This window comes from Adiantum capillus-veneris, chromosome 25 (genome assembly GCF_014529385.1).
Source record: "Adiantum capillus-veneris isolate H3 chromosome 25, ASM1452938v2, whole genome shotgun sequence".
NCBI lineage: Eukaryota > Viridiplantae > Streptophyta > Polypodiopsida > Polypodiales > Pteridaceae > Adiantum > Adiantum capillus-veneris.
In genome coordinates this window covers 144,720,971-144,793,059 of record NC_140955.1, presented here as the reverse complement: position 1 = coordinate 144,793,059, position 72,089 = coordinate 144,720,971, and the positions used below count along the sequence as shown (strand labels likewise).

At 41.0% G+C, this 72,089-nt stretch overlaps 3 protein-coding genes and 1 pseudogene across 3 annotated transcripts; all 4 read left to right on the top strand.

Moving 5' to 3' along the window:
• The first annotated feature begins 27,878 nt into the window (after window positions 1–27,878).
• Window positions 27,879–28,527, top strand: LOC147425796 (uncharacterized). The gene has a single exon (XM_086500613.1). The coding sequence runs from the start codon at window positions 27,979–27,981 to the stop codon at window positions 28,516–28,518; it is 540 nt and encodes a 179-aa protein (XP_086356739.1). The 5' UTR covers window positions 27,879–27,978; the 3' UTR covers window positions 28,519–28,527.
• Window positions 28,528–28,882: 355 nt separating this feature from the next.
• On the top strand, window positions 28,883–29,227 carry LOC147425795 (uncharacterized). The gene has a single exon (XM_086500616.1). The coding sequence runs from the start codon at window positions 28,883–28,885 to the stop codon at window positions 29,225–29,227; it is 345 nt and encodes a 114-aa protein (XP_086356742.1).
• Window positions 29,228–29,615: 388 nt separating this feature from the next.
• LOC147425794 (uncharacterized) lies at window positions 29,616–30,465 on the top strand. Its single transcript, XM_086500614.1, has one exon. The coding sequence runs from the start codon at window positions 29,616–29,618 to the stop codon at window positions 29,964–29,966; it is 351 nt and encodes a 116-aa protein (XP_086356740.1). The 3' UTR covers window positions 29,967–30,465.
• Window positions 30,466–50,430: 19,965 nt separating this feature from the next.
• LOC147425793 (uncharacterized) lies at window positions 50,431–52,991 on the top strand (annotated as a pseudogene).
• The last annotated feature ends 19,098 nt before the right edge of the window (window positions 52,992–72,089 follow it).

The following is a 72,089-nucleotide window of genomic DNA, read 5'->3' as shown; positions in this document are numbered from 1 at the left end:
GGTTGAGCTTATTGTTCAAGATCATACGATGACGCTTGACTTCCAAGTTATGAATATGGACCGTGATGATGTAGTTTTAGGACAGAAGTGGCTGCATGGTTTAGGAAACACATTGCACACTAGTTATGAACACAACTCCTTATCCTTTATGGCTAATGGTAAACATGTGCTTTTTCTTAGTGAGAAGAATATACCATCTGCACCTCTTATATGTACAACCGAGCTTTCTATTTTGGAGAAAGAAAATTTAATAGATGAAGTCTTTTTGTGTTACTGCTTGTCTCCAAGTGTTGTGAATTCTCAAGAGCAAAGTGCAATGAATTCTAGTAATAGTATGCAAAGTGCAATGAATTCTACTGATAAACAAAGTGTTAACAAATCTAGCGAGCAAAGTGCTCTCCATCCCAGCATAACTCTAGTTTACTTTCTCCTTTTGCACGGCAAAAGTTGACTCACTTACTCACGGAGTATAGTGATGAGTTCTTAAGTGATTTACCACCGGGTTTACCCCCTACACGTGATGTGCAGCATGGCATAGATGTCTTGCCAGACACTAAACCAGTGAGTAAACCACCTTATCGTATGAGTGCAAAAGAGGCCAAAGAGGTTGAGAGTCAGTTGGTTGACTACATCGCTCGTGGTTTCATTAGACCTAGCACTTCGCCTTGGTAAAAAAGAAAGATGGTACTATGCGCATGTGTGTAGATTATCGCGGATTAAATGTGATAACCATAAAGAACAAGTATCCTCTACCTCGAGTGGATGAGTTGTTTGATCAACTCCACTGGGCAAGATACTATACAAAGATAGATCTTCATTCAAGATACCACCAAGTACGTATCCTACTGCAAGATATCTCCAAAATTTCCTTGAGAACACGGTTCGGCCATTTTGAATTTTTGGTTATGCCTTTTGGTCTAACCAATGCTCCAGCTACATCTATGACACTCATGGATAGTGTCTTACGTCCCTATCTTGGAAAATTTGTTGTGGTTTTCCTTGATGATATTCTCATTTACAGTAAGATTGAAGATGAACACATAGAACACTTACGATTAGTGTTTGAACAGCTACGAGCTCACGCGCTGTATGCTAAGCAAAGCAAGTGCGATTTCTTTAAAACAGAGATACATTACCTCGGTCATGTGATCTCTTATGCTGGCATCAAGATGGACACTGACAAGGTCGCTGCCATTCTTCGATGGCCACATCCCAACACGGTTGAGGAGCTTCAAATATTTTTAGGCATGGCTAGATTTTATCGACAGTATATCCGTGACTATGCCAAAATCACTGTTCCTATGACAGATCAGCTTAAAGAAAAAGGCAAGACCTTTTCTTGGGAAGAAGCCCAAAAACGCAGTTTGGAACAACTCAAGGTAGTTATAGCCAAATGTGTTAAGTGTTATTTGCTGCAAATTGGTGGCTAAAGTTGATTATGGAGATGTATCTTAGCTATTTGAGCTTGTTCTCAAAGTCAAAAGTTGCAAATATTCAAACTTGTGGAGTTTTTCAAGATCAGATTTCTATGTTTGAAGTACATGTTATTGATGTTCTCAATGCAGAAGTTGCAAATCAGATTTTTCAACTGCAAGTTGTTGAGAGTTTGCTGAACGGAATGATTGATTCCTATGGAAGGAGTTGTTCTATCTCTGATTTACCTAAAATTCTTGATTTTGACAAGGACTTTATTTCAGATTTGGAGACAATTCTAACTCAATGTTGGAAGAGTTTTGTCTATTTGCAAAGTTTTTATGAAGCAGATATTGCAGATTTTCAGATGGATACAATATTTTGGATGCAATATCAGAATTCTGAATTTTTAATGCAGATATCAGAATTTGCAGAGATGAAGATGCTCTTGAAGCTGAATTTATTTTCAAGAAGATTTAGTATGATTGTTGATTATTGGTTTTACAAGTTTATCTTGTATGAGGAGGATTGGATGTGTTTGTATATGATGATGTTGGAGTATTGGCATGTTGCTATATATTGGTGCACAAGTAATTCACTTGATCTAGTGAGGTACTGCGCAATACTTCGGGATATCAATGTAAGTTTTTTGGGAATTATTGGGCGGTGTCTAGTTGTTTTGTATGGTGTATGTTGTGTATCTTGGATTAAGTTCCAGGCACTACACTTTGCATCATATAGGGCTATTAGCACTGATATTTTGGGATAAGGCATTTGACTCTGATCAAGGGATGTGTGGATCCAAGTTGGATTTCTAAGAAATCCACCACCGGGACGTGCCATGTGTTGAAAAGCACATCAGTATGACAATTTAGTGGTCAGTCAGATTTGTTTGCTAGTCAATCGGATTCTGGTCAGTCAGATGTTGGTCAGTTGGATTCTAGTAAGTCAGATGTTGCTGCGTCGGATTCTGGATTACTGCTGAATCAGATGCTGTTGAGTCTGATATTATCTGAAGTCGGATTTATACTGAGTCGCATTTCTGCTTAGTCAGATATTTGGCCAAGAACTTCTTTTGGGCAGTTACAACTGTTTCGTGTTGGATAATTCATGGGCTTAGAGGACGACTTGGAGAGATGATCTCTTGAGCTGTAAGCCTTTCTTGAAGATGAATACGAGTTCTGATTTTATCCTAATCTCTCCTCCTTGCTCTGTTTGATCTTGTCTCTGTGTTATTCTGCTGAGTCTGATTCTTGTATTAAGCCTTATGAGGAATGTTTAGCTTGTTTTTCTTCATGTGTTGTCGAACCCCAACAATCATATTCTAAAGTGTGGAGTGTATTTTTAAAAAGCGACCCCTCACACTCACATGTCTCTGAACAGCCAGATCAACATGTCTCTGCACACGCAGATAGAAACTCCAACACACAGAGCTCCACCCCTACTCAGGAAGAGCTTAAGTGATGGAACAATTTTTCCATTGATGATGGCTACTTACTCCACAAAGGTAGAGTATGTGTGCCAAAGGACTCAGACACTATGCGCCAAATCTTATTTGAGTGTCACGATAGTCCAAGTGCTGGTCATCCAAGTATCCGTAAGACGTATGCCTTAGTTCGATGGCAATTTTATTGGCCGGGCTTACATCATGATGTTCAAGAGTACGTACTAAACTACCAACAGTGCCAAGTTAATAAGGCAGAGCGCCTCAAGGTAGGTGGCCTTTTACATCCTTTAGAGATTCCACAAGGTAAGTGGGAGAGTATCTCTATGGATTTTATAGTAGGACTACCTACTACAAATCGTGGCCATGATAGACCGACTCACAAAGATGGGTCGACTCATTCCCACTAAGACTACGGTTAAGACACAAGAATTAGCACGGCTATTTGTAGAGCATATATATAAACTCTACGGTCTTCCAGCTAGTATCATTAGTGACAGAGATCGAAAGGTCGATAATTACTTCTGGAGAGCTGTGTTCCAAAAGTTTGAAACTAAACTTGATCTAAGTACGGCTGATCATCCAAAAACGGATGGTCAAACAGAAAGAGTTAATCAAGTGCTAGAGGATATGCTACGAGCATACGTTAGCAAGAAACAAACCAATTGGGAAGACTACTTACCTATATTGGAATTTGCTTATAATAGTTCAAAGAATATGACTACAGGGTTTAGTCCATTTATGCTTTTGTATGGATTTCAACCTAGATCACCCGTTACGGTGGGGTTGGCTAAGGAGAAGATACAACAAGAAAAGAATTTTCTCCAAGACCATTTTGACATGCTTCAAGTTGCTCGACAGAATGTTAAGCAAGCTCAAGATCGATATAAGAAGTACGCAGATGAGCATCAACGTCTTGCTACTTTCGAAGAAGGAGACAAGGTTTTCTTCAAAGTTTTGGAGCATTCAGAAAGTTTGAAGACAAGAAAAGTTTCTAAACTTTCACCACACTATTGTGGATCGTTTACCATTCTCAAACGTATAGGTCAAGTGGCATATAAGTTAGCTCTTCTAGAGCACTCACGAGTTCATCCTATTTTCATGTTAGCCATTTACAAAAACAGCTAGGACATGATGATAATGTCATTGACACAGGTGTGTTGGTTGACCTTATCGCACCGCCAAGCATTCCTCATGAGCCCGAAAAGATTTTGGATTCTCATGAGCTTCGCACCTGACATCATGTTAAACGACAGGTGTTGGTAAAATGGTTAGATAGACTTGAAGAAGGTTCTACATGGGAGAATGTCTCCGCACTTAAGAAACGTTTTCCTAGTTTCGTTTTCGAGGACAAAAATGATTCTCCAAGGGGGGGTAATGTAAGGACATGGGTCCTATGGGCAAGGCCACCGGCACGGCCGGACAGTGTGTACGCTAGGGGGAGGCTATAAGATAGAATGGTTGGGTGGAGACTAACACACGTATTACCACCGCCCTTTCAGCCCCCTTGCTCTGTTGCCAAAGCAAGTACTTTCTTTATTCTTGCACAATGATACTACAATGACTAAATGCTGAGATGTTGATGCTAATGGGTACTGATACTACTAAACTTGGGTATTAGGAACTAAGGTACTGAAGGGGTACTGAGATTCTATGTCGAAGACGATGATGTCGACGATGGGTACTGCGGGTTCTATGTCAAAGACGGGGAGGTCAACGACGAGGTCTATGTCGAAGATGATGAAGTCAACGACGAGGTACTAAGAGTCTTTGTCAATGATGATGAAGTCGATGACAGTACTGTGTCGAAGACGGTGAAGTTGACGACGGTTCTTGAGTTGTTGTTTAGTAATCTACATGCTACTTGTGTTGGGAGCGCTTGAAGTTATCCATTCCTTGTACACACACTAAGCTTAATGCTTCATTCATAGTGATAGCTCTCTCTCTCTCTCTCTCTCTCTCTCTCTCTCTCTCTCTCTCTCTCTCTCTCTCTCTCTCTCTCTCTCTCTCTCTTTGTGTAGCGGTCCTAGTCCACGCTTCCAAGACTAGGTGGTGCCCTCATCTCATTTCCCTTGTGGCGCAATGGAGTTTGTTTTGGTGTAGAGGCCGCCATTCCAAATTTTCTTTGTCATAAATTGGTGCGCGCACTGAGGAGTTCTCAAGCAGCGCTGTGCCAATCCTATGAAGGAAGATCCATCAAATTCTCTGAGACTTCCACTATGGTCTCCCCAAAAAGCTCGAGAAAAGAAGCGTCTTTATCGACAAACAGCACATATGCGGGTAAAGAGAGTTAACTACATACACCCTTCTTTGCTTCAAGGAAAATCTTGTAGTCATCAAGTCCCTAGGTCAAAGCATTGTGTTGAGTGCTTTGTGGCTAGTGTGAAGACACTTCCTTTGAAGCCTCGACTTCAGGTGGTGAAAGCACTCTCAAACTCGTCTATTAACAAGTTTTTGGAGGGGGAGCTACACATCAATGGGGTGCGGTATTGGCAAGAGGCTACATATGGCGATGCACTCCAACTACTACTAGCAAGAAGGCTCAAGGTGGTTAAGAGGGTAGCCATTGAACCCTATGAACTCTACAAAGCTGAAGATGGTCACACCAAAGCTAGGCTAATCACTGGTGAGCAAATTCTTCGCATCTCTCAAATGGTGGGATCCAAGCGAGCTCAACTTCAATGAAGTGCTTCATGGAAGTTTGTATTTAATGCACCAATGAATAATCCCATTTTCTACAACTTTCAATCAGTTCAGAATATTAGGGTGAATGTGTGCATTGATAGAAAGATTTTTTCCCAACAAAGATTGGTCTTCTATTTTGGAGCTGAGAGGTTGAGAGAGATATTGTTGTCCCCTGACCCTATAATATTTCCTATTTTGGAGTATAGTGTATCTTTTGATGTTCACATCTTCATCTTGCTTTAAGCATACTCCCTGAATCATAGGGATTTATATGGACCTTTCCAACCTCTTGCTAGACAAACTGTGCATATAATAGCTAGCACAAAGCTTAGGTTCCAAAACATCATAAGGAACTTACTAGGCCCTCGTCGTCTAGCTAAGATTAATGCATCTATCAATCCATTTATTCTACCCTTAAAAAGATATGATTTGGGCCTAGACGTTTTCATCTTTGTGCTGTATTGAGAGGAAGGCAACCCATTTTATGATGGCTTTCCCTAATTTTTTTGGGCGTAGTGGGGAAACTGCTGGGGATTTTTTGGATAACTTGGAGATGGCTTTCCTTGTCTCTAGGAGGGATGACGAAGCATTGAAATTGAGAGCTTTTCCTTTGGTGCTCAAAGAAGAAGCTAGGGTATGGTTCCAAGCTCTAGATCCAACCCAAAGAGCTGATTGGGAGGGATTGAAGGCGGCTTTCCTACAAAGATTTCAACGAGCCAATTCGGCAGAAGAACTATGGCAACGGCTTTTGGCTCTTCATCAAGTTGACCCTCATGGTTATGCAACCTATGAGGAAGGTTTTCTGAAACTTTGGGGGCAATGGTCAGACTCACTAAACCCTGGTGAGCGAGCTCCCAATTGCCTCCAAAAGGATCGATTTATCTCAGGTTTGTACCCCTTGCTAAGGGAGAAGGTAAAGAGCAAATTTCCAAATACTTTTGAAGATGCCTTAAGAATTGCTAGGGAAAAGAATAGAAAGATTCTCTATCAAGCCCAAGCTAGCCAGCTAGCTTTGGGAGGCAATATCACAACTATGGAAGCTTCTCACATACCTCCAAATGTGCCTAATGCATCAGACCTCAATAGAGGTCAACAAGAAGATATGCTCCAACAAATAAACAATCTCACAAACGAGCTAGAGGGTTTGAGAGTAAATCTTGTGCGGGGTGCAAGAAGGCCTATTGAGGGGAATGGTGGGAATCGGCCACCAATGCGACGTCAAGCAAGGGAAATGTTGTGTTACAATTGTGGGGAAAATGGCCACGGCATGTATAATTGCCCTCATCCCAGAAGATATGACTACCCTGTCAGAGGTCCTCGACAACAAATAAGTCCTCCCCGTGCTAGAGCTCAAGCACAAGAGCAACCGCAACCTCAAATTTTGCAGCCACCTCGTGCTCAAGCTCAAGCCCCTGCTACTCAACCAAATGTGAGCATCATAAGGATGGAGGAGGTCGTCAAGGGCAGAAGCAACCAGGAAGAAATAGCTAAAGGGAAGATGAAGATAGATGAAGTGGCTACAATGCCTATCAAGCGTGTGCGTGTCCAAGATGAAGTAAGTAAAGAAACAAGCAAGGATGCAAGCAATGAAGCAAGTACATCTCGGGCAACTAAAGATGAAGCCAAGAAGAGAAAGACCCGTACTAGGTCTCAAATTGACATCTCTGATTTCCCTATGGGATCTCGGACACAACCTTATGACTTGACAGCTGATGTGAGTTCTCAAGAACCAAAGATTACTTGGCCACAACTACTTCATATCTCCCCAAAGCTGCGACGACAATGGTCAAAAATGGTGAGCACGAGGGCAAAGCGAAGTAAGCTAGTAAGTGTAATCAAAGCATATGGTCTCAAGGATATAGTGCCTTTGGTGGAGGCTCAAATCAAGGGACAATAGATTCCAAAAACTTACATTGACAGTGGAGCAGAGGTTTGTGTCATGACAGAAAAGCTAATGCATCAATTGGGTTTAGAGGTAATGGAATCATCAAACTTTAGGGCAAAAATGGCCAATAATGTCTCTGTCACTTGTGTGGGTGTAGTGAAAGCTTTGAGAGTTTCTGTTTTTGGAATCACTACAGAGGTTGATGCTTATGTGATGCCAGTAAAGGGAGAAGGATACCCCCTTATTTTAGGACTACCTTGGCTCATGGGTACAGGAGCTAGGCAAGATTGGGCAACAAGAGACTTGGAGTTGAGGCCTTGCGTGGGTGGCCATAGTCGGAAGGTGGTTTATAACTTGAAGAATGGGCGACAAGAGAACCTTGAACTAGAGACGTCAGCTGATGAGTGGAGCTCAAGTGGATGCTCCTCATCCATGGACGAGGAAGAGAGTTCAAGTGAAGAGAGTGATAGCACTCTCGAAGTCATGGGCGTCACCATAAAGGAAACTACCTCATCAGAAGACAACCCAAGGATCCAAATGGAGAATGTGTGGGATGCCAGCCTAGAGAAGATGTTATCCAAGGATATAAAGGAAGAAGAAAAGGAGGGTTATGTAAATGTTCTCAAGAAGCATGCATCATTGTTTATTTCTGATTACACTCACATTACAGGTGTCACTGCAGTGAAGCATCATATCCATCTAAAAGAAGGAAGCAAGCCAGTAGTACAAAAACTAAGAAGATTAGGAGTTGTGCAACAAAATGCACTGTTGTCCGAGGTGAAGAGACTCTTAGAAGCAGGATTCATATACCCAGTAGAAGATTCAGAATGGGTCTCCCCAGTAGTGGTGAGGCCAAAGAAGAATGGTAAATGGCGAGTGTGCGTGGATTACAAGCCACTAAATGCTGCAACAAAGAGGGACCACTTCCCTCTCCCATTTCAAGATGAGATTCTAAATGAAGTAGCAGGCCATGAGCGATACACAGTGTGTGATGGCTACTCCGGCTACTTTCAAATACGCATTGCAGAAGAGGACCAGAAAAAGACTACTTTCATCACACCATGGGGATGTTTTGCATTTTGAGTCATGCCTTTTGGTCTCACCAATGCTCCAGCCACCTTTCAACGATTCATGAACATGGTCTTCCAACCTTACTTTGGTAAGTCCATAAGGGTTTTCATAGATGACTTTTGTATTTACAGCTCCAAAAGTATGCATCTCGGCAAGATTGATGAAGGATTTACTCGTTTAGCTAAGCTAGGTGGACAACTAAACAAGGACAAATGTCACATTGGGGAAAGCAATGTTACACTATTGGGGCATGTAGTGTCCATTGATGGAATCGAGGTAGATACTGAAAAGATAGAAACATTGCTAAATCTACCTTCCCCAACTTCCATCAAACAATTAATCTCTTTCTTGCAAAAGCTAAGATATTTGAGTAGATTCATACACTTACTCTCCCAAGTGATATTTCCTCTACAACAGCTGACTCGTCAAGAGATGCTTGTTTGGAGTGAAGAAAGTGATGGGCATTTTAGAGAGATAAAAAAAATGTTAGGGTCACTCCCTGTAATCCTCCAACCTTGTTGGGAAGAAACATTCTTTGTAAAACCTAGTGTGGGAGAAGAGGCCATTGGTGTTGCCCTCCTACAAAAAGATCCAAAAACATCCTTTATGAGGCCTGTGTATTTTGCTAGCCGCCTCATGGAAAACACAGAGAAGTCCTACACCCTGATGGAACAGCTAGTGTTAGCTCTCATGTTTGCGGCAACCAAATTTCGGCCATACTTTCTGCCGAAGAGGTTTGTAATTATCACTGTGGAGGATATGTTTCCCTATTCACTACAACATATGGAAATCTCTGACAAAATAGCAAAGGGGGTGGTGCGACTTCAAGAGTTTGATTATACAATACAGGTTGAAAGAAAAACTCGAGCATGCTTAGCCGACATTTTAACAAACAAGTGCTATGAAAAAGTTTTCCATTTGAAGAGAAAGGAACTTCCACCACCTCGAGCTCTAGAGGCTCTGGTCAATGCTTATAGCCTCTACTTTGATGGAGCATACAAGAGAACCAAGGATAAGGCAGCTGCAGGCATCGTGGTCTTATCTCCATTGGGAAAGAGGATCCATGGTGAAGGGATCACTCTAGAAGATGTCCACTCCAACAATGAAGCAGAATATCAAGCTCTAATTCATGGCCTTTGTTGGTGCCTGGATAATTCAATTAAGAGATTAAATGCTTTTGGTGACTCCATGCTTTTAGTAAGGCAAATGCAAGGTACATGGGCTTTCAAAAATGCCAGTATCTCTACTAAAATGAGAGAAGCCAAAGCTCTTATGAGGAGATTTAGGGAGGCACAAGTACATCATGTGCCAAGAGACCAGAACAAGGATGCAGACCACCTAGCATCATCGAAGTTAAATGAGTCAATAGTGGGAGCAGTGGCTATCAAACTTCCACTTTAGCAAGGCAAGGAGGACTTAGAAGATATTATGCACATTCTGGAGCAAGGAGAGGCTCCTAAACACTTGAATGCAGGGGAAAGGCGATGGTTAGCGAGGAAGGCTACCAGGTATCGCATAGTAAATGATAACTTGTATTGTCTTGGTAAGGATGGTGTGCTTAGGAGAGTGCCTTTGAAGAGTGAAATTGAAGAGATTTTAAAAGCTTGTCATGATGATATGTGCGGAGGACACTTTGCACACGACATCACTAGTAAAAAGGTTCTACAAGCTGGGTTTACTTGGCCAAGTCTTCATCGTGATGTCAAATAATGGTGTCAAACATGTGATGAATGTCAGAAAGCAGGACCACGACGGCTCATAGTTGAACCTCAGAACCCAATAAAGGTATATGGGCCCTTTGAGAAGTGGGAAATTGATGCCATAGGGCCTCTACCACGCACTCAGTCAGGTAAAGAGTACATCATCATGGGAGTAGACTACATGACTAGATGGGTTGAGGCTATGCTGACCAATAGAATTACTGCTAAGGATGTGATTCAATTCATCTTTGACCACATCTGTTGCCGGTTTGGCACCCCTCTTGAAATACTATCTGATAGAGGACCAGGGTTTAGAGCAGACTTGGTAGGAGAACTCATGCAAAAGCTAAATATTCAGCATCAACACTCTACTCCTTACTACCCTCAGTGCAATGGCTTGGTGGAAAAGGTAAATGGAATCATTTGCAAAATTCTCACCAAACAGGTACATGCCAGGCGCCAAGATTGGGACAAACACCTGAATGGAGCTCTATGGGCCTATAGAACCTCCTTCAAAACCACATTAGGGTACACACCCTTTCATTTGGTTTATGGAAAGGAGGCGCTTTTGCCCATTGAAGTGAAGTTAACAAGTCTTCGAATATTGGGTAGCCAGGTAGGCTCTCAAAAGGAGAAAGTACATCAAAGGATCATGGATCTAGAGAGGCTGCAATTGGATCGTGAAGAAGCCATCAACCACTATTCTCAAGAAGCAGAGAAGCGCAGAGAAAAGTTCAACAAAAATCTAGCATCCAAAGACATCAAAAAGGGATCTCTGGTGCTTCGATATGACAATCACTTCGACACTTGTAAGGATGGAAAATTTGTTTTTCGATGGGAAGGCCCGTTCTTGGTCACCAAAAAGTTCAAACATGGCTCTTACAGACTTCAAGACATTGATGGTAAAGTGCACAAGACCAGGACAAATGGATGGCATCTAAAGCCTTATCACATCAGGATAAGGTCAGCCCAAGATCAAAGAAAGTAGGCTAGAGGCATAAATACCCCTAGCCTGGTTTGGGGGGGCTATGATCCGAGCCTATCACAAATTTTTGTTTACTATATTTTGTTGGTTTTCCTTGCTTCTAGAGGTTTACAATAAAAGAAAGAGTGAGAACAACCTCTTGGAAAATTTCAAAAAATGATTTGATGGGAATTTTTCCTTGACTAGTTCATTGGAGGTGAAAGGGAGAACCTAGTGGTAAAGGGAAGGGAAAATATGTAAATGTGAAAAGAAAAGAAATGATGTGTTTGTGGGGTCATGCACCCATGATTCAAGGGTCATGAGTGGCTCATATCATCATGGCTTTGGAGCCATATGATGATTCAAACAGATGGGACCCAGGTGGAAGACTTGGTAAAGGAAGGAAACAGACACATGATTTTGCTGGATTTTTAAAAAATACTTTCACTCCGATCCAAGAAAAGCTGTCTTCATCAAAGTTGTAGCTGATGAGCTGAAGATTTTGACCATAGTTTTTTTATAATTTTTGCATCTACGGTCTAGGAGATATGGCCAAAATGGCGGACGCCCGTTTTTTCAACTGTGGTGGAGACCACCCCCTCTACCTTTACACACACACCCTTCCTTTTCCACATTGAGTCCTTCTCTAAAAATAAGCCATTAGTCTTCTCACCCTCCCCTCCTTCCTCCTCTCTCTCAAGCTCAAAAAACCATCACAAATTCCTCTTCTAATCATCTCTCAAATCATGCTTAATCTTGTTGTAATTCATAAGTTCTCATTCAACCCCTTTCTATTATTACTAGATATGTATTGATTTTATGTAGATTCTTTACATTTTAAAATAAGGAAGCTCTTGGACTCAAGCTATGGAGGAAGGAGTGAAGACAACACAAGTGATGATGGAGCCAATTAGTTGCAAATTGGTCAACAAATCACTTGGAAGGAGCTTCTTCATTGGTTGAATGTCCCTAATCAAGCTTCATTTGTACAAATTGCACTTGGATCTTAACCTCACTCCTAATCACTCTATTTCCTATATAAAGAGCCCCCTCCCTTTGTAATTTCAAGTCTCCCTCAGCCCCATTGAGTCTTTGTATCACTCACCATGAGCCCATAAAGCTCATTCATTCACTCTATTCTTGCACATTCTAGAGTGCAAATTGTTTTATGCTAGTAACCTCCCCTCCTCTTACTTATGTTAATTAAGAGAAATCTTTTATGTGTGTGTGAGAGTGCTTGATGTGATTTTGGCTAATTCTTGAGTTGTTGTTTAGTAATCTACATGCTATTTGTGTTGGGAGAGCTTGAAGTTATCCATTCCTTGTACACACACTAAGGTTAATGCTTCATTCATAGTGATAGCTCTCTCTCTCTCTCTCTCTCTCTCTCTCTCTCTCTCTCTCTTTGTGTAGCGGTCCTAGTCCACGCTTCCAAGACTAGGTGGTGCCCTCATCTCATTTCCCTTGTCGCGCAATGGAGTTTGTTGTCGTGTAGAGGCCGCCATTCCAAATTTCCTTCGTCAGCATGATTTCAAAGATACACTTATTTTAATGTATTATTGCAAGCATGATTACAAAACTTTGTCAAGAAGCAATGTCATGCTTTCATATGAAAGCAATGTCATGCTTTCATATGGCATGAGGTGTCCATTGGAATCAAATAAAAGTCTAAGCTAAGAGGACCACAAGAAGACTTTTGCTGCCAAAACTGTACCCTATTTTGGTGATTTTTTTACACAAGGTTCAAATCCGAATTGGAAAATGCATATAAAAAGGAAGTGGTAGGTAACGAGCTGAAGTTTCTGTCCATATTTTTACTTTTTAATTTGGAGTTACGGTTGAGGAGATATGATCAAAATACTGAACCCAGTCTGCCCACATCATGCAGGGACAGCTCATTTCCAACTTTTCTAGTTTCTGTTCACACTAGCTCTTCTCTTCTTGTGTAAACCCTTGGCGGGTTCCCTTCACCTATACAAGGGGACCTCTTCTTCCTTGAAAACCACTTAAGCATTCAAGCCATTGATGAGAGGAATTCATGAGGGAGTGAGTAGTAATGCCAAATTGTACTTAGCCATTAACATAAGCCTAAGCCTACACTTTCTCCTAGATGAAGACTAGCCATTCTCCCCTCTTTCGAAGACTAATCAAAGAAGGTCTTGGACTTGGCGAATCAATCAACGTTGAATTCTCCCCTCTTCTTATCTCTCCATCAATAATGGTGCCGAAGGGTTTGTCAAGTAAGATGTGTTCTACATTGATGTTTTCTTGATTTCTTGTTGTTTTCTTTTTCATCTCTAATCCATCACACACACACACACACGTATATATATATATATATATATATATATATATATATATATATATATATATATATATATATATATATATATATATATATATATATATATATATATAGCTATCTAATCTCATCTCCTTAACCAAACCTATCTCTCTCACTCTTAGTAATTCATCCTCTCTACAAATTTTAGGTTCTCCTTGCTACAGGTACATCTCTCCCCGCAGTATCCTTATTGCCTACGAGCAAGCATAGGGCTTGGGAGGGAAACTCTCTTCTCTTCTTTCATATTTACATTTTGCACATACTAGAGTTATCCTAGATGAATAATCCACATGATGATAATTTCTATCACTTTCACTCTATACGATCTATTAGAATTAACGTATGGATTAGCCGTAAAATACACTTTCAACAATGTATAGTGTTTCTCTTTGGCTCAGAAAGTCTCAATGAAATACTTCTATCACCAGATCCCATTATACTACCTCTCATAGACTATAACTTTTCTTTTGACGTAAGCGTAGTTATCTTGCTATGAACCAAGAGGATTTGTACACACAATTAATCCCAATCACTACACAAAATATATATATTATGGTAAGCACAAAACTACAATCCCAAGGAACAATTCATAGCCTCTTTGGTCAGCCAAGATTGAATGCCATTAACTCATCTATTAACCCTTTCATACTACCCATGATACGATATGACCATAGCCTTGATGTTTTCATCTTTGTGTTGTTTTGACATTCTCTTTTGTGTTCTTTCTTTGTGTGTGTGAGTGCAAGAGAGAAAGAGTTGGGCTTCTTTGATTGCACTTCTTTCCAAACCCTAGTTTTCTTGGCATCTATGGTTTAACTCCTTCATATAGTTTTTGTTTGAGTTATGGGGTTATGGTTACAGCCTTGAAAAGTGGGAAAGAGTACCTAATTGGTGCATGTGTGGTTGTAGAAACAGATTGTCTACCACTTCTTGGGATGATTACAAGCTGCTCAATGCCAGACATTGCTATGTTGCGGTGGATTGCCTACATTAAGTCCTTAAATCCCGAGTTTAAGCACATTGCAGGTAAAGACAATACAGTGGTAGATATGCTATCAAGGTCAAGGTATGAAGATGAGTCACAAATGATTGACGAGGGAGATGATGTAGGCACAAAGTTCTATTCTATCTCTCATGTCAAAGGTAACAATGTCTGCATGACTAATCTACTTCAATCATTCTTGAAAGAGCTTTATGAAGGTGATTGGCTTCTTATTGGAAGCTATTTGAGTACTCTAGCAAAACAGGATAATTGGTCTGAACAAGAATTCAGAAGGATACGCAGGAAAGCATATGTGTACTTTTTGAGGGATGGTTACTTGTGGAAGCATCCTAAACAAAAGGGTGCTACACCACAACGGGTTATATGTAAAAAAGAGACTCAAGTAAAGCTCATGCAAGAGTTTCATGAGAGTCTATGGGCTGGACACAGGGGTGTGTGGGCAACCTTCTCCAAGTTGAAAGAAAAATACTGGTGGAAGGGTATGTATAAAGATGTATCTCAATTTGTAGAGTCATGTGTAACTTTTCAAATGTATTCAGCGTCATGGATTGCACCCTACATATCCACTAGCCATTCACTATAAATGGGTTGTGTATCTAGTCACAATGCCTCTTGGACTCTGGCAAATGAGATACTTGGTTCTTGCACAAGAGGACCTAACTAACCAGATTGAAGGAAGAGCATTAAGAGCTAAAACCACAGAAGCTGTGTGAAAATTCCTTCTTGATGAGGTGATTTGCCGTTATGGTTGTGTGGAAAAGATCACTGCAGATAGAGGTGAGCTGGATGCTGAGGAAGCAAGGGAGTTCTTTACCAGATTAGGAATCAAGATTTCTCTTACCACAGCTTACAATCCTGAAGGCAATGGAAAGAGTGAAAGAGGACATCCTCCTATCATCAAAGCTTTGGCTAAGGCTTGCGAAGGAAGAGTTGGTGAGTGGCCAAAATTGTTACCATATGCTTTATGGGCTAATCGTACAACACATAGCTCAGTAACTGGCTACATGCGTGCTGAGCTAATGTATGGTCAAAAGCCAGTGATGCCGATTGAAGATACAATTCCCACATGGAATGTACTACCTTGGCAAGAGGGGCTTGCGCATAAGGCAACTAGAGAGATGACCTGGAGACATTGAGACTGCAAAAGAACGACTCAAAAATGCAAGATTGAAAAACAAGGACTACTTTGATAAGTGACATCGGCTCAGGAGCAAAGCAGTTGACAAAGGTGACTGGGTTTAAGTGTATGATAGTAGCCTTGATAACCAGCACACAGTCATGTGTAAGTTCTCAAAAAGATGGTTTGGACTATATGTTGTAAAGCATGTGCATGAGAATGCTACTTATAGCTTGTCTGAACTAGATGGTACAGAAGTAAAGATTCCCATTGCAAGAAAAAGGATCAAAATGTTTAAGAGAAGAGGTGACAATGATCCAGAAAATGTTGATGAGAAGGAAGAGCAAAACACATGTGAAGATGAATCTTTGGAATCATCCAGTGAAGAAGAAAGCAAGGAATATGTACAAGAGGACTGATCTTACAACAAAGAGAAAATGTGGCACATACAGGAGGATGTGCAGGTTTAGAGGGGGTGGATGTCGTGCTGTGACACGTACATAGTAGGAACGCATGCTACAAGATCTATCTTGTAACTTTTTAGATACATAATTATATTTCCTATAATTTACATATGCATATGTAAGTATAACAACAAGCTTTATATCTCATCCTATTATTTATCTCAAGGGTAACATATTCTTACTTTACCATCAAAAAGTACTATGGGAAAAGCGTCAATAGCTCCACCTCTTTAACTTGGGGCAAAAAGCATTGATTTTTACCATCTCATTATTATCTCACACCCTATCTAGATCCTATATCTAGGGTAATTTCCAATCTATATATATTCTATGTATTTTTCTTATATTTCTTTTTAAATAGCTACTAGGAGGGAATCAAATCCTAGTGGGACACTAGGTGGCACAATTTCAAAGATACGCTTATTTAAATGCATTATTGCAAGCATGATTACAAAACTTTGTCAAGAAGCAATGTCATGATTTCATATGGCATGAGGTGTCCATTGGAATCAAATAAAAGTCTAGGCTAAGGAGACCACAAGAAGACTTTTGTTGCCAAAACTGTACCCTCTTTTGGTGATTTTTTTACACAAGGTTCCAATCCAAATTGGCAAAATGCATATAAAAAGGAAGTTGTAGGTAATGAGCTGAAGTTTCCGCCCATATTTTTACTTTTTTATTTAGAGCCACGGTTGAGGAGATATAATCAAAATACTGCACCCCAGTCTGCCCACATCATGCAGGGACAACTCATTTCCAACTTTTCTAGTTTCTGTTCACACTGGCTCTTCTCTTCTTGTGTAAACCCTTGGGGGGTTCCCTTCACCTATAAAAGGGGACCTCTTCTTCCTTGTGTTGGGTTAAAGGCCCGTGTGCCCGGCTACCCGTTGTTCAGCCGCCCATGTACAGCCATTCATTTACTCATTCATAATAACTATACTCATAACTACACATTGTAGTGTGAGTACCGCCCCGCCACACACTGTGTCTATCTCCTTCTTCGTGTTGGCTCTCTGTGTGTGTGCTCTACGATCCCAACAAGTGGTATCAGAGCTTGGTAGTGAGAGCATTGAGAGCTTCATCATCATTGTTGAGTGTGTTGAAAATTGCTGCTGTTTCATTACCGTTTTTTGATTTCGCGCACGCGCGCATTTCTAAAGAGCAGAAGGTTTTTCTGAGCTTGGCATTGGAAGGTTCAGCACTCCGCGAGTATTTTCAGCAGGCGTCCTGGGATTTAACCCCCCTTTCGGAGCCATTTGTGCCATCAGAAATCCCATCCGAGCTACAGACTAGGAGCTGCGTTTTCAGCTCTCTTTGGTAGTTTTCTGCTGCCAGAGCTTCCATAGCCATTACAAGTGCCATTGTTGTAGTGTCTTCCACTTACGTGAGCCCACAGCTCATTTGAGAGTGTGTAGCCTCTTCTTGGAGTGGCCTCATACACATAGATAGAGTGGGAGTTTTGGCGACATTGTCTTCTTCAACTACAGGTACAAGTACAGGTGCAGGTGCAGGTACAGGTACAGGTACGGGTACAGGTTATAGGTTACAGGGAGCTTTGGATACAGGTTTCTTCTGTGGTTACAAAACATGTATTTTGACTGTGGGACATCCATGTATATGGTTGTGGTTTGAGTGGGAGCTTCTACTCTTCTCGGCAGTCTGTTTATGCGTGTTCTTGAGCTACAGGTTTACATCATCTGTGTATGTTGATGGATGTGGATATGGCAGTTTGACAGACACTCTTTATGCATGATATTGTGGAGATTTGGTTCACTTATACATAGAGCGGGTTTGCTCTTGCTTGCAGTGTTGCGGTTTGAGTACGGACAGGTACTTGGTTGACAGTAGAGATTGGACTTCGTTGAGCTTGTGCATTGGTTATATGCTCACTTGGATCCATTTATGCTCACGGATTTGTGTAAGCTTGGTCAGCTTATGTCTCTATTGTGGTTATTCAGACATGGAGTATGTTTATGCCTCTATGACAGCTCATTGTTGATGCATTTTGTGGCACGGTTTGCCTAGGCCGGTTGAGTTACAGGTGTCACGGGTTTATGCATTTTTTTGTGGATTTCTACGTACGTTTTTTGACCATATTATGAGCTGATTTATACTCTATGCATTTGCTCTTTGATTGAGCAGCAGGTGTTGTCAGATTTGCAACACTACTTTGTTGTGGCAGTTTGTTGGTTGGTTACAGGTTTCTCATTGTTGCATTCTTGTTGTAATGGGCACTAAAGAGGACACAGTTTTCAATATTGAGAAGTTGGATGGTGCTAACTTCTCATATTGGAAAGATCAGATTTGGGATGTCTTGGTGCAGAAGAAACAGATTCGACCTCTAAAGTTGCAGGGAGTTAAGCCAGAGAACATGGAGAGGGATGATTGGGAGGATTTGGATGAGATGTGCAGGTCTACCATTAGGCTTTCCCTTTCAAAGTCTGTTTATTACAATGTGAAAGATGCACAGGGTGGAGCTTATGAGCTATGGCAGCGGATTTGCGATATGTATGATAAGCATTCGGCTGCTTCTATGGTGTATTGGATTAAAAAGCTTATTGATTTGCGAATGGAGGAAGGTGCTTCCATGAATGCGCATTTGAATGAGTTCAATACAATTTTCAGCCAACTTGCTACGCAGAAAATTACGTTTGAGGACAATGTAAAAGCTATGTTTTTACTTGTCACGTTGCCTGAGTCATGGGACACATTTAGGACAGCCATAAGTAACTCGGTTCCTGCGGATGAATTGACAAGTACTAATGTGGAGTCTAGTCTTCTCACGGAAGAGATTAATCGAAAGAATAATGCAGGTAGTAAGTCTTCTAGTGCAATGGTTGTCAGAGGCAGGACTATGGACAAGTATAAGTCCAACAGGGGTAAATCTAGAAGCAAGTCCCGTGCAGGCACAAGTAAAAAGGATGTGGAATGTTGTCATTGTGGTAGAAAAGGCCATTTCAAAAAGGATTGCTACAAGTGGAAAAGGGAAAATGGAGATGGTAAGAAGAAAGACCATGATGCTAAGGACAAGCCTAAGTCCAATGTCAAGATTGAGGAGTTAAATGCAACACAGGGAGAGTGTAGCTCTCAAGATGACCATGTATGTGCTCCGACTAGTGCTACTAGTGAAGAGCTTGGTGATGTGTTGCTTGCATCCTATTTTGATGACGCTTTTCTTCTCACTCATGAGAGTAGTATGCCTATGGATTGGGTCATTGACAGTGGTGCTTCTTTTCACGTTACACCTCATAGGTCGTGGTTTCATGACTATGATGCTTCGAGCACAAGTACTGTCAGGATTGTCGATGGGCGTTCTATGCAGATTCATGGCATTGGAAATATTCATTTGGCTATGCCAAACTCTACTATGTTTGTCTTGCAGCGTGTGCATCATGTGCCAGCTCTTGCAAAAAGCTTGATTAGCGTAGGTCAATTGGATTCACTTGGTTTCAATGTATCTTTTGGTGATGGAGGTTGGAAGCTCACTAAGGGCAGCCTTGTTTTGGTTAAAGGTGCTAAGAGGAATACGTTGTATTCCCTTTGTGTAGCTAGTGTGGCTGATCACATTGTGGGGATCACTGAGCAACCTCCTGCTTCTTTATGGCATCAGCGTTTGGGGCATATGTCACTGAAAGGTTTGAAGTTGTTGGCACGTGCGGATTACATTCCCGTTTCAGATTTTGGTGGTTTTGAGTTTTGTGAGCATTGCCTTTATGGTCGACATGCTCGGTCTTCTCATAAGAAAAGTGTTCCACACAGATCTTTGGAAAAGCTAGCTTTGGTGCATAGTGATGTATGTGGGCCGATGCCCAATGCTTCTCTTGGAGGTGCTATGTACTTTGTTACGTTCATTGATGATGCTAGCAGGAAGGTATGGGCATACCCCATTCGTAAGAAGGATATGGTGTTTGATATATTTAAGCAATGGTTGGCTCTTGTTGAGAACCAATCAGGTTGTAAGTTGAAGTGCTTACGTACGGACAATGGGGGTGAATTTATGTCTCATGCTTTCACAACATTATGTGTTGAGAAGGGTATACAGAGCGAGCTTAGTGCTCCCTATACACCTCCTCAAAATGGTGTGGCAGAGCGCATGAACAGGACTATACAGGAAAAAGTCCGTAGTATGCTTTCTATGGGTGGTTTGTCAAATGGATTTTGGGCTGAAGCTGTTGCCACTTCTGTGCATTTGATAAATCGTTCACCTAGTGTTCCTTTGGGCTTCAAAGTGCCTGAAGAGGTATGGACAGGTTTGCCACCTTCGTATGGTCACCTTCGTGTTTTTGGCTATGAAGCTTATGTACATGTACGTAAGGCAAAACGCAGCAAATTGGATCCAAAGAGCAAGAGATGTATCTTCTTGGGTTATGGTAGCTCTGGTGAGATGGGTTATCGATTGTGGGATCCTATTGACAGGAAGATTGTGTGCAGCCATGATGTTGTTTTTCATGAGGACTCTATGTATAGAGCATCACCGCAAACGGTTGAGGTTCGGCGTGTGATATTTGAGGAGGATGGTCATCGGTATGATGGTCCCATGGCTGCTCGTGGGCAGCCCATTGACCCTCAAGTGGGAGATCAGACCTTGTTGGGAGATCATGTAGATGTGGGACAGCCAGATGCACCTCCTGCACAGTCTTTGAGGCGTTCAGAGCGGCGTGCAAGACAGCCTCAGCGTTTTGTGACTTCTATGGATTATGTATTGTTGACTGATTGCGGGGAGCCATCATGTTATGATGAGGCCATGTCTAGTGTTGACAAGCTCAAGTGGGAGCAGGCTATGCAGTCAGAGATGGATTCGTTGATCCAAAATGAAACGTGGGAGCTTACTCCTTTGCCAAAGGGTAAGAAGGCACTACCATGCAAGTGGGTTTACAAGATAAAATTGTGTTCAATGGATGCAAAGCCTAGGTACAAAGCAAGGCTTGTGGCTAAAGGATTCAAGCAACAGAAGGGCATTGATTTTGACGAGATCTTCTCCCCAATGGTGAAGATGTCTACTTTGCGTATGTTGTTTGCCTTGGTAGCTACAGAAGACATGGAGTTGAAGCAAATGGATGTAAAGACAGCTTTCTTACATCTAGACTTGCACGAGGATTTGTACATGGAGCAACCAAGTGGGTTTGTTATTCATGGTTCAAAGAAGATGGTATGCCGGCTTCTTAAGACCTTGTATGGGCTGAAGCAATCATCTCGTGAATGGTATCGAAAGTTTGATGCATTCATGAGTTCATTGGGTTATGTATGCAGTTATGAGGACCCATGCCTCTATACTCGCAAGGCTGCAGATGGTAGTCTTATTGTTTTGGTTTTGTATGTGGATGACATGCTGATCGTAGGGAAGTGTATTTCTGATGTGGATGCCTTGAAACATAGGCTACATGAGACCTTTGCCATGAAGGATCTTGGGGATGCCAGTCATATTTTGGGTATGTGGATCACTCGTGATCGTTCTCGCAAGATGCTCTTTCTTAGCCAGAAAGAGTACATTGACAAGGTGCTTGAGCGTTTTCATATGGAAGGGGGGAAGGCCATTAGTACCCCGTTGCCTCCATATGTAAAACTACGCCATGATGACTGCCCTCTGACAGATTTGGAGACTACAGAGATGTCTCAGATTCCCTATGCGTCAGCTGTTGGTTCCTTGATGTATGCCATGGTGGCTACGCGTCCAGATCTTGCTCATGCAGTTGGTGTGGTTAGCAGGTACATGTCTAGCCCGGGCAAGCGTCATTGGGATGCAGTGAGAGGTATTCTCAGATACTTGAGAGGGACTTCAGAGTTGTCCCTATGTTATGGTGAGAAGGATATGTATGTTTACGGATATATAGATTCAGACTATGCAGGGTCAGTGGACTCGAGGAAGTCTACTAGCGGCTATGTGTTCACAGTTGCAGGTGGACCGGTTTCGTGGGCATCACGTTTACAGCCATGCGTTGCTTTGAGCACTACAGAGGCTGAATATATGGCTGCCACTGAGGCTGCCAAGGAGGCCGTATGGCTCTCACGACTAGTGGGAGATCTTGGTATGGCTGGTGATGCTCCGATTCTATATTGTGATAGCCAGAGTGCCATAGCGTTGGCACGGAATCCTGTCTTCCATGCGAAGACAAAGCACATTGAGGTGAGGTATCACTTCATACGAGAGGTGCTAGAGGACAAGCGCATAGAGCTTATCAAGGTACACACTGACGATAACCCTGCTGATCTACTCAGGAAGTCGTTACCCTCACAGCAGTTTTCACACTGTAGATCGCTGATGGGTATGGCTTGACTTCTTTTGCTGTACTTTGGCCACTTTAAAGGCACACTGCCTTTAAGTGGGAGATTGTTGGGTTAAAGGCCCGTGTGCCCGGCTGCCCGTTGTTCAGCCGCCCATGTACAGCCATTCATTTACTCATTCATAATAACTATACTCATAACTACACATTGTAGTGTGAGTACCGCCCTGCCACACACTGTGTCTATCTCCTTCTTTGTGCTGGCTCTCTGTGTGTGTGCTCTACGATCCCAACACCTTGAAAACCACTTAAGCATTCAAGCCATTGATGAGAGGAATTCATGAGGGAGTGAGTAGTAGTGCCAAATTGTACTTAGCCATTAACATAAGCCTAAGCCTACACTTTCTCTTAGATGAAGACTAGCCATTCTTGCATGCTATCCTTGGAAGATCAACTCTAATCAAAGAAGGTCTTGGACTTGGCGTATCAATCAACGTTGAATTCTCCCCTCTTCTTATCTCTCCATCAATAATGGTGCCGAAGGGTTTGTCAAGTAAGATGTGTTCTACATTGATGTTTTCTTGATTTCTTGTTGTTTCTTTTTCATATCTAATCCAACATATATATATATATATATATATATATATATATATATATATATATATATATAATCTCATCTCCTTAACCAAACCTATCTCTCTCACTCTTAGTAATTCATCCTCTCTACAAATTTTAGGTTCTCCTTGCTACAAGTACATCTCTCCCCGCAGTATCCTTATTGCCTATGGGCAAGAATAGGGCTTGGGAGGGAAACTCTCTTCTCTTCTCTCATATCTACATTTTGCACATACTAGAGTTATCTTAGATGAATAATCCACATGATGATAATTTCTATCGCTTTCACTCTATACGATCTATTAGAATTAACGTATGGATTAGCCGTAAAATACACTTTCAACAACGTATAGTGTTTCTCTTTGGCCCAGAAAGACTCAATGAAATACTTCTATCACCAGATCCCATTATACTACCTCTCATAGACTATAAATTTTCTTTTGACGTAAGCGTAGTTATCTTGCTATGAACCAAGAGGATTTGTACACACAATTAATCCCAATCACTACACAAAATATATATATTATGGTAAGCACAAAACTACAATTCCAAGGAACAATTCGTAGTCTATTTGGTCAGCCAAGATTGAATGCCATTAACTCATCTATTAACCCTTTCGTACTACCCATGATACGATATGACCATAGCCTTGATGTTTTTCATCTTTGTGTTGTTTTGACATTCTCTTTTGTGTTCTTTCTTTGCGTGTGTGAGTGCAAGAGAGAAAGAGGGGGGCTTCTTTTATTGCACTTCTTTCCAAACCCTAGTCTTCATGGCATCTATGGTTTAACTCCTTCATATAGTTTTTGTTTGAGTTTTCTCACAAACTCTCACAGCCATAAGTCCGATGCTTTCCTGGCAAGACCGCAAATTTCTCGACATATTTTTGGTGAACCCGACGCGAAACTGCCAGGGTGAGAGTTTGTGGGTAACCATGGGTGATCATGTTAAGCAACAAGGTATGCATTTTGACCCAACAACAATGCAAATGTTTCAAGCATTTGCAATGTTCATGCAACAACAACATGACATTGAAAGAAGAGAGATTTCAGTAATGAAGGCCATACAAGCAGTCACCAATAGAATGGATCAGTTCAATGGCAAAGATGTAACCAAGTACTTACGCGAGTATGTGAAGGAGATGGAGTTGCATCGCGTGTTAGAAGGTGAGATGATTCAAAACTTTGAGCTATTTGTTGCTCCAGAAATTAGAGAACATGCTAGGGGAATTAAAGATGGGCATGGGAGAAATTGGGAAGAACTCAAAGTAGCTTTAAATGAGTAATATTTCATGGAGGACTCTGAGAGAGTGACCAAGAGGACATTCTTAGAATGGGTAGTCAAGCCAAAGCAAGGACTATCAATAACAGAGATGCTTAGGGAATTTGAGCGGCACTATGCACAACTCACCAGGATAGAAAGGGCCACACTAGATGCAGAGAAGACAGATCTTTTCTTACAAGCTACAGGTAAAGAGTTTCAAGAAAATTTGGAGCTTCTTCTTCAAGATAAAGATGCTGAGCAAGGACTAAAGACCAACTGGAATGAGGCGCAGACGTGAGAATGCTGATGAAGGACCATCAAAAAGAGCTTCTAGAAGTGGGGGAAGAAGCGACTCAATGCCTTCTCAAACACCCTCAACACAAGGAGCATCTCCACCTGAAGTACTCATGGAAGAGTCTACAACAGGAAAGAAGAAAGAGTCTACAAAAGGTAAGACAAAAGGCTCAACTTATAAACTACAATCTGATATTGAGGTTGCTACAGATTTAAAGAAAGTCTTGGAAGAAAGGATCTTGAATAGCAAGATTGAGTTTACTTTGGGAGAAGTTCTTGGCATTGAAAAGCGTGAATTCCATGAGGAGATCATTGACATCATCAAGAGGAAGAGGCAAACCCTTGCTAAAGTTTCTCATCCACAGGTTGAAGGGGAAATCTCAAAGACACAAGTGATGCAGCTACAAAATAAGGAGGATGATGGAGCTGTGGTAGGATGCTACCAATCTAGTGGGAGAGTGAAGCAAGTGTATTTCTCAAATGCTGATGAAGAAGTGGAAGCTATTCCTAGAAGCTACTATTCACGAAGTCACTGGGCAAGGGCTACTACAGAAACTTTGATCAAGGTAGGTGATCTTGAAGAGCCATTTGTTGCCTTGATTGACCATGGTTCAGAAATAAACATAATGTCAAAGAGTCTCTACAACAAGTGCAAATAGCCGATGGACACTGATCATGGTTGGATGGTAAAAGTGGCAAACAATTCATCCGGTGAATTGTATGCAGCATGTCCAGGTGTGAAGGTGACAATAGGTGATGTAAAGATTGACCAAAACTTCTTTGTACAGGATACATCTTCATATCATCTCATCCTTGGATAGCCCTACATTGTGGGAGTTCGAATGGAAATAAAGGTAATGGATGATGGTTCAGCATATGCTAGGATACGTAGCAAAGATGGTAAACGAGCTATCCAATTTCTCACAGTTTGTGTAAACCATGAAAGAAATCGTGACAACCTCAGAAAACATCCTCTACCAAAGGTGAGCAAAGAGTTTCATGATCATAGAGAAATGATGGGTTTTGGCCAAGTACCATTGTAAAGTGGGATTACAGTGGTATAGAAAGAAAAACGGTCTCGCCTGATCCAAAAATAGGTGAAACTTTCTCAATGAGCTCCTTGGTAACAAGGAATGGATCAGTATGTTTTAGAAAACTTGAAGATTTGAAGAGATGTGAGAGGCAATATGTGCATAATGTACAAATAGGCATGAAAAAGAGTGGGTTGCTAGAGCCTACTGAAAATGTTTTGGGTTTGTGTGAACAAGTTTCTTTTGTAGATACTATGGGTGAGCTTGATGCTATAATGGGGTCTAGTTTGCATCTTGAAAATGAAGTTGTGGAAGTTTGCTCTATGGAAATGTATCAAGTAATAGAAGCCTTTAAAGAAAGCCAAACAGTTGGCCGAAAAGTCCATGTTGAAACTACATACAAGAGTGTAGCAAAGAAGGTGAAACCAGTAGCTTCACCCTTACCACCCAACAACAGGGAAAAGATTGAGCAGGCTTCTTTACAACCAAGTTTGAGGAATCCTAAAATGAATGGGAATACCTTCACAAAGGAGTCTTTTCAAGAATTGCAAATTGGTTGCAAGGAGTTTTGAACACAGGAGGAGACAAAGTGCTTCAAAGAAATTCTTTCAAAGCATGGTAAGGCTTTTGCATTTGAGCCACATGAGATAGGATGTGTTGATCCTTCTATTGTAGCTCCTATGGTAATTTTCAAAATACCTCATGTGCCTTGGAATCTGTGGCCTATTCCGGTTCCAAAGGCTCATTTGCCAAAGTTAGTAGAGCTAGTGAATAAGAAAATCAAAATGGGAATCTTGGAGCCTTTTTGTGCTCCATACTCAAACAGGTGGTTCACAGCTCCAAAGAAGAATGGTTCTCTACGCTTTATCCAAGATATGCAACTAGTAAACAAGGTGACAATTAGAAATGTAGGTACAGGTCCAATTGTGGATGAGTTTGCAGAGGCATTTGCAGGGAGGGCAATCCACTCAATGGGAGATCTCTACTCAGGGTATGATCAATTTCAGCTTGCAATCGAAAGCAGAGACTTGACAACCATGAGGACACCTTTGAGTTTGGTAAGGATGTATACCTTGCCACAGAGAGCAACCAACTCGGTTGCACATATGATGAATATGATGAATAAGGTCTTACGTGACTTTATTCCTCAAATCACAATGCCTTTGATTGATGATTTGCCTATCAAAGGATGTGAAGAAAGTGACAAAGATGAAGCTTTGGATCTCAAGGGATGTCCTAGGTTTGTGGTAGATCACATAAATGATTGTGATAAAATTTTGTCTAAGTTGGAAGAAGTCAATCTTACATTGTCAGGGAAAAAGTCTATGTTTGGTGTCAATGAAGTGCTCATTGTGGGGCACATGTGCGGGCCATATGGTAGAAAACCTTGTCCAGCAAAGGTAGATGCCATCCAAAGAATGAATCTCTGGAGCCATTTCAAAAGTGGGGCATAGATTTTGTTGGGCTCATAAAACCAAAAGCTACAAGGACAAGGAGCAGATGCATCTTTGTGGCTACTGATTATGCCATGAAATGGGTGGAAGCGCAAGCTTTGAGAGATAACAAAGCGGCAAGTGTTGCCAGATTCCTATATCAGAATATCATGACCAGGTTTGGATGCCCAATAGAGCTGGTGTCTGATCAAGGAACACACTTTCTAAATTCAGTTATTGAGGAGCTAACTAATACTCATATGGTCATGTATAAGAAGTCTACACCATACCATCCTCAAGCAAATGAACAGGCGGAGAGCTCGAATAAAGTTTTGTTAAAGATTTTGAAGAAGATTGTATCTGAAAATAGGAAAGATTGGGATGATAAACTGGATTCAACTTTTTGGTTGTTCAGAACTTCCTTCAAGGTAGCTACATGAATGACACCTTTCAAATTAGTATACGGATTGGAAGCTGTAGTTCCGATGGAATACTTAGTGCCCACCCTGAGAATTGCGGCAGAGAATCGGATGAGTCCGGAAGAGTCACTAGTGTTCAGGAGAGATTAGATTTTAAAATTGGAAGAGGATCGGATATGGAGTGCTTACTTGGTGGAGGTCGGATAGAAAAGGAGGCAAGCCTGGGTCAATCAGCATGTCAAATTCAAGATATTCAAGAAGGGGGATTGGGTCATGGTTTACAATTCAAAGCTAGAGCCTCATCCGGGAAAACTTAAGTTGAGGTACATTGGACCTTATTGCATTACGGAAGATATGGGCCAGGGCACATTCCGGCTGAGGGATTACTATGGGAATGAACCAGTTAATGGGTTTAGACTTAAACTATTTACAGGTTAGGTTTTATATCTTAATACAGAAAGCCAGGTGGAAATCCCTACAGTGGCGGAATTTATAAAAAATCGGGCAGGTTTAAATTTTGAACAAGTGGTGCCTAATCATGCAAGATGCTTTTCGAGATTGCCTTTCACGCATGGGAAGGATTTGAATCACCCACTGTCCGCACTTTGCTGCATGCGACCTGTCTTAGTGATACGGATGGAAGAATCGACCATAGCACATCTCAACCGGCTGAGGGCGCAGCTTGCAAAGCTTGAAATGAGGGGTAAGGCATTTGCAAAAGCGATTTCTCCTAGCACAACACCACGGAGGGCCAAAGATGTGACGAGAGCGCGTATTATTGGGTCTTCAAGCACTACGCCTGTAGTGACCATTGATGCAGAGGAAGAGGAAGAAACTATGGATGTTAATCCGGAGGCACAGTTGGATTTGGGGAATCCTAGTACGGTGGCATGGCTGAAAAAAGTGGGGCTGTGGGAGTTTGCGTCTAAGCCTCGGAAGGAATGGGAAGCTTTTGAAGAAGCGGTCGATACATGCAGCAGCTGCAGAAGGGGGAAGGGGACACTTTGTATGGGATCAAAATCACACCTAGGTTATTTTAGAGGTTTTCGGTTGCATCTAGTGGAGGAAGCAACATTAATGAAGATTACGGATCAGGTCATGAGGGCAGAGTTTGGGCCTCAATCAGGAGCAAAGCATTATTACACAGTGTAGCAACCGGATGATTTAAGAAGGAGGCATATCAAGTGGTATCTGGATAGAGTTTGTTTGATGGCAAAGACCTTCTACATGTAAGGAGTCTTTTCAACCTTTATTCTCTGCAAAAAAAGGCATTAAGATCGACTAGGCGACATGGTTTTATCAGAGGCTTCCGGCGTATGATCTGAAGGATAAAAGGAGAGCTTTACATATTGGTAAATTGACACCTTATTTAGCTGGGTTGAAGGCTTATGATTCAGAAGTTTTGAGTAAAGGAAAGCTTGTAAGCGGGGCAAGTGAAAGGAAGAGGAAACTGACTTGGGCCACAATCCACAGTCATGCAAAGTACAGTTGATAGAAGAGAAGCAGCCTGCTAACGATGCAGAAAAGTGATACAGCGGAGAGTAAGAAATTGGGAAGGAAGGTGCAGCTTTCTGTCAAAAAGAAACTACCATCAGTTCCGACTGAGGCGGAAGCTCCAACTCCGATTACCTTTGCAATGAATCCGACTGTAAGTTCTTTAAGTCATGGATCGAATATCAGAAGTGTGAATGATGTAGTGGGGTGTATACATGCAATTCAAGATTTTACAGTGTTTCAAGCTAAAAAGCTGGAAGAGCAGTATGCAAAGTTGCAAACTAAGAGTGAAGCAGAAGAAAGTTTAGCTTTGGCGGATCAACGGTACAGGGATTTGCAGAAGCATGTGTTGGAGTTAGGCTCATAGATATTATGAAGATTACAAGATAGATTGAATTAGCAGAATTTCAGATTTCTTTGCAAGAGTTTCAGGATTGGATGAAGGATTATCATAAAGATGTATTTGCGTAGATTGATGATGTTAAGGAAAAGTATCTGAATATTCAGGCGGACAACATTTTGTTAAAAAACAGAGTAGATGCACTTAATACATTGGAAGGGAAGTTATGCAGGAAAGCTTGGAGATGCAAGGGGTGGTGATGACTACAGATGAAGTGGATGAGCTTAAGGTGCAGTTGGAGCAGAAGTCTAAAGAAATGTGGAGTGCAGTGGAAGATACAATATCAGAATGGGTTCAGAAACCAGTGCGGAATGCAGAACGTTTGTTCATTAAGTAGGGAGATAAAGAGTTGTTGATGCGAATGGGTGAGTTTCAAAAGGAGAATCAGAATTTGAAAGACAGAGTTGCACAGCTGGAAGCAGAAAATGAACTGTTGAGGAGTGATGCTGAAGAGTTGACCAAGAAGGTGAAAGAGTCAAAAGTGGTTTTAACCACTAAATCGGATGTACCTGAACCAGTACTTAATGTGGACTTGGGTGAAGTCAGAATGGAGGAGCAGACTCTTGTTGCTGAAAAGAAGTTTATTGATCAGCAGGAGTTGCTTTCAAGTCCCATGAAGGCTAGTCCACCTAGAGGGAGATTTTCAATGTTGACTTCTTACAATCTTAATTCAGCCCGGGGCGGTCACTTTTTAAAATGTGTATGATATCACGTGAGTTAACCGGAGAGGATTATTAAAAGATCAAAATGTATAAAAATGTAAACATACAGAGGGGGGTGGGGTTTTTTTAAATAAGCTCAGTGTAAGTATAGTATGTATATTGGGGTGTTATTAATTACCTCTTGAACGCACGTGATATAGGGGTCTTTTGATAAGTGACTGCTCGGGGAATTCAGCAGGTCGTAGTCCACCCAATACTGTTGGATGAACGCATCAAGGGATTGTTGGGAATCGCGTCAAAGTTTGTTAAAATTTCAAGCCACCGGGTTGTGCCTGTGTTAAGGGCAGCTTAAACCTTGGCTTTATATATCCTTTTTGGGAGATAACTGTAAGGTGGAATATCTGAATGTAAGGCTTATCTTAGTAGTTCATCATGTGAAACTCTTTGGATCTGGGTAGTTGGAAGGCGATTGCCTATATATCTGTTGTACCTACTCTTGTTACGCAGACTTAATCTATGAAATGATGTTCTGCTCTCGGATTATCTGAGTGTCTGCGGATATTTCGCCTGTAGAGTTCTTTCTATTCTCTAGTTCCTGTGTGCTTCATGGGTTCTGTATTTACACTTCCAACACTTGGTGTTGCCCTTAGTGGCGGGCAACTTCCTGTCCAAACATCACATACCTATATGGTGTCCTACCCGTCAGTGCCAGTCTCAGAAGTCTCAACCTCCTATCAACTCTACCAGCGAAGACTTGCCTCTGAACAAGATTCCCCAAGGCTGGCTGCAAGAATACAAAGACTCTTAGATTAATCAGACACCTGCACATGCTGTTTCAAAATTAACCAAGGTGGTTGAGTGTCCTACAGAGGCCACAACAATCCAAAATCCAAATCCAGTCAAGGAAGTCAATCTTGGCTCCCCAGAGTCTCCACATCCTATCCTTCTAGTAACATGGTTATGGGATCACCCAATGCTTTTGGGCGAGGTAATCTCATTTATGCAATCTTATAAGGATGTTTTTGCATGGAGCTACAATGATCTGACGGGTATCCCTCCTGAACTGGCTGTCCACAAAATACCCTTGGTCAAGGGGACCAAGCACGTGAGAGGTAGGGCTTATAGACTCAACACCAAGCACGATGTAACTGTCAAGTAGGAATTGCAAAAGATGGAGGCGACCGGGATAATTGTCCCCATCAAACATCCTTAATGGCTCTCCCCCATGGTCATAGATCCAAAGAAAGGCTCCAACAAAATTAGGGTATGAGCTGCTTGGTATATGGATGTTATTTTTTGTCTACAGGAGCTTATCCCGAAGGTTACTCCCCTCTAGAAAAAAGAAGGCTACTGATTAAAAATAAACCTTTCACACTTATTGGTGAAGATCTATACAAAACAGGTCCAGATGGCGTTTTGCGCAGGTGCGTCCTTCCCCATGAGGTCACTATCATTCTGGAGGATGCACACGCAGGCCACACTAATGGGCACTACAATGGCCAAATAATCGCGCACCAAGTGGTCTCTGGTGTCCCTACTTGTTCAGAGATGCAGTGGCCTATGTCAAGTAATGCGATACCTGCCAAACGGTGTGCACCTAAGCCCAGCCGCTTAGCCAACAGGCCTCTAAATATTTCTTTGGCATGGCTCCCATTTGAAAGGTGGGGTCTAGACTTTGTCCGACCTATCACTCCAGAAGCTCATCTTGGGGGTGCCAAATACATCCTAGTAGCCACAGATTGTGCCACCAAGTGGGCAGAGGTGGCAACAACCAATAATTACACCGCTTCAATAGTCGCCAAGTTCCTGTATAACAATGTCTTCCGTAGATTTAGCTGTCCTCCGAAAATCACCACTGATTAGGGCTCTCACTTTGTCAACCAGCTATTAACTTCACTATTTGACAGGTATAAAAAATGTTCACCACAAATCTTGTGCTTACTACTTGTCACAAACAGGAGCCCATAGCAATATAAAATACATTCGGACAAATAGGATTTATCACTTATTACTGAAGCCAGATGATATAGAGAGAAATAGATAGAGAGATAAAGAGAGAGTGAGAAGATCGACACAATACTAAGGATCAGAAGATGAGTTGGTCTACCCTCGTAATAGTATCTTTATTTTTGAGGAGAAGTCTATACAAGCACTTGAACGAACATATTACCACGTTCGTTCTAGAATAAAACTTGATGGTTCCCAGAAGCCTCAACTTCTGATTCTTAGGGAAAAATCCTACTCTAAAGAACTTTCGTTCCTTATTCCAAATCCTCGAGAATCAAGGTTCTCGCCTCTGGATCTCACCTTCCATACTCCGGGCACGACATTCCTGCAACTCTTTTCCGACTCTGTTTCCAGAGTCCTCTTCTCGCTAAACAACTCTGCTTTCCCGGACGCGAAGTCCTTACTTGGGAATCTCAACTTCCGGATCACAACTCGAGAGACTACCTCTCTCCGATCCGTGGATCTACTTCCCAAACTTGGATACGAATCTAGTTCCTCAAAGCGCTTTTATCCTGCAGAGGCTCGTGCCTTCCTTTGCTCCTACTCCCTCACTAAGAGGAAGTACACCTGCAAATAAATACTCAGAGTTCATAACATGAAAATCGTTACGTTCAAAGTCTCGACGCTCGAAACGCGACTCGGTTCTCGAAAAGCAATTCCCTGGAAGAGATCTCTACATAGATAATCCCTCTTCCAATCCTACACACAAAAGAGGTGTGTTCTCGTGTTTCTTCTCATAATCCAGCCCTGTCTACGACGTTTATGGGCTGAAAACAGAGAAAAATAGCAACTTGTCACGATGGAAACACGCTCCGTAGGCACTTCTTCGTGAGGGAACTCGCGCACTGGGTCCTGATGACATCGGGTACACACTTGGGGCAGCCATTGGCATCACCGGCAACTTCTTCTTTGCGGATGAAATTTGTACTAGCTTCTTCTTCTTGCAAAAACTTATCTTCTCCTTTGACTGAGGGCATGTGATGCTTTGCTAGCTCCCGGCCACGGCACAAATAGCAAAGCATTGGCTGCTCGCGTAGAGATCGCGGGGTTTTTTTTTTTTTTTTTGCGCCGTTCCGCCAGAAAAAGAGAGAAAAAAAATGAATGGCTGATCTTTTGCCTTATTTATCAGACGGCCGCCCACTTAATAAGTGGGCGGCCGGTCACCTTTAAAAATGGTATGAATCTGTCCAAAAACTCAATAAAACCTTATAAGTTTAAAAAAATGCTTTCATAGCACTTGCTAGGCGTCCCTGGATGCAATCACATGCACAGTTGCAATGCACACATAGACTTCCTCGCGAAAAAATAACGAAAAATTAATTCCGCTTCCTTAGAAAGCATCTGTTTTTCCTCAAAGTTTCCTCTAAATCCATCTTCATTCAAGTGCTTGTCTTTCCTTGTGCACAATTCTAACACAATTCGGAATTTCCTCTTGACTATGAATATTCCCTTTGCGATGCATCTGTCACCCACCTTGTGACGCATCAGGAATACCCATCACCTAATCCTTTCCTACCGAACTTACGGTACAATCTCCTTCACGATTCTCTATGTCACCCATCCTATGACGCATCAGAGATGTTCGTTCCCAAGTGGTTGGATACTTCTTCTCGATGCTCCCTGTCACCCATCCGATGTGACGCATCAGAAATACCCGTTCCTGGTGGCCTTATAGATATTACCATTCACAGTGCTCCCGTCATTACTTTGAACGACGCACTAGGAATACTCTGTACTCGGATGTCTCCATTGAGAAAAACCCTCTCACTTAAAATTAAGTAATTCATTTAGAATTATTTTTCCTTGGTGTTCCAAGCGAGAAAACCCTCACTTATAAATCCAATAATTCATTCAAAATTATTTTTTATGTCAGATAAACCCTATTTAGCAACATCCCTCTCACTTATCCGGAAAAATTCCAAATCTTGCTCAATGGTGAGTTGAGTTGGTTCTTTTTCAAAAGAGAACTTAAATTAAATTTAAAAAAATCAATAATTCAATAATTCAATACTTACCTTACCTGTTCATGTCCTTCCTCTAGTACCTTGAGGATATCCTTCATCAATCATCAAACTTACGAGCCATGTAAGAACTCGTCATTCATGTCTTTCCAACAGATCGGAAGTTTCCTCATCCGAGAATCTGTTAACTCAATTCCACCTTCTCAATCCCGAGAAGATAATCCTCCTAGAAATCAATCTAGGTATCTGTCTTTGCGCATAATCCTGCGCTGTTAGTCCAGAGGGTATTAAACCTCTTGTGTCCTCCCACATAGAGAATGCCCAAATCATAAGAGTATTAATCTCGATGTCTTCCTTCACAAACAAAGTCGACTGTGATCACCTTAAAGAAGGTTCTTGTTTTGGGCCGTCGCTCAACGTAGGCGGACGGTTCCAATCCAAAGATTCCTTGTGCATGGTGGTACTTCCTTCTAATCTTTTCCTCCTGTGAGTTATTACCACCAGCAGTGTTTTCCTGAAGCCCATTAGCGTCTCTTCCTTGTAGAGGCCATCCTTGCAAGCATCTAGGACTCCTCGCAGAATCTTAGGCAGATAAAATTCTAGCCATACCATTCTGTGAACATAAGTTCAAACTCGGCCCACTAAAGGGCGAACTTGATTTAGATCTCAATGATGTTCTCCCATATGTGGTTAAGGTAATTCTTACCATTTTAAAATGGTTGGAAAATTTTACTCTTACGAACATAATAGTTTGAATTTATTCCAGCAGTGTGTAAATGCTACTTGACCTGCTCATGGAGAAACATATACCGCAACCAAAAGTTGCTACTGTAACGGTAAAAGCACATAGCGCACTCAATAATCAATGACCATCAGAAAACCTCTTCTCCTTAGAGAAACTCAAATTCCTTCTACCGAACACATCTCAAATAGAGATTCTCGTGTCGGAATATCCTTGCTTGCAAAAAGGTGCTCAAGAGAGTGTAACAAACTCCCGTCCAGTTCCTGAAAAGGAAGTTGGTTCATCTCATTTCGTTCAGCAGAAAAAAAAATTCAACAGGTAGATGACCCACCTTGGCATAGGTCTGCATCTTCGTGTGTTATCCATGTACCCAAAGGTGTACATAATTCTTAAGCTGTGTTAGAGTTTTGGTGAACCTGCAAAATTACCTTCCCTTCGTAAGATCCTTAGAGCGAAGACGCTCAACCTGACTATCCCTTGGCTCGATCTTAGAGAAAAACCTGCTCATTAAATAAACTAGGATTTCAATTCGTAGATTCCTCGAGCACATGCCGTAGTCATCGCTTGTTCCTTCCCTCGTAAAGAGAGTGTTCATTCACGTGTGCGAAAAGCACTACCATGTCCTCCCTTACCGGGTAGGGAGTGTTGGTTCATAAGGTACTCAAGCTTAGTGAAAGCTTTTCTTGGTTGAAATCTCGGAATGGTTCCTTCCTTTCTGCCGTCCGCAGGTAATTTGTTGGTGAACTACCAGATACGAGTTGATCAATAGTTGACCTTCCGGATATTTGAGCAAACCAATCCATCGCATAAAGCAATGTTTCAACTCAATTCTACTCTCATAAACACCCGAGAGTGATTGTTCTGGTTAGACACATGCATATCTCGTGCATAAAAGCAATACGCAATTTATGAATTTCTCAAAGATTTAACTTTGATCAAAGACCTGCCCACTCACTTAAAGTTTGAGGGTCTTCTATTCAAAAACTTAGGAGTTAGATTGAATTCCCTTACTCCAAACTTTCTCCGAATAGCAACGTATCCTTCGAGGAGAGAGAACAAAAATTTGGTGTTTTTGTGTTCAATGGTTCCTGTCACAAACGGGAGCGCATAGCAATATAAAATATTTCGGATAAATAGGATTTATCACTTAATACTGAAGCCAGATGATATAGAGAGAAATAGATAGAGATAGAGAGTGAGAAGATCAACACAGTACTGGGGACCAGAAGATGGGCTGGTCCCCCCCCGTAATAGTATCTTTATTACTAAGGAGAAGTCTATACAAGCACTTGAACCAAACGTATTACCATGTTTGTTCTAGAATAAGACTTGATGGTTCCCAGAAGCCTCAGCTTCCGATTCCTAGGCCAAAAACCCTATTCCAAGGAACTTTCCTTTCTTATTCCAGATCCTCGAGAATCAAAGTTCTCGCCTCTGGATCTCACCTTCCAGACTGAGGGCATGGCATCCCTGCAACTCTTTTCTAACTCTGTTTCCAGAGTCCTCTTCTTGTAGAACAACTCTGCTTTCCCGGACACAGAGTCCTTCCTTGGTAATCCCCCCTTCCGGATCACAACTTGAGAGACTACCTCTCTCCGATCCGTGGATCTACTTCCCAAACTCGAGTACGAAACCGTTAGGCTGATTTGGCTCTAGTTCCTCAGAGCGCTTTCTCCTGCAGAGGCTCATGCCTTCCTCTGCTCCTACTCCCTCACTAAGAGGAAGTACACTTGCAAACAAATATGTAGAGATCATAACATGAAAATCGCTACCTTCAAAGTCTCGATGCTTGAAACGCAACTCGGTTCTCAAAAAGCAAGTCCCCGGAAGAGATCTCGACATAGAAAATTCTCTCTTCCAATCCTACACACAAAAGAGGTGTGTTCTTGAGTTCCTTCTCGTAAATTAGCACCGTCTACGACGTTTATGAGCTGAAAACAGAGAAAAACAGAAACTTGTCGCGATGGAAACACACTCTATAGGCACTTCTTTGCAAGGGAACTCGCGCATTGGGTCTTGGCGACATCTGGTACACTTGGGACAGCCATGGGCATCACCGGCAAACGTCCTCTTTGCGGGTGAACTCTGCAACAACATCTCCTTCTTGCAAAAACCGATCCTCTCCTCTGAGTGAGGGCATGTGATGCTTTTATAGCTCCTGGCCACGGGCACGAATAGCTGCTCGCGTAGAGATCGTGGCCTTTTTTTTTCGCTGTTCTGCCAAAAAAAGAGAGAGAGAAAACGCTGGCTGATCTCTTACCTTATTTATCGGATGGCTACCCACTTATTAAGTGGGCGGTGTTGGGGGATATGTGTTTGAAACATGAGCCGACAGGCGCCGAGCCTTTGGCTGTGGGAAGTGTGAAAGAGAAAGAACAAGAACAACTGATGCTCAACCCCATTTTTTCCAGGTTTTTGCTCATTTGATCCCATAAATGTGGTCTGATTTTTTGATGTTTTTCAAGTAATGGTGCATCTTATAGGGGATGACATCAATTTGTGTAGGCTTTTTGTGGCCCCCATCTAGGGAATTGGTCTTATGCTCAAAATTTGGAGAAATGGAAAATGCACAATGGAGCGTAGCGCCATGGCACTTTTCATCCAAAACTTACAAATTTACCTAGGTACCGGCAAAGTTAACATCCTCTGCACTCAATGCACTCCACGAGACTTCATTTCGGACAATAATCTCACCAAGATCTTTTTGTGCTTTCGTAAACGGCACCACATTAGGCATGCATATCTACCAAAGCATTGCCTCGTGCAACTTTCAACTTCAGCAGTCCTTCACTAATATTATCATCGTGAATTTTGCTGCCATTTTCGAGGACACAACCTTCAAGATGCTAGTATAGGTGATTGCACTTAATCCATAGCCGTGTTGGGCATTTCCTGCTATCAGCAATCTCCAATAGGCACAACATACTAGCCAAATCATTGCTGCATGACATTTTGAAACTTGGTCAAAGTCAAAAATTTCCAAATGGCACACCGACCAAGCCAACTAGACTGGTACAGAACCAATCCGCGGTGAATCTTTAACGCCCGATAACTTGGCAATCGTAACTCTGATCACTGATCTAAAAAGACCGATGTGCTTCACAAAGTGAGCATTTCAAGCTCGTGCATTCATTTCATTTCTATCCCCTCAGCTGCAGTTACCCAATCCGGCATAGATCTGCAATTGACTTAAACTTCAAACTGCCATAACTTCTTCATCGTAGCTCCAATCGACGAGCCGTAAAGACAGGCTGGTAGAGCACTTCAAGCAATGCAATTCTAGATCATAATATCCCATATGCACTCACTTCAAGCATAGCCTTTTTTTAGCATCATCAAGGCATCAGTTGGCCCTTTTAAGCAGCATCTGACATACATTTATAATTAAACTTGGCATGTTAACAAGTCCTGATCGCTACTCACTAAATGTGTAGACTTCAAAGAAGCTTAGCTTGCATTTCTATGCTCTTTTTATCTTCATGACAGCGGAGCTGGACGACAACAGCCGTGCAACAATGGTGATCAATATGTTATGGACTGCATAGTACCAGTGAATGCCCTACTTTTAGAGTAAAATTCAATGGGAATTGCAATGCCTATGGGAGGTATGGTCATCAAGCTAAGGATTGCATAGTATTTAAGTGCGCGATGGCCAATAGACCAACTTTAGCATGGACACACACACCTCGAGTTCCTGCATTGATGCCGGCCCCACCTCTTGAACAAACGTCACAACACATGGTCCCTAGGGCCCAAAATGTTGTTCAAACAACACCCTTACCACCTCCAGTGCTAGGACCACAACCACCACATCTGAGAATCACTTATGTGAATCAAGTGGGTTGTGGATCATCTATTGCTGGTTTGGAAGGCTGTGAGGAAGATATAGACCCTAATATTGCCTATGGGATTGATGCGCTTGAAGAAAGTCCACAATACTACATGGAGGACTATTGGGGGCAAGTCAAACCTGTCTATCAAGTTAGATGCTCTTGCTGCAAGAGTCCAAAATATCAATGAAACTGCTAAGAGACCACCTCTTCAATGCTACGAGTGTGGAGGTCCATATCGTGTAGCCGGGTGTCCTATTACGCTACAAAAGAATTCCACACTAATGCAAACCAATCAAGCGAGCACGTCTACAATGCCGATACTTATGTGTAATCGATGTGGCGTAGATCATTTGATTGCCCAATGTCTGAATAATCCAAATGCACCGAATATCACGCCATTAAACTTGATTGAGGTTACCTAGGAGCCATCACAAAGTACACATGTGGTACCAGTAAACATACTCACATGATCGATGCTCCAAAAACAAAATTATATTCTTGAAGAAAGAGACACGGAATCAATTTCCCAATCTAAGAAGAAGAAGAAAACGCGAAGGAAGAGATCGCAAAAAGTAGTGAAGTCAGACCACAATTCAAAGCCAACATAGGAACTGGTGACGACCCCATATATATGAACGACGCTGAAGAGGATTTTGATTCAGGTGAACACATGGAGACCAAAACGACCACTAAGAAAGAAAGCAACAAGGAAGATCGTCATGAGCCACAATGGCCATGATCCAAGAAAAAGATAGGAACTTATCCAAACCCTACAGAGGAGATCGAGCGAGTCAAGCAATTAAGGAGTTTGGTAGAAGATATTCAAAGGGATCTAGAGCCAACACCTAGACAGATCCAGATTACAGACAACGTGTTCCCTATGCAACAACAACCTCAGAAAGTCCATAGACCCTTAGCCATACCTAATGTCATCCAAGAAGAAAGTGACTTAAAGTCATGGGAAAGTGGGTGTACTCACTTCTTGTTGGAAAGAATCTTTACAGAGGGACTGTTAAAGAATATGATGTTAAAGAATATATTCATTGTGCTATGGGCGGCCGGACACTGACTATACTATGTTGTAAATATACTTTGGATAATAGTTCAAAGAGAAGAAGAGAAGAGCAGCTCGTTGAATGGCTGCTGCAGGGTAACGATTGTGTGTGTGTGTCTCGATGTGCGTTGGTGTGTGTGCGTAGTCTTCTTTCCTACCTTCTCCATCACCTGCGCACTCTACAAAGTGGTATCAGAGCTAGAGGAGCTACACTCAATACACAGGTTTCCGCAGCTCTGGAAAACAACAAAAAAGAGAGGTTTTTTGGTCATGAGTCCCTCACCCGAACTCGGAATACAATGATCCAGGAGTCTATCTTTATGTTTTTGGGCATTCCGGACGCATTGGCATACTCAGATTTGCCAAAATTTGCAATTTTCTACAGAAAATAGCCAGCTCACACTAACATAGGAGATGTCCAATTTTGCACTCAGCAGTAGATTTACAGGTTACAGGTGAAGAATTCAGCATTTACACAGGTTTTGGAGAGCGACCTAGAGCTTTTGCATCATGATATTGTGTTATCGAAGATTATGTTTGGTTGTTGTGGGTTCGTTATGGACAACCGCCTATGTAAGAAAGGTTGTGGAAAGAAGTTGAGGCGGTTATATTGTCAGATTGAGTACTTTGTGGTTATGTATGGATATGCGGTCAATGTATTTTGGAAAACTGCAGCCTTTGTGAGGGTCGAGTGAGGTTTTTTGAAGCCTTGCCTTGGGAGCTTTGGTACCTTGGCAAGGTGGATTAGGTACTGGAGTGAACCCCCGACTGGCCCCGCGAAAGACCTGATATGTCGTTTACGACTATGGGAAGAAGGTGGATGTATGGATATGTGGTACAGGACAGCGTATGGATTGCATTTGCATACAGGTCCATGTGGACATTGTTTTAGAGTATTTATGCATAGTATTGAGTCAGACTGTGGCAAAGTGAGTCAGTGGATTTTCCCTTGGCAGTGAGAGATTTTCTGTCAGTGTTTATGAGCACTTTGGTTGAGATTGTCACTTGAGATATTGTCCAAATACAAACAAAACTCTACCGAAATTTTGTCAAAAATCCGTTGGAAGAAATTGAGAGAGTGAAGATGGCAGAAAGTTCAACTCAAGTCACACAGATTGTTGGAGAGAAGCTGACCAGAGAGAACTACAGCATATGGTCTTACAAGATGGAGAACTTTATCATGGGCAAAGGTTTATGGGATTATATTACAGGTGAACAAGAGTGTCCTGAAGTTGGTTTGGAACCAAATAGAGAGAATATTGAAGCACATAAAACATGGCAAGCAGGAGTAGAAGCTTACAAGAAGTGGATCAAGAATTCAAGGAAAGTGATGCATTGGATTTCACTATGTATTAGTGACTTCTTTATACCACATGTGAAGAAGGCTCAATCTCCAAAGGAAGCATGGGAGATACTAGCAAGAATGAACAGCTCCAATACAGAACCATGAAAAGTTCACTTGAAGCAAAGGTTACATTGTGTATGTCGAGAAAATAGATCCATATCAGATTATGTAACAGAGATAAAGCAAAGACAAGAAGATCTTGCGAGTATTAATGTTGAAGTTCCAGATGATGACTTAGTTTCAGTGACATTGAATGGTTTGGGACCGGAATACAAGTCATTGGATACATTTATATCTGTTCGAGGACACATGCCTGATTTTGAAGAGTTAGTAAACCTTTGTTTGCAAGAAGAGGTGAAGTTAGTCAAGTCAGGCCCTTCTACATCAAATACCAATTCCAGAGATCAGGTTTTTTACTCTAGAGGTCGTGGAAACAATAGACGTGGAAGAGGAAACTATGGTCGTGGAAACAATGCTGGAAGAGGTCAATGGAAAAACCAACAAAGTCAAAGTTACAATGATTATAGCCAAAGAGGCAGGGGGAGAGCCCGAACTCGTGGACGTGGAGGTGGACGATTTGTACATCCTCAAAGAGATGGATATTGTAACAGATGTGGCATTTATGGTCACTTTGAAAGAGAATGTTACACAAGGCTAAATCAAAATCGTGATCGTGGTGGAAGAGGCCGAGGTTATGGCAGACATGGAGGAAGCTTTGCTGGATACAATCCTCATGATCAAAATATATATGACAATAGATCGAGTGGACATTTATTTCCTATGGAGCATGTTGTTGGAAGCATGGTGGAGCCACATCATACAGATGATTGGTATTTAGATAGTGGTGCCACAAATCATATGACATATCATGGTGAATGGTTTGATAGAAAAGAGAAATTAGAAGAGGATGCGTTTGTCGCTACAGGTGATGATACTATGCATCGGATTACGCATGTTGGTTCAGTTCCATTGCTAGAAAAAGACGGGACATACAACACATTGGGAGATGTTCTATATGTTCCTTCAATCACAAAGAATTTAGCATCAGTTGGAAAAATGACAGATCAAGGGTTGCAAGTCCGTTTTAATCGTTATGGTTGCTTCATAGAGGAGTTTCACAAAGGCAGACAAGGCAAGATATTGGCACGTGGAAGAAAGAAAGGTCGCTTGTTCTCATTGGAAGCTGGAGATCCATGTTTACACAGTGGTATGTATGCAAACAAATCAACCACTCAAGATAATTGGGTAGATTTATGGCATAAGAGGATTGGTCATGTCAATTTTAGAAGACTAAAGCATATGCAATCAAATCAAATTGTATGTGGATTACCAAAGTTTGGCAGATTGAATTTTGATCATGTTTGTGAAGCTTGTCAATTTGGAAAGCAATCTCGTTTACCATTTCCAAAGAGGGGGAGAATTAGCCAAAGTCCTTTGAAAATTGTTCATTCAGATATTTGGGGACCTTGTGATCATGCTACGCCAAATGGTTGTCGATATTTTATCACATTCACGGATGATTACAGCAGAATGACATGGGTTTACTTTCTAAAGGCAAAGTCAAAGGCATTTGAGGTATTCTTGGAGTTCAAAGTTATGGTTGAGAAAGAGAATGGTTGTCAAATTAAATGCCTACGTACAGATGGAGGGGGAGAGTACATGTCACACAGTTTTGATGATTACTTACGTGAACAAGGCATAAGAAGACAGATTACTTGCAGATACACACCACAACAAAATGGAGTTGCTGAGAGAAAGAATAGAGTCATAGCAGAGATTGCAAGAGCCATGATGAATGAGATGAATATGCCATTAACATATTGGGCTGAAGCAGTTCATACAGCAGTACACATTATGAATCGAACACCAACAACTGCCATTCATGAAATTTCAACTTATGAGAGACTTTATGAGATCAAGCCAATAGTTTCCTACATGAAACTTTTTGGATGTGTTTGCTATGTTCATGTGCCAAATGAAGCAAGAAAGAAGATGGAGCCAAAGGCAGTGAAGTGTATATTCTTGGGCTACCCAGTTGAAAAGAAAGGTTACAAGTGCTATGATCCTACGACAAGACAAGTTTATGTCAGTAGAGATGTCAGATTTTGTGAGCATGAACCGTGGTATAAACCAAAGCCAGTGATGATAGAAGATGAGTATGAAGAGCAAGAGAATGTGCGTCATGTTGTTGATAAGCCAGGACCATCAACAAGAACTATTTCAGGACCACGTATGACAGAGGAGAGTACAGGAAGTGTCAACCCATGGAGTGGTCGTTTGCTAGATAAGAAGCAAGACGAGAAAGGCAAGAACAAAGTGGTTGAGGAGAGTTCTGGAGATGAAAGCTTCGATGAAGAGCATGGTTTACCACATTTGAGGACACCTGGCAGTAAGCATATTGAGAAATATGTACCCCCATATGCAAGAGTTGAAGAGAAGAGGGCACCACAGTTGAGAAGATCTGAGAGGGTAGGTTATCCAGTTGATAGATTGACATACAACGGTTACATGCGTACACATTATGCATACATGGTTTCACGTGTGCAACATAAAGAGCCTACATGTTTTCAAGAGACAATTGGAAAATCAGAATGGGAGTCATCTATGGATGATGAGATGGATGCTCTTGTGAAGAATGACACTTGGAATTTGGTTCGCTTGCCAAGTGGAAAGAAAGCAATTGGTTCAAAATGGGTATACAAAGTCAAGTGCAAGTCAGATGGTAGTGTGGAAAGATACAAAGCGAGGCTTGTTGCTAAAGGTTATGCACAAACAAAAGGTCTTGATTATGATGAGACATTTAGTCCAGTTGCAAAGATGAAAACAGTCAGATTGGTGATAGCAATGGCAAGTATGTTTGGTTGGAAATTACGGACAATGGATGTGGATAATGCATTCTTTAATGGTGACTTGGAAGAAGAAGTTTATATGATACAGCCAGAGGGTTATCAACATCTAGAGTTTCCATATTATGTGTGTAATTTGAATGGTTTGAAGCAAGCATCTAGAGCTTGGTGTGAAAAGATAACCAGATTCTTGAAGAAGATTGGATTTAAACAATCTATTGCTGATCACTCATTGTTTTTGAAGCATGTTGATGGAGAGATCGTCGTTATTGTTATCTATGTTGATGACTTGATTCTCACTGGAAGTCATGATGAGCAAATTTTGCATGTCAAGAAGAGGTTGTTGAGAGAATTCAACATGAAGGAGCTTGGTGAGTTGAGATATTTCTTGGGAATTGAAATTGTCAATACTTTATCAGTAATTTGGATGATACAAGGACAATATGCGTTGGATATGCTTGAGAAGTATGGAATGAAAGCGTGCAAACCGGTTGATACACCTCTTGATCAAAATGTGAAGTTGTTTGATGATGGACATTACATTGAGGATGTCACTATGTATCGCAAGATGGTTGGAAGCCTTATTTACTTGACAATAACAAGGCCAGATTTGAGTTATGCAGTTGGTGCTGTGAGTCAATTCATGCAAAAGCCATGTAAAAGTCATCTTGATGCAGTGAGACGGATTATGAGATATGTGAAAGCCACTGTCAGGAGATTTTATGGATAGAATATCTACAAGTGGTTATGCATTTTCCATTGGCAATGGTATGATAAGTTGGAGTAGCAAGAAGCAATCAACTGTAGCATTATCAAGTACAGAAGCTAAATATCGCGGAGCAGCTTTGGCAGCATGTGAAGAGTCATGGTTGAGAGTACTTATGGCAGACTTTGGTTTTGACTATCTTGACAGTGTCATTATATATTGTGACAATATTAGCAGCATCATGTTGGCAAAGAATCCACTTTACCATGCTCGCACCAAACACATTGAAGTACATTATCACTTCATTAGAGAAAAAGTTTTGGCAGGTGAGATTGATTTGGTGTATGTGAAGACAAATGATCAAGTTGCGGATATATTCACAAAAGCTCTTGGAAAGGAGAAGTTTTGCTACTTTCGTGAAGCATTGGGAATCCATCATATGCAAGATCACTCTGAGCTTGAGGGGGAGTGTTAAAGAATATGATGTTAAAGAATATGTCCATTGTGCTATGGGCGGCCGGACACTGACTATACTATGTTGTAAATATACTTTGGATAATAGTTGAAAGAGAAGAAGAGAAGAGCAGCTCGTTGAATGGCTGCTGCAGGGTAACGATTGTGTGTGTGTGTCTCGATGTGTGTTGGTGTGTGTGCGTAGTCTTCTTTCCTACCTTCTCCATCACCTGCGCACTCTACAGGGACTACCTGACCCTATCAAAGAAATGGAGATCCCATCTTTTCCACATCAAGGGACTGAAGCCCAAAAGGTGCCGTTAAATATTGCCAAATTAATGGATTTCATGGCTTCAGCAGTTAGAACCACCATCATGTCCAAACTATATGGAGACCCTGAGCTATTCTTAGCTCTTCGAGATTTTCTCAATGGAGAACTGAAGGTTGGGCTACCACAATTTGCAGAGATGGATGGAGTTAGTGAAATGCCAATAGAGGAGGAACACTTAGATCCACAACCCAACCTAGATAAGAACCTTGTTGTAGAAATACCTGTTAACAAGTTGGGACAATACTTTGAGGGTGATGAATCCAATGCAACCATACCAATCATAAATGGAATTAGGGTTGCAAAGAAACGCACACAGCTTGGAGAAGACAAAGGAAGCTCAAGGCACACAATAGAGAGTGTATTACTTAGTGTGCAATGGAAAGTTGGATATCCCTAGAGTGATGGGCGTATATACAATGCTCGGGGGAATCTAAAGAGCGAGAAAATGCCCCGGCGGTCCTAGTGTATTTACACACATCACTACGACATGTATATGGTAACAAATCCCCCCTGGAGTGATGTGGTGAACGAGAGCTGGCACATGAGTAAAGGGAAGTGCCATGCCCTGAGGACATGATCAGTCCACAAAGGGGAGTAATCCCAAAGCTTTGCGGAAAGCTTCAAGATTCTCACGAGACAATGCCTTTGTGAAAGGGTGACCTCTCACCACAATACCCTCTTACAATGGACACAAAATTGGCAATGAAAACACACTAAAACACTTTCTCAAACAAGATTAAATGATAGAAACTTAAAATACACAAGTCACCTTGAATTCACCAAACCGTAGTGCACAAGTGGAAGGACGAAGATTTGAACATCGATTCACGCCTTCAATACACCCAACCTCAATTTATTGATGATGGAGGAACATATACAATATTGGTTTTGAGATTTTGAACTCACGCTCTTTCACTTGCAATGTGTAGCTTGAAAGCTTCTCTCACACCAAGAGTGAAGCTCACAAAGTGGTTGCTACGCCTAAGTTTCTCCTCACGCATAGAGTGTTGGGGTGCTATGTGAGATATTGGGGGTTCTTTTACAAGAAGGAGAGGGGCCTATTTATAGGTTAGAGACCCTCATTAAATTTATTTGGAAATCCTAATTTACAAGCTAGCAAATCAGGATTATGATTTTTTCTGAATATAAGGTGAAAGTAGAGTTTTAAGGAAGGAGAGAGAGAGAGAGAGAGAGAGAGAGAGAGAGAGAGAGAGAGAGAGAGAGTTACTATGCACATGTCTTGAGGTGAGGTGTCTTTTATGGTTAGGTCAATGGCTATTTTGTGTTAGTATGTTAGTGGTTAGTGTTAGTAATCACTAGAAAGTTAATGATATATTTACAATGGGTAGAATGAGGTGGATGGTTGAAGTAAGATGGTTGAATGAAGTGAGGAAATCCTTGTGATGGTGAAGCTTGAAGAAGTTTTGGACTTACTTGTGTAGGTTCTCAAAATGACTATCGATCCTCTTCTTCTTCTTCTCTTCTTTATGCCACCGCCGTCAATGTTGATTACCGCAATGAAAATGGCAATTCGGTTGATAAGATCTCTCAATTTGTAGAGGTTAAGCATGGTTTACATGCTGAATTTTATGTATATAGAGAAGGGGTAAGATAAGGACTCACAAGGCAAAGAAAGGCAAAGGATGATTCTACTATTGAAGAAGATCAACAAAAAATAGCAAAGAGGAAGATGACAAAGAGTGTATAAGACACAGAGATTTTTGAAGAGGAGTTGATGGAATTGAAACTCTAGTAGAAGCACCTTAAGTTCAATCAGAACTCCGTATTTGAGTCCCCCAAATCTAATAGAAACTCTATGGAGTTTTCCACAACCTCCAATTCACCTTCTTCTGCATCAGGCACCTCAACCATCGAAATAGCCCCTGCCATCTTGGATTTTGCTTCGTCTTTGTCTCTTTGCCTAGTTACCAAAGTGCCAACACCTCTCGTCCCGGCCATCTCATGCACTGCTAGTTGTGCGTGCAGCTTATTCAGATTGTCCACACCAGTTGGAGTCTGCATGATGACTGGTTGGTAGTCTCACATGCACAAGTAGTGGAGATGAAATGACTCCAAAATATACTATTTAAGTGATATTCTTTGTGCGGGTTAGCAGCTATAATTGCGGGACCTCATTTGCATGTTAGTTGTGTGATCTAACACCACTAAATTTGAACTAACCGTCGGTCGGCCCTTTCTGAAAATATGCTGCCCTTGGCATTTTCGAAGATTCCACCTCCCAATTTTCGCCAGTCCCATAATCCACTTTCAGGATCCACCCGACAAATAGTTTAAGTCAAAATTTGTTCATCGGCTTCAGAACCTCTGTCTGAAAATAGTCACACAAACTGAATGTTCCATCCCCCAAATCCTCAACAATCTGATAAGGCCCAATGTATCTAAGCTTCAGTTTCCCCAAGTGTGGACCCAACTTTGAATTGTAAACCATCACCCAATCCCCCTTCTAGAAAACTTTTAATTGTAAACCATCACCGAATCCCCCTTCTAGAAAGCTTTTAATTTCACTTGTCGGTTTACCCAAGCTTGTCTCCTCTTCTTCATAATCCCTGTTGTGTATGCGCTCATAAGCCTATCTTCTTCTAACTGCAACAACTGTTTCCTTCTTGCTTCCAATGACTCTTTTGGACTCAACTTATGTTTTGTTGAAATCCGTAAGCTCAAAACTAAGAATTTTATAGGTACTACAACTTCAACTCCATATACCAGCTTGAATGGAGTCATCCCAATTGCTACCTTGTATGGTTGTTCTAAAATACCATAGTGCTTAGTCAAATTTGTCGTCCCAATCTTTCTTGTTATTGGCTACAATCTTCTTCAAGATCCGAAGTAACACTTTGTTAGAACTTTTCGCCTGCCCGTTTGCCTACGGATGATGGTGTGTGGATTTCTTATGCACCATCATGTGTGTAACGGTCGATTCCGCTATTGATGTATTAAGAAAATGAGTACCCTTGATCTGGCACCAGCTTACTGGACACCCAAATCTAGTCATAATATTCTTGTACAAAACTTTGGCCACACTTACCGCACTGTTGTCTTTGAGCGCCACTGCTTCCACCCATTTTGTTGCATAATCCATCACCACCAAGATATACTTAGCTCCGGTTCTTGTGGCTTTAGGCTTAATCAGCCCAACAAAATCCAATCCCCATTTTTGGAATGGCTCCAATGGTAGGACCAGATGATCAGGCATCCTATGTGTGGGCCCAGGCTTTGCAACTTTCTGGCAATGTATACAACCCTTCGCATAAATGTGAGTATCTCATAGTACCAAAGGCCACCATAGCCATACTTGAAGTATCTTTCTACCCGTGATTTTCTAAAAGAAATGGCCCATGTTGTTTCATAATCTTGACCCATTCTTCCATACATCCTTATCACATAGAAGCAAAGGCCTGTAAAATTGCAAATTCCAACATTCATTATGCAAGGCATGCTAGGATTGATCTTAACTTCCCCGAAATACACTAACTAGTGGAGTTGAGGCTCAAACTTAAGTTCAAGGCTCGCTTGTTAGATTGAATTGTTTGTTGATATGCTCACATACATCTATGAAAAGTCCAAAATATATTTAGGAATTTATAAGTGAGGTTCAAACCTATGTTTGAGCCTCGCTTGTTAGTGCTAGAGTGAGGCTCAAGCTTAAATTCAAGCCTCAATTTGAAGTTCTAAAGGTGTTCATGGAGGGCAGGCTTGAGCCTATGTCAGACTCCCACTTACAAGTGCATATTGATGAACAACTCACATTCATATTCTCAAAGAATAAAATGAGACCTTCCAAGACTCAAAGTCCTTCTTGGTTTGGTTGACTCCAAGGGCTTGTTTAGAAGGACAACCATGTGCATTCCATTGTGCTCATGCTTGCATCAGTTGGTCAAGAAAGAGCTCCTTTTGCATTGAGTTTGCAACATATAGTTTTCCATCTTTGGAGATTTCACGAGAGATCGTTGGTGGGCAATTGAGAATAATCTTTGATCATCTATATTTGAATAGTTGATGCAATTGAGGGGTACCTTTGCAACTTTTGCACCTTGCAAATTTTTTGCAGCATTAATGGAGTGTTGTCCATAGATGATCCAATAGTCAACATTGTGAACATCCTCTTTGGTAAGTTTTTCAAGGGGAAATTTGGTAGAAGGATCAAAGGACATCAAAATTGCCAATATCTTTTCTTGCTTTGATTCTTAAATGAAGTCTAGAGTAAAAAAGTTGACCCAGTCTAGATTTAGTCTTCTATACACATAGTTTGATGGAGCAGGAAAACACCTTGTCACAATGTCGGTAAGATCGGACTGGGTGCACATGGGAGATGTTGGTGGTGGCGGAAGCTCAATTGCCATGTGGGTGATTATTGACCTAGATGATGCCACAAGATGTATGTAAGCATTACAACATTATATGCTTTCTTTGGAAGTGACTAGGGAGGAGCAAAGAGTACATATGGCACGGATGGAAAAAGCAGAGCAAATGTTGCTACTAGCGGATATACAATATAATGATTTGCAAAAATATGTCCAAGAGCTGGAAGTACGGGTCGAATCTTTGAAGATTGAAAGGCAGAAAGAGCTTGCAGAAGTGCAGTGACACTGGAAGAGTTTTAAGGGTGGATTGAAGGATTTGAGAAGGAGATTGCAAAGGATATCAAGGCACTGAAGGGACAGTTTTTGGTAGTGTATGCACATAATATTGTGCTAGAGGATCGAATACATGCCCTGAATGTGTTGGAAAAGGAAGTGGTTTAGGAAGGATTAGATACGCAAGGGGTGGTGATGACCACGGATGAGATTGCGGAATTGCACACTCAATTGCAGAAGAAGGCTAAGGGAACCTGGCAGGGTATGGAGGAAAAGATGAGAGCATGGTTCAAAAGCCAATCCAAAATGTGGAGAAATTTTTCTTGAAGGAGATGGACATGCAGTTAATACAGAAGGTTAAGGAGCTGAAGGAGGAGAATCAAAAGGTGAAAGCGATAGCTGTGGAGTTAACTAAAAAATTGGAATAGGTGGCAGCAAAAATAGTGGTTTTAACCACTATAGCAATGGAAGCAGAGGCGGTAGTAGAAACAATGGTTTTCACTACAACAATGGAAGTGGATCAACAAGAGCAGAAGTTGATGGATGCTACAGTGGATGCACAGGAAGTGAATGACCCAAACCAGTTCGAGCTAGTTAAGAAGAAGTGGCAAGTGGTGCAGGGGCCAGCAGAGTAGATGCAAGTGGAGCAGAGGCCAGTGCAAGTGTCGCCCAATGTGGCAGATGATTTAATTTCACTTACTGAATATAATTCGAATACGCAGGGGATCAATCCTCCAAAGTTAGTAATATGAATCGGATCAAGGGATTGAAAGTTCGGGTCAATTTTTTGGCAAAAAATTCAAACCACCGGGAAATACCTGTGCTAGAGGCTAGACCCTTAGCTAGGCGAATTATCTGAGAGGTATGATTATTATCATCGGATATATATTTCTCTTATAACTTCCTAGGTTCATGGGAACTCACAACTACCTACTTGTGTTAGGAATTCTATATATACTTGGGATGTATCTCTCTTTGAAATCAATCAGTCAGAAGTTTAACAGTAATTAGATGTTTGTTTCGATCATCCACTATGCCATCTCTTATCTAAACTACCAAAGAGCAGTCCTCTGTGTGTCTCAATAACAATAGAGTTGAAGCAAAATCATACATATCAAAGATACAAAAAGCTTACCTAAGCTTATGGGTAGGATTCAGTCTAGTTTTATCAAACATTATGTAAACTTTAATGAAATTTCAATCTAATCTAGCATATTTATTGTTCCAGGTGGAAGAAAACAAACAATGAGGGCTAAACGTGCAATTTGACTCAATGACATGGGATGTTCACAGACATCAAGAGTGGTGGAAATGTGCTAAGAAGAAGGAGATACAAATGATTTTGGTCAAAACAATGTACCTAGATGGGTTCAATTAGTTGAACATGAGCCAAATTTATACTCCACTATATCTAATCAATTGGATGTTATTCAACCTTGAAAAAAAAGTCTCTCTTTTATCTTTGTGGTTGGTGCTCTTTGTACAATATTTTCTTTTGTATTGAAGAATCTGCCTTATCAAGCTTTAAGCCTACATATATCATGGATAATATAGCTGTTGTTGGTACACAATGTGTTGCTTGAAAATATTGACTCTTTCATTGATCATGCATTTTGTTTTGAACAAGGAATTTTGAAGCATATAATTTTGATTTCAAATGTGCAAATCATTTACTGTTGAGGTGGCACGTGTCATTAGGGACTCATATGCCTAGAAAGAAAAGCATTTCACCACCCTCAGAGACTACAAGGAAACAAAGAAGAGTGTTGATCCTCGAACTCAATGATGTTTTAATAAGACCAATGAGATGCAACATGGTGATGTATGTCTAGATTGGAGAAAACATATGTATCTCATTGAGGAGAATACAAATGTGTGGCATTTTATTTGCAAAGATGCATTCATTTTCCTTGATTTTTACATGCAATGGTTTGAGGTGTGGATTTGGACCACTAATAGATTGCAAAGGACTTTCTGTATTATTGAGTTATGCTTTTCACAACACCATTAAAAATTTAATGTCATAGCAAGGCAAGTTATGCTTTTCACAACACCATTAAAAATTTAATGTCATAGCAAGGCAAGCAACATGCCAAAAGACGAATCTTCTAGTTGGATATCGATTTGTATACTATAAGAACTTAGATGTAGCATAGAGAATTTTTCATGACTTAAAAATAATATCCAATTTTTTGTGAAGCCCTCGATAGTGTAATGTGGAATATGCCTAGAACCTACTTGATTTTTCCAAGGAAGTGGAATCAATCAGTAGAGGATAGCAAGCGCAAGCGAAGAAATAAGAGCCGAGAACAGCTCACTTCGAAGAAGCGTCTGTGTGCAGGTATCTCAAGAGACGAGGCTATGTTTGCAAGGGTGGTCGCAAGAGAGAGAACAGGGAAGAATTGTGTAAGAAGAGTTTGCGGCAAAGGATAGATAGTCTATGAAGGAGGCAGAGTGGATGCCGATCACGAATTTGCATGGGTATGCATCCAGAATGGAGGCAAGTTGACAATAAGATAAGGCGATTAGAGCACAGAATTGCTGACTTCCGCATCACGAGCAATGATTTGTGTATTCAGTGCACCAAGGTCGGCTATGATGATCCTGAAATTAACCAGGCAAAGCTATTGGAACACATAAAAAGAGAGTGGTTGAAGTGGTTGCAGAGAGAGATCCAGAAGGAAATGGAGAACCTTACTGTGTATTTCCACAAGGGAGCAGAACCAGAATACAAGGGTGTCCGCACGTTCTTCCTCAGCTACCTCTATCATACATCCCGTAAAGCATTTGAGAATTTTCCCATTGATGAGTTTGATTGAGTTCTTGCTGAAAGTCCCGGCATCTCCTTTGAGTGGCCAGAGAGGGGGAATGTTGTCTTCCTGCCCCACCTTTGCAGGAGAATTCTTATTGGCAAGAAAATTTCGATGTCCGCTTCTTGCCTTGACACCTTCCCCTTGCCCATTTCCCTCGCGGTGCTGCAGGCAGGTGCCCAAAAGCATTGTGAGGACCCTTTTGTAGAAGAGAGGAGTGCCTCATTCTCAAGGAAGAATATGAGCAGCACTTTGAGGCCTTTTTCAAGTGCAAGATTCGGACTCTGATTAATCAAAAATCTCGCTGTGAGATGTCGATGCAGTATGATGTGAACCTGAAAATTGAGCGATGCACAGTTCTCAACGTATTTGAAAATTCTTCTTGAGACTTTCGATGTCAAACGTTAGGCTCGAATGGGCTAGTTACCCAGCAAAGTGCCCATGTGTTCAGGTCAGCTAATGGGTCCGAAAGCTTCTGAATGATGCAGAAACATCTTATGGGTGGCTAAGAATATGGTTTCCTGAGGTGCAAAGAAGCACACGATTTTATAGGGAAAGGCTATTCATATAAGGCAAAAGTCCATTTAGTACCAGATGGCAACTAGAAATAAAGTAGGACCCAACCTTGCATGGGGTGAAGTGTGCCTTTTTATTCAATGATAGTGCCTGCACATGCTGGAGAAATACTGGTTGGTCTTTGCATCTGAGAGAGAGAGAGAGAGAGAGAGAGAGAGAGAGAGAGAGAGAGAGAGAGAGAGAGAGAGAGAGAGAGAGAGAGAGAGAGATACTTTTTGCATCACCTCTAGCAAATGTGGCATCGTATAAGGTGATCATGTACATTATATTAAAGATAACTTGATGGTAAATTGCCTTGGATCTTTTTTGAAGGTGTGAACTATTTTTTACATTCAACACCTCCTCGTTTCTACTCAGATTCTTGCTGTGTTATTCTTGTTCAGCATCATGAGCTCTTGCTGTATACCTGGATAGGTGTAGCTGGGGGCACGAGATTGCTGGCCCTGACCACTATATAGGGATCCTGTGCCCCCTAGCCCACCATAAGGTTTTTGACAGGTTGCCATGTTGTGACTTTACAAGATCATGAGCTTCATTGAGGGAGGCCCCGCAGACTGAGCTATGTATGCGGTACCTCCCAAGCAGAAGCTCATGATGTTAAGCACTATATGAGAAAAAACAGGAGAGTCCATTTTCCAACATGAGAAAATGTCTAAATCTTCTCGTGCACCTAGATAGGTATGTGGTCCCTTTTTTATGGCAGCTCGTAATGTTTCGGTTATCAACAATGTGGGGATTATAGTGGGAATTTGTTGAAAGTTTCTCACCACTTTTAGGTGTTAATGATAGTGGTGATGAAGTAGGATTTAGATAATAGTAGCCATTATGAAACAGCTTCTTGCAGTGTCAGTAGCTCGCATGTGGCACTTATATTCTCTTGTTATTCCTAATTATTTAAATACAAGGTTGCATCCATACGCACGTATTGACCCGCATAGTATCGTACATCCGTACTCTACGAATCCATATGCACTGTGCGAATCTGTACGGTATCATTGTTTTGCAGGTGTTTTTTTAGGGAGTCAGTTTTGTAGTCATTAGGGACTAGAGTGGCAAGTGCAGTGTGTAACACTTTAATGAGACTTGTTTAAGTAATAAAATTCAGGTCTTCATTTATGCATTGTGAATCATTTCATCAAATTTTTGATCATCAGATGTCCACTACAAAAGGTACGTACTGATTGCGTACCTTGAAAGTTTTGTCGTACAATGTTCCATAGGTACTGATTCTGTACCGTACACTACGTACCTTTCCACCTTGATTGTTTTTCACACATGCTTTCTACTGCCTAACCGTTTTGTTAATGACAACCATTCTGTGGGTGTTCCTGAAGTCGTAACACTCTAAGGAGTCCACTCAAGTGTGCAAGAGTCGTAACACTCTTAAGGAGTGCACTCAAGTGTGCAAGAGTTTCAGCTATTGTATGTTCTTGCGTATCGTTGTGAGCACCATTCTTTGTAGTGCAATTTCTATGTTGGTCCCACTTTCCTCCATTCTTAACCTATTTGCATTTGAAAGCTCTAGTATGAAGGCAATTACTCGATGTGTTTTCAGTTTCATAATGCATTGTGTTAGTGGCCCCTTCGTTCCAGTGGTCACAAGGCTACAAAGAGACAAAGCACACCCTTGAAGAAGAGACGTAGAGTGTTGCTCTGGACAAAAGTGCACTGATGTTGCGAGACACAAAAGTGCGGCATGTTGTGGTTGACAGTGAAGGTAAACTGTGGGCAGAAATTTTCGGAGCTGCTGTTTTCATTACCGCATAGCCAGAGTGCCGCTATTGCATGATGGCGATGAGGTGACAAACAATGGCGCGCTATGAATGAAGCAGCAGGTACAATGTGACAACACAGGTACTAAAGAAGCAGAACTTGACAATGTTACTCCACAGGTAAACATTGATTGCCAGGGATGTTTGGTGAAAAATGGTGGTGGATCTTACCACAGGGGTGCAACAATACAGAAGAACAGTGCTGTATAGTTGGAAGCTTGTGCATGCAGTGACATGAGCAAGTAATTAAGCAAGAACAGTGCAGTGGTGCATGACTGTTGGAGACAGCTCCTTGGGAACTGCATCAAATGAAGAGGTCTGCTAAAGCCTATGATAATGAGTGACAGGACCGTTTGCCTTCGATTTTCCTGGCAAGATTACTAATGGGAGGCACACAAAACAAGGTGAGGCCTCCTGATGGCATGCATAAGGGATGCTTGTTCAAAGGTAGGAAAATGATCTGTCAGTATAGATACAGTCGCTTCTGATGTTGCAGGGCTAAATACGTGCTGCTAGCTCAAATGTGATTCAAAATCAAGTCATGAACATTTGTCACATGTGAATTACGTAATTCTACAATGTGCCTTTTAAGAATTGAGACAAGTTTAGTAAAGGAAGGGGTTGGAAGATTTTGCATTTATGATTTAACATTTGTCATGGTAAGCAGACGGTCGCATAAGTTAATTCACATTGAGTCTTTTTAGAGTTGTGACAGGTTTAGCATAGAAAGGCTCAGGGGCGTTTGCTAGTATTTGTCGAGATATGGATGAGATTTGTGGCATCCACATTGGACGGTTGCTAGAGATTGAGGTGAGATGAAAAATAAATTATGTTGAAGATAGACCGTTGCATAAACAAGTTTTAATACAAATCTTGCTTTTTGATTGTGATTTGGAGTACAAGGGATGCTTGAATCAAACTTGAAGATAGATAATCCTAGTCTTGCTTTTCGACTCCTTGCAATACCATGGCAATGAGGTCTCGTAGAGGGCAATGCGCAAAAGGCTGCCAAAAGCCCTACACATATCAGAAGGCTTGCTTAGGTCATACCAGGGACGACAACTTTGCATATTTGGAGCTCTATTTAGCTCGTTAATATTTACCTATTTTGAAATCCAAACTGATTAGTAGAGTTTAAAACTGAAGATCAAAATTTGTTTTCAGATGGCTAAGGTGTAAAAGCCACTTTTGCAATTTCTAAAAGGACACATTGATATTAGGAGTTACAATTTTCCTAATGTGTTTCGCCTCTTGTATTTCTGCAGCTTATATATTAAGGCTGTCTTGTGCATCCTCTCAATGATCTCTTGTGCGTCTCAACCATCGAAAAATGCATTGTGATCTTGGGTGAAAGCTGTTCGTTTAAACTTAAGTTTCTCTCGATATTTTTGTGTTTTAGTAGTTGACCATCGATGGGCTGAATATGCTAATTTAGCATGTTGTAACTAACAAATATGAAATCTGACTATAACAGAGTGTAGAGCTCAATAGAGAAAGCTATAGATAGCATCTGACGTCGGAACCTACTAAAATTTGCTAATTAATAACAATTGAAATTTTTTCAATGGCATTTATGGGGATGTAACACCATAGGAGTGTAGAGTAGGGTGTGTTTATCTCATGCCTTTCACATTGGTATTCTCGTGTCTAGGGACTTTGATGGCCTTAGTTGGATGGCCATCATTTTACTATATGGAAGTCTTCTTTCCATGAGAGTACGTACTACATTCATTGAGGTGGTTGCTTATCAAAATTAGAATTGCTCTCTTTCTTGACTCTTTAGGTCCAGATAAAGATTTTTTATTTTTGCATTTTTCTTTAGGTCACTCATTGTCAACAAGGTGTCACTCTCTAGGGTGACTCTTGAGGATTGGATTTCCCATCCTACGATTGGGAAGCATACTACTATCTAGCCATGTTGAAGGGGTTCCCTCATTGGTTAACATAGGGAGGCTGATTTTTCCTAACCCTCTTATGCATGTAGTGCACAATGCACAATGGATGACAATCATCTTTGTTGAGTTGTGATGTGCACAATAGCAAGTTGAGGTTCGATTGGATGTCTTATGCAGATTGAGATTGTTGTGTTTTACTTGAGAATAAGGTTCTTGAATTGTTATCTAGAGAGTCCTTTAAGATTCGGATCCGACTTTCCTTGAGATATTGCATCTCTCAAAGCCTCCATGCCTTAGTCACGTTAGCTACGCCTTCGGATTGACAGCTTATTGTTATTGTAGTTTTGGCTAGATTAATTGTTGATGTGGTTAGTAGAAGAGCTTGCAACAGCTTGCTCTTCAATTTTTAATCTTTCTTCTTCTTGAAGCCTCTTGGTTGCATCTTTTGCCACATCCTTTTGCCTTTGTATCTCTGCTTTTTTAGGTTTCTCCTTTGCATGTCTCTCTTAGTGGAACCTAAGTTCCTCAACAAGGTTCTTGTCTCTAGCAAACCTCTTTGCTTGTCTCTCCATTCTTGCCTTCTTTTGTGAAGTTTTCTCTAGAGGAGGTTCTTTTCTCTTCTTGGGTTCCTTCTTTGCTTATTGCTTTGTACGTCTTTCCTTTTCTTGATTTCCGTGAGACTTTGAAGATTCTAAGTCACTTGAATTGGATGATTGCTCATGCTACGACTCCTTCCATTGTATCCTTGTCTTGATTGGAGTTACTTTTGTTCTCTTTTCTTACCTCTTCTGTTGTTGTTCTTCTATCTTTGGTTTCATCACTGGTTTTGTTTAGAAGTACATGGTAAGATAATCTACCATACCTAATGCATGGTAGGTAATCCTTGTTAGAGCTTCATCACCTCCTATGTAAGGAACCTCCTCGCTTTTCTTTAGCTTTGGCATCTTAGTGATATTGTCTTTGAATCACTTTGCATAATTGATGGCCCTCTTTGGCCTTGTTTGCATGAGACTTGTAAATGTTGCTACAACTGCACGGCTAAGAGTTATATAATTGGGAGGTATGGTCTTTCTAAAACTAAAGTGCTATTGGTACATTCTGAGGGGAATCTCAAGTTCTTTTATGATCAAATCGAAGAAGGTAGCCCTAGACCAAGTCTTGGTGAAGATTTTCTCTCTCTCTCATGGATTCTCCTTTGGAAGAGACTTTGAAAGCCTCCATATTAATATCTTATGTGATTTTGACTTTCATTTTATCATTTTTTGGCATCTGTTGTAAGGGTTGTTCCTTCTTTTGTCATCATAGTTAATAGTTTGTGTGCTCTCTGATAGTCAATCTCATAGGGAAGCAATGTGAAATAATTGTGCAATTTCACCCTTTGGAGCACATCCTTGATGTTGGAGATCCTTACTAGGTTCTCTTGTTCTCAAGGCATACCTTGGAATATGGTTCAAAACTTCTTCATTCTTGTTTGTGCTTTCAACTTCTCTGTGTTTGCTTGTGGATGCTAATGGAGCTGATTTTGTATGAAGTACTGAGGAGGTCCGGGCAGGCAACAAGAAGAGTGGCCCTAAGCACCCTTCTATATCATGTGGAGCTTGGAGGCAACACACTAGGAATACTGCCAATCCATTCATGATGGAAGGACAATACAAGATTGTGCATTGATTAATATGCAAACTAAGATGGTGAGCGCATAGCACAGCCACATGCGGGAATAAATGTGGAAAAAATGACAAGACGATAGGAATATGATAATGTTGAGAATAAAGTAAGAAGTGTCTCTATTATTTATGTTTTATAATGATAAGTAGTACTATTGTTTTACTTTTATTCATAAACAAAAAAATCAAGTAAAAAGGGAAAAGAACGAAGGTTGAGGCATATCCACATAAGTACCTTCTCAGAGCTTTTTTTCGCACTTGCTAAACTAGTATGTTGAAGTCCTCTTCTCAACATACATGTGTTCCCATGCACATATTGGCGCACACCATTTTCAAAGTCCTCCTTGTACTAGTAAATGATGTCTTTGGTATTCCATGTAGCTCATACCATGCTCTACAGCAAACAATAGAGTGATTTACCTTGAATTGGTATCGTGACTTCTCATCTTTCTGATAGCCATATAGAAATAACATCATAAACATAATTAGTGTGTGATTTTTGAGACTCTCCCCAAAATTCTTGCCGTAACCTTTTCACCATATCACGATCTGCAAATTGGTAACATCTTTTTGCACAACAATCAATGCATGAGACTCTTTGAATTGATTTGTTTGATAGATAAAAAGTGGAAGTTCATGGTTCTCTTGATTTTTGAGTCATGTTGATGAAAGTGTATTGTCTCTTCCTTGACAAATGGACAACATTACTCCCATCAAGTTTTTTTCCAACATTGTCATCATTGGATACATCCTCATATTTAGCATGCATGCCATCAACAAGAACAAACCATTGTAATGGGCTCCCATTCAACATTGTTGTCTGCTTGATGGGCCACTTTAGCAAAGTGACACTATCCACTTCAACCACATCATCAATGCTTGCATTTGCCCTTTCAATACCCACACCCACACAATCATGACCAAGTTCTTGAAAGTTGATATAATCATGTGGAAATACATATAAGATGGTCCCTTCATTCACAGTTTGCATCATTGTGTCATCTTTTAAAAGGACCCTCTGATTTCTCCAAGATTATAGAATCAATGTTTCAAATTATGGGCTTGTTATAAGTATTGCATCTATAACTAGAGGATCAGAATGATCCCATTCTTCATCACCGTTGTAGCTTTTGTTTGGGTTAATTAAGTTGCCATTCATTATAGAAGATCGCAAAAGAAGCTTTAGCCATCAAACGACACTCCATAATGACCCTTGAAGAGATGAAGTATCCATTGTAGGAAAATGTAGGACCGCATCCTTCAAAAATTCCTCCACTAGTATGGAAACATTTTCTTGCCCTATCTTTGTACCACCACAAGTGGAATCTGGATCTATTCTACACACATAACCTATACCAACATTTTCATTGTCAAGTATCATATACACTTTCTCCCCACATTCAAAGTCCATCTTGTAAGTGAAAATGATGACCTTGTTAAATCCATAGTCATAGACAAATTCTCTTTGAACAAAAAATCACACAACATGCATAGGTTGGACAAGTGGTGGACCTTGAGATTAAACCACCCATGGTGTGGCAATAGATGAAGAGCTAGTAATCTTGTGCCAATGCGCGATGCCTTCCTTTAAGAAGTGATAGCCCTTGCTTCTTTCAATGGAATCAAGGTTGGATAATTGGTGGACTATTTGGTGCTTAGAGATACCAAAACCCCCTTGCTATATTAGAGCATAGCATGGACAAGTGGTGGACCTGGTTCTAATGCCCAGTGTCACCTATCAACTACTATAATACCTTGCTTTCCAATGTCCAAGCAGCCCTTGAGTCTTGCAAGTTTGGAAAAATGGTGGATCTTGAAACTAAAACCCCCTTTCTATATCATAGCATAGCTTAGACAAGTGGTGTACCTAGTTTAAAAATTCCCAATGTCCAAAGGTAAACTACTAGATGACCTTGCTACCTTACTTCCCAATGTTTACGTAGCCCTTTCTTCCTTTAATGGAAGCAAGGTTGGAAAAGTGGTGGATCTTGAAAACAAAAACCCCTTGTTATATTAGAGAATATCTTGGACAAGTGGTGGGCCTAGTTTTAATATCCAATGTCCAAGATGAACTACGGCAAGACCTTACTTTCCAAAGCAAGGTCTTGTAGACCAAGTGGTGGATCTTGAAACCAAAATCTTTTTGCTATATTAGAGCATAGCTTGGACAAGTGGTGGAGCTAATTGTAATGGTGAATGTTCAAAGTGAACTATTGTAGGACCTTGCTTTCCAATGCAAGGTTGGACAATTGGTGGACCAAGTGGTGGATCCTGAAACCAAAACCCCCTTTCTCTATTAGAGTATAGCTTGGACAAGTGGTGGACCTATTTGTAATGGTGAATGTCCAAAGTGAACTATTGTAGGACCTTGTTTCCCAAAGCAAGGTTGGACAAGTGGTGGATTCTGAAACCAAAATCCCCTTGCTCTATTATAGCGTAGCTTGAGAAGTGGTGGACCTAGTTATAATGGCCAATGTCTAAGGGGAACTACTATAGGATCTTGCTTCCCAAAGCAAGGTTGGACAAGTGATGGATTCTGAAACCAAAACCCCCTTGCTCTATTAGAGCGTAGCTTAGACAAGTGGTGGACCTGGTTGTAATGGCCAACATACAAGGTGAACTGCCGTAGGACCTTGCTTCCCACTATCCAAGTAGCCCTTACTTCTTTTAATGGAATCAAGGTTGGACAAGTGGTGCATCTTGAAACCAAAAGTCTTTATTGTATCAGAGCATAGCTTGGACAAGTGAGAGACCTAGTTTTAATGCCCAATGTCCAAATGAAAGTATTGCAGGACCTTGCTTTCCAATGTCCGGATTGAAAAATTCAAAACTATGTACAAAACTTTGACCGTTTTCTCCCTGAACTGCCAAGAAGCTAGTTTTAGACACTCCTAAATGACAATGGATTTTTGAGCTCTTAAACATCATTTTTTCAAAGGCTTGAACTAAAGGGTTTCTTGTGGCTCGAAGTGCCTGACTATGGGAACAAGGGTTCGCCACGTGGTAAAGTGTTACAAAAGAGAACTATTTTCTCTTATGACACAATAAGAAAAATGGAAACTTAGGATTGACCACACGGCCTAAACTTTGGCAAGTGAAGTGGTGACCAAATTTCTTGGCACAGTGTGCACTTGGCTCTATGTGTGTTGACCACTTGGCTAAATCTAGGACCATAAGGCTAAAACTTTGGCACAAACAATCTACTATGGGATATAATCTAGAAGTGTTTTAGTAAATTAATAGTCTAATTAGTATGTAAAATATTTATATTATATTTAAATATAATTTATTGAAAAAACTAGGGAACTAGACTCATAGGATCCTCCTCCCTGCCACCCTTTATATAGGCGAACTCCTAGCCCCTTGCCCTAGACGGATCCCCTATCCACACTATCTAGTCCGACCGCCTGGCCAATCAAGTCTGTGACTCCCTAGTCCTAGGACCCTTGTCCTAACATTACTTCCCCTTTGAAGAAGAGTTTTCTTCCTCGAAAACAAAGGTAGGGAATCTCTTTTTAAGAGTAAACACATTTTCCCAAGTCACCCCTTCTTTTGGACGATCTTTCCACTTAACCAACACTTGATGCCGAACATGATGACATGTACGTAAGTCATTTGAATCCATGATTCGTTCGGGTTCATGTGGTAAGGCAAGAGGTTCAATATTATCAACCAAAACACCTTGGTCAACAACATTGTCGTCCCATAGTAAGCGTTCACGTAAACGGCTTACATGAAATACCGGATGAATACGAGAGTTGGGTGGAAGCTCCAACTTGTACGCCAAGGAACCAACTCACTTGAGTATCTTAAAGGGCCCAAAAAATCTTGGCGACAACTTAGGAGTGGGTCCTATTTTTAGACTTTTTGAATGCTCAGGAACACGTAAAAAGACATAGTCTCCTTCGTGGAAGACTACTTGATGTCGCTTCTCATCAGCATAATTATTATAGCGATCTTGTGCTTGTCGAACATTCTGTCGAGCAAGCTGAAGCATGTCCATATGATCTTGTAAAAAATCCTTAACATGTTGAAGTTTCTCAGTGGCCATACCAACTGTGATAGTAGATCTAGGATGGAAATCATACATAAGAATGAAAGGACTGAACTTAGTGCTAACATGTTTAGCACTATTGTAAGCAAACTCCAGAATTGAGAGAGAGAGGGAGAGAGAGAGAGAGGGAGAGAGTGGGGAGAGAGAAAGAGTCAAAGAAGAGAGGGAGCGAGTAGAGAGAGAGGGAGAGAGGTAGAGAGAGAAAGAGGAAGAGAGAGAAAGAGTAGAGAGGGAGGGAGGGAGAGAGGAGAGTCAAAGGGAGGCACAGGGAGAGAAATTTCAGAGAGAGAGAAGGAGAGAGGGAGAGGTAGAGAAGAGGAAATAGGGGGAAAGGGAGAGAGAGGAGAAGGAGAGAGAGGTAGAGATAGAGAGAGAAACAGAGGAAGCTAAGAGAGGGAGAAGAGAGGACAAGTTTACTTCTCCTAGATACATTCTCAACAAACTGTGGTTTATAACTCAATAACCAAACTAGCCAAAAGAAGCCAGCTCCAACTATACCTTAAACACAAACCTAATTGGGCTTTCAACTTCAAAGGCAAGTCAAAACATTCAGCATTTCAATAATTTATACAAGAATTGTCATTCCTTAATCCACCTCTTTTTCAAACTGGATTCCCCCATTGTCAACAAACATCCACCTAGCCCTTGTCAAGAAGACACATCAAAACTTAAGTTGAATGACTTGTTGGCTCTTCAGGTTTACATGCATCAAATTTAACCGTTGAGCTAGATGAGCACCTAATATGCATCTTTAGACTCTACTCTAACAAAAAGAGAAGGAACATATTGATCTGTCATCTAAAACAAGAGTACTTTTAAACAACATATGCAACACCATGCCCATCTACCATAGCCAAAAAACTAGTATTCATAGTAGAAGGAAGGAATGCTCTTATAGGAAGGTAAAAAATTTGAGGGTCTTTGTCCAAGAACCATCAAAGTAGGTATACTCATATAGCTTAGGTGCAACCAACCCCAACAATAATGAGCATAACCTTGCTCTTTACAAGGGAGTTGAGTGTTCACAAATGTCCAAGGCAGTTGAGATCCTAATTAACATTTATACATAGAGTACTCAAATCATCCAAGCCTTCTAAGGGTAGATCATTCATTCTCGCAATAAGAGAATGACATGTACTAGAAGAGAAGATCTAGTTCTTTCATAGGTTCACCTTGTTTCACACTTCAAGTGTTGTTTAAAGAGTAGAGCACTCTTTTATACCTTTCGATTCATTCAAGCTATATATAGCCAAATTCTTTCGTGATTTGAAAGGAATAATCAATTTATCATAATCGTATCTAGAGTAAAGTGCAAAATGTATTATACTCAAACAATGATAAAAAGGAAACCTAAGAGTCTTTAGCCAACTCTATATGAGAAGCTAGACCAAGCCTGCTTGCTTGCTCATGGGGGTCGCAAGTAACTCCTCAAGAAGTTTGAGAATTCATGCAGATTACATCAACCATATTGTCCAAAAGTTGCCGATGTTATTCCTCAAACCAATACAAGTCAATTTTGTTTATCTATCAGTGCCATATTTTGTGACAAAGTGCTATTGGCAATGCATATTTAGTACTCAGCTAAACATCAAAAAGTGCATAATCAAAAACATTTTCAACCTGTGTAACCCAAAATTCCAATGATGTATTGTAAGATACCTAAAAATCACATCCCTAAAATTTAAGAAATTTAAGGAGTGGATTGCAACAGGTGTGTTATGAGCTTTTATTTCATAGCTTCAAGATGTAATGGCCAGAATTGGGAAAGTTTACTCAGAAATGCATAACGTGAGCAGTTGAATAAAATTTAAGTGACATCAACTGTTGAGGTTAAAATTTAATTGATATGATAAGACTAAGGATGAATATAGGAGCATAAGCTAAGCTTTAATGTCTAATACGTGATCTGAATGATGCCAAGGACAATTAAAGCCAAGGGCGAGCGAGATTATAACTGGTGCCAATAATTGCTAATACTGACAACTGCTACAAGATGACTTAAATTCCGTCAATATTAGGTAAATTTGTGTTGAGGCTTAGACAGAGGATTATAGAATGCGACCCCAACACATTAACTGGATAGTAAACTGACCAGTTAAGCCCATAAGTTGCAAAGTTTTAGCAGATGGGTTGTGTGTCAAGAGAAGAGCTTGGACAACAAGGTACATAGCTTCTCATGCTTAAAAAAAGATATCTCAGAGGTCAAGCTACCCCCCTTCTTGAGAATGTGCATCCTCTCTCTCTCTCTCTCTCTCTCTCTCTCTCTCTCTCTCTCTCTCTCTCTCTCTCTCTCTCTCTCTCTCTCTCTCTCTCTCTCTCTCTGTGCGTACAAATTTTGCAAACATGCACACATAGAAGAGTGGCAAGAGCTTGGTCGAACTTCTCCTTCATCACCAACCACACGCACACTCTCACGCACTCTCTCATGAGCTAGAAGAGGTTAACTACATAGAGTAATCACACCCTAATTACATCAATTAGTATTATCATAATCACTCTTCTTCTCCATCTCCTACACCAAGAAGGAAGCAGTGCAAGCACAATTTCATACTCTACGGTGTGTTGCAGCAAGAAGTAGATGTCGTTCTTCACTCCCTTGCAAGCTTTGGAGATTTTTCTCAACTCTAATCAAGGTAATTAAGAGTTTAATTTGCAAGCTTCCATTAAGCTTGAGAAGGTAGAAGAACAATTAGTGCAATAATTAACTATAATTAGTGAATCAAAGCACTTAATCTATCATTCACATAATGATTAGTGGTGTCTGTTGAGCTTGAACTATCAATTAGTACTGGTTAGAAGCTCAATTCACTATTGGGTTGACTATAGCTATAGCCCTGACTATAGCCCTAGCCTCCACCCTTGCCTTAAGTAGCCTCTCTGCCATCCACTGTATGTCGTAATCCATGTGAGTGGTTTCATGTTTCTCAAAAGGTAGCTTTTGTGCCAGGATGTGGTGTTGTAGCAGGTTATTACAGAGGGTGATCATCATCTTCTGGTGGTTTGCCCATTTTGCAAATATATCCTTGCATACCTCTTCCTATGGGCTCCCCCAAAACATCTCTTCCATGGCCTTATAATTTTCTTCCATTTGATCTCTCCAAGCCATGAATTTGTCCACCAACACCACATACTCCTCAGCATCAGCTGGTTCAGTAACCCCTGGATATAGCACTGGGTAAAATTTGGGTAGTGCTTTTGGTGGTGGGGCTATGGCATATGTCATAGCGGAATTGTTAGGAAGTTGTTCAATCCATGTATCTATAAAACAGACTCCTCCTTGGCTACCTGGTACGAGTTTATTAGACCACTGCCACCAAGAATTTCTCCCACAGTTATGGGCTACCTATACCCGAGGGTATAGTCAACTCATACAATTCTCTTTCTAGTTAAATCATCATGTTTCTTGCCTGCTCCCTGATACTCTTGATGGAATGTCGATATTCATTCATGCAGACATACTTGGGTCTATTTCCTAGAAGCAGTTCCACATCCACAACCAGGCCCTCCAAACTAAAAGTGGTTTTTCTTGGCCCTGGCCCCATTTTTGGCATGGGTACTAGTTTGGGTGGCCTCTCCAGTAATTGGATGCATGCAAGGTGTGGTGGCAGTTGGCACCTTTCCTTATTATGAATTTGTTCTGGCCTTTTCTTGAAGAAATCCTTTATTACACTTTTTAGCTCCACCAATTTGCCCTCATGCTCCAAGTGCTTCTTGGTTATGCTGTTCAACTTTATCTCTGATTTGCATTTTTTAGCACTTTGTACTCCCACTTCAACTTGCTAACCAGGTTGCAGATGAATGGCTTTATGTTATACCAATCATCTTCCTGTTTCCTCCTTTCGTGGTCGCTCTCCTATAACTCATCAATTCGTCATCATCTTGTAATTTTTTCATGCATCATATCTTCAAAATCACACATTCTCCTTTATGTTATACCAATCATCTGCTTGTTTCCTCCTTTCTTGGTTGCTCTCCTATAACTCATAAATTTGTCATCATCATGTATTTTTTTTTCATGCATCATATCTTCAAAATCACACATTCTCTTGTAAGTGAGGTATTAGAGGTCCCATTTTTTTGTATCAAGTAGCTATATATATAACATTGATTTGCACAAAAGGTTCCAATAATATGGCCAATTCCAAAGCTCACGTGTTGAATTTCAAAAGATGAAATATATAACATACGTTGTTTTGTGCATGGGAGATGGTCTACTTCTACTACGCAATGTGGTTCAAGCTGGTAAGACTCTTTGATTGGGGGTCCACTATGCGAGCGGTCACTTTGCTTGGATAGTTGTTCAATATTTAGTTTGAATCATAGAGTACAATGCAATAATTTCTTATGCGGGCAAAGTAGTTCATGATCAATTGTTGGCTATGGATGGTTCATTGTCATCTACACAGTAGTGGCAATAGTTCCCACAAAGTTACCTATAGAGTACACGGTTGTTGCGCAAGTGCTTTGCTTGCAGATTACTAAGGATAATTTGGACTTTGATCACCTGAGTTTTTTCTTGATCGAGGAGGATTCAGTCCTTGTTTCTCAAGGGAAGGTCAAGATGACAAAGCCTGGCTAGGTCTCTACACCGACAATTGCATATACCATCCCTAGAGAGACAATGGTGGTTGTATAGGTGTGCACCTCTGAGAGGGGAGTGCTATGCATGAAGGAGAGAGAGAGAGAGAGAGAGAGTAGGAGAGATGATGGAGGATACCAACACAAGACAGGGGCCAAAATAGGATGCTTGCATCCATGCAAAACCTTGTTTATATAGATTGAAAGAGAATTACAAAATAGAGAGACTTCTCTTAAAATAGAGAGCTAGAGAGAGAGTGTCAGTCACCTGATCTACAAGGTGATATGATGGTGGAGATTGGTTCGCTCACAATCCTTAGTATAATCCTTAGGATTCCACTAGTGAACCATAATCCTTAGTATTCCACTAGTGAACCATAATCAAATCACATAAATCATAAAACATGAGCATCATCTCTCTATCCATAACAATCACATCGATCAGAGTTGTACTATGAGCGAGGAAATATCGATAGGACATGACATATATAACTTATATCATAATTCAAAAAACACATCATGGAGGCATTGAGATTCTACATGAGTGTGAGAAGGGTATATAAATGGTTACATTTCTTCTCAGCAACACAAACACCTTGTATGATGTGTGTTTCTATATCTACAGATGAGATTTGCACACCATATGCCATCGAAGCATTGCCTCTACATGCAAAATAAGGCACCCCTCTTATGCTATAGGAAGGATATTGCACCAACATAACACACTTGAGTTCTATCCGTTTTGAACTTTAATATCATGAAGAAAATGTTTTATTGAGAAGATGGTGGCTTAACATCAATACTATGCTAAGTTCGGGAGCTACCACAAGGGAAACTCCACATATCAGAGCATCTCCTTTGAATCCTTGGCATAGATTTCAAGCTCTATGGTTGCATGGAAAGCATTTTAGGATTGCATAGATTGACAGTAGAAGAAACACGTTTGATGGTGGGGTAATGGTCATTTTTTTGCATAAGAGCAGAGCCAACGCCAACAAAGACACAAATGATTGCATTAGTAACCTAGATTACTGTGGTGTGATTTCACATATCTTGAGAGCTTCAGGCAGTTTGAAATGTTTTTGTTGGATATGAAGTGGTTCAAGGTGATTTGTATGGTCGCAATGCAAGAGTGCGTAGAGATAGAAGTGGGCTTGTGTAGATAGAATCTAGCAAGGTTTGGACCGATGCGAGTGACACGTTTGTGCTGCTTGAAAATTGCAAGTACTTTGTCTTTGTACCGGACCCTTGAGAGCCACAATGGTGGTTTGTGAATTAGGCAAAATTTGGACTCACTGTTGAGCCAGCATAGGATCACACCCACATTTTTGCTCACACTCATCATTTTTGTAACCATTGATTGTAATAAATGTCTTTCCGACATTGATTTTGATTGGAGCCATTCATTAAGTAACGAGACTCAATTGAGTTTCCAGCTTGTAATTCCGAAGTAATTTCACTTGCTGATGTAATTGTTAAAGATGTTCTCACCTCCAAGGCTGAGGTATATAAGCCAAAGTTTTGTAACCTAAAAGGAGAGTTTTTATTTAATCAAAGTGAGTTTTTGGAGCGCCGTGACTGTGTCTGAGAGAGAGAGAGAGAGAGAGTCTTATCTACTTGCTACGCAAGCTACGGAGCCACCATTGGAGAAGCGACACCGCCATTGTGTTAGCAACGGCGAGAGCTACGCACAGATACCAAGAGTGCGCGCTATCGGCTTCTATGTGTGGTAAGTTCCTACGAGCTTCGGTGTGAGTTTTCTTCCAACTCGTGTGTCGGAATGGAGTGTGCAGCATATCTATAGAACCACAACGAGTAAAGCTACACATTGATACCATCGGGGTCAAGTTTCGATCACCTGTATTTTTCGGCCTGTCTTCATACGCGTTTACCACACGGAGTGGTTATAGGTTGATTTTGCAGTTCAAGTCTTTAGGGTGTTGTTCTTACCTAGTGTATAGACTTCCCCTTGAGTTTGAGATCGATTCAATGATTCTAGATCCTGTTTCGTATAGCATTCGTTCGTAGTACGGATTTCAGTCACTTGCGTATTTTAGAACTTAGATTTGATTTCCTTAATAGTGATTGTCATTAGAAGGTCGAGTAGGTGATTTGACACCCACCTAGTTGTTTCCATGCGCCTGCGGGTCAAGCTCCATCCTCGTCTGACAAATTCTATTGTTGGTTGAGTTCTCGCTATTTAGCTTCCGCTAGCGGCATAACCGCCTTAACATTTGGCGCCGCTGCCGGGGACGAGAGCCCTAAGTAGGTGACCTTAGACTAATCCTACGAGGTGAGTCGTATAAACTACTTTGTATACTTTAGTTAGACAAGATCTAGGAGTGGTGGACTCCGAAGATCTCGAGAGATACTAGGAAGTGGGGTATTCCTGGGTCTTCCGTGTTGACAGTATTTTTAGTTTAGCTTAGATTTGTTTGTTGTTTTGTTGGTGTTGAGTAGTTGTTGATAGAAGAAGAATTTGCTAGTCCGTGAGTGACAGTGGATCTCTTTAAAATCACAATTACCAAACCCATTTTATGATTAGGAATAGCTTAGGTAGGACTTCATTTGATCCTGATCTGGAGCTAGTAATCATTGGAGTATTTGCTTGATATGGTTGATTGCATGTTAGATCACTAAGCCGTCGAGTTAGTAGTGAAACTTGCAATAAACAAAAGTCAGAGAAATTTTCTGTGTATCTGGGAGTTGCTGAGCACTTGAGAAAGCTTTAGGAAGGATTTTGTGCCAAAAAACTGGAAATCTGCAACTTTAGACATCATACGCGTATGATGTCTAAATGACCAAACAGAGACCAAAACAGAAATTTTGACTTTACCAGAGTGTTCAAAAGGGGGGTTATACCCTAGTTTCAACTTAAAACAAGAGCATTAACACTCAAAGAAACCCAAAAAGACAAGTCGGAGTCCAAGAAACGCAAAGAATAGGAAATTTTGGATTCAGATCTTGTTTTTACATTCAAACCTGACAAAAACACTTGAAGCTCAATTATAAACATTGGAGAAGGCTTACAACCAAGAATAGTCAAAATATGGGATAAAAGACATCATACGCGTATAATGTCTTTTAGCACATCCACTGCTTATTTTTGATATCTGACCTGACAAGAATGTTGCAAACACTGTAGAAAGCATAAATGTCAATTCTTGACCCAAATTGATGAAAAAGACATCATACGCGTATGATGTCTTTTACCTAATTTTGGACATATTTTGATACTTTGCCAACACAGATCCATTGTAATAGCTGTCTAAAGGTTATATTTCAAGTGTCACCCCATTTGGATCACAATTGACCCAAAACAAGTCAAAAGCGGAAAATTGCCAAGAAAAGCCTAAATTAGCCATAACTTGCTTAAACAGAGTTCAAACTGAATTTTGTGAGTGGATAGAGCATAAGGGGGCTACTGAGAGTGAGCATAACCAAAATAGTCCAAATCTGTGAAAAAAGACATCATACGCGTATAATGTCTTTTTCAGCATAACTGCAACAAAATTCTCACTTGATGAAACAGAAGTTGTCTAACTGACAAGATTAAACAATTGACCAAGTATCAATCAGTTTGGATCAATTCTGACCACAAAAACTTGGGAAAACAAATTGCCGAGACGGGCAGGAATCTCCAGAATAACCAACCAAAACAAGGGGAACAAGCAAGTGTCATATCAACCGAGGGAAGTGTAAACCAAAGTTGGGTGCAACCATTAGAGCCGATCTTTGAAGGAAGTGTTTCTGATACTTCTTCGGAGAGATCTTACGAGATTTTCACCGAACACTTGGAACACTTGAACCTGAACAACAGAGAAAATATGGCAGCAGGATAATCAAACCCTTCCGCCACAATGAAGCTATTGTTCATAAAATACCAGTACGACAATGAGCAAGGTGCCAAGATCTACAAAGATGGAATGGACCGCTATTGTGTAAAGATAGAGGAGAGACCTAGTGAGTTCAAGGACTTAGTGCCTGTGAGCTATAGCGGAGATAGATATCTAGATGACGAGGGTACCATGTACTTGGTAGTCCTAAACCCTAACATTGTGGACAAGTGGGGATTGATGGGCACCAAAGCCAAAGTAGATGAAGAACTTGAGGAGAAAGCACCAATAATGAACTTCCATGATGCGAGGTTAAGAAGAGAGAATGAAACTACAAGGATCAACACTGATAACATCTATGTGGGGCTATACAAATATAATAATGGGGAGCAAGATCTCTATTATAGATGTGAAGAACCCTACACCAGAGAGTTGACAGACCAAAAAAGACTTTATGTCTTTACCTACACAGAGGGATCGGAAGTGAAAATTGCTGCTTACGACAAGTATGGGAGGCAATACTCAACAATGGGCAAGAAAGAATTAGAAGGATATACATACTTTGGGGGACCACTACATCAGTATTATGTTACTTCTAGCTCACAAAGACTAGCACCAACAAATGGAGTGCAAAACCCAATGACGACAGGAGGACAAAGAACTCAGGCTGCTGACTCTTTCAGTCAACCTCAGTACTCGAAGCCCGGACCAATGGGATCATTACATTCCAGAGAGTCAATGGATACGAATCGAGGTAGTGCAGTTCCAATCCCCACATATACCACTCCAGGTCCAAGGTTCGAAGCGGAACCATCACATTTACCTCCTAGTAGTAGATTCAGGGCAGGGGAACCGACAAGGGTAACCCATGAAGTCCATGATGCTAGAGAAAGCTTTAGCCGGGACACAGGAGCAATGAGATTGATAGCAGACCATAGACGTATGAGACCATCTCAAGTAGCGAAGTGTATGCCAAAGAAGTATGGTGGTTCAGGAGATCCGTATGCACATGTGTCACTCTTTAAGCAAGTCTTAAGAGCTGAGCAGATAATAGATTTCCATACACAATACGAGGGATTTGGTCTTACTCTAGAAGGTACGGCATTGAC

Coding starts and splice junctions, on each gene's coding strand:
- LOC147425794 (XM_086500614.1), top strand. CDS start 29,616: ATGCGAATGGGTGAGTTTCAAAAGGAGAATCAGAATTTGAAAGACAGA.
- LOC147425796 (XM_086500613.1), top strand. CDS start 27,979: ATGCGACCTGTCTTAGTGATACGGATGGAAGAATCGACCATAGCACAT.
- LOC147425795 (XM_086500616.1), top strand. CDS start 28,883: ATGCAGAAAAGTGATACAGCGGAGAGTAAGAAATTGGGAAGGAAGGTG.